Genomic DNA, 72,089 nt, shown 5'->3' with positions numbered 1-72,089 from the left:
ATTGAAGTTTAACTTGAAATCAAAATTTGAAAACTAGAATTTCGGTTTTGAAATACAATTTCAAACAGAATAATTTCAATTTGAAATACAAATTAAAATTAAAAATATCAATATGAATTTCAATTTAAATTTAATATTGGAGAGAATGGCATAAGTGCCACCCTATATATCCAAAATTCAAAAGGGAACAATGGCAGGAAGAGCTATATTTCAAAATTTTATTAATCTCAAGGGATATTAGCACTAGTGCCACTCTCAAGGACTTCTTATGAGGTCTTGGAGAATGGCACTGGTGCCATTCTCCACTTAAAATTAGAATTTCAATCTCTAAATTTGCCATTCAATCATGAAAATCAAAATTGAGATTGAAGTTTAACTTGAAATCAAAATTTGAAAACTAGAATTTAGGTTTGAAATACAATTTCAAAAGAATAATTTCAATTTGAAATACAAATTGAAATTAAAAATATCAATATGAATGTGAATTTAAATTTAATATTGGAGAGAATGGCATAAGTGCCACTCTATATATCCAAAATTCAAAAGGGAACAATGGTAGGAAGAGCTATATTTCAAATTTTGAATTATTTAGTAGTTTCAAACTATCACTTTTAACTTTCAAATCTACATTTCAGACAAATCAAGACCTTTTCTCTCATTTCAATTGATGCCTTTCCCTCATTCACTTTCTATTCATTCCAAACAAATCATTTCAATTTAGTAGAATTGGAGAGGAGTCTCAGAGTCTCATAGTTTTACTCACCACAGCTCGCACATAGAGTCTTGAGGTAGGGGCAGAATCGAGGAGGTCGCACGGAGCTTGATGGTCGTTTGAGCATAGGCAAAGCTTACATTTGTGCATCCACGTTTATCCAGCCGATGCATGTCAAAAAAGATGAAATTCTAGAAGGCAACCAATGGCTCGACAGCCTGAACTCCACCGGAGCTGTGAAGTTAATGGAGCTGGAAGGAAACAACACAACTGACGCTCAATCAATTCGATAGCATGAGAAATTTTCTGATTTTTTGCTTTCTTTCTTGCAATTTGGCTTCCTCCTCCACCATCGATGCAACAAGATAACAGGAGGGTTGCGCAGATAGAGATGGAACACTCTTAGAAACCATCAAAAGATTATCGTTGTTGAAAGAAAGAGAGAAGAGAGATACCCGTGATGGACTCAGACTCATTGTCGACTACGAACGAAGCGCCACAAAAAGGGAAGGCAACCAGAATATTCAATCTTGCAAGAACGAGGCAGGCCGATTTTCTCTTCTTTAAGGAGGCGTCCACGAACGAAGCGCCGACCACTCCTTGAGTCTCCGCTCAGACTCTATGAGAGCCTTGAGGAAAAGCTACGCACGAGGAGATTGTGAGGAAAAGCTACGCTTGAGGAATCTATGTGCACGAGGAGATCTACAGCACGGCATACGAGGCGATCAACATAGGGCAATGAGCGAAATGAAAGAGAAGGTACTAGGGTTTTTTAATTTTTTACCTTCATTAGTTTAACCTTTTGCATTTCGTTAAAAAACAAATTTAACAAGTTTAATAGATTTAACCTATCCTACCTATGCACTTTTTTTTAATGTAACCTTTTAAAATCATTGTCATTAAACTAGGATCTAAGAATCCTCACTATACCCTTCTCAAGGGATATTAAAATTGGCTTATGATCAGAGAACAAGAGGGATGTTAAAGTAGTGGTGTCAACCAAAATCCTTCTAGAGAAATAAGCTCTATCCAACTGAGCTTTTCTGTGGAAATGACCTATCTGAATTTTGTCTAGGTGAAGACGTGTCCTCTTAGGTATCAATCAAGACATCTTGATCCTTGAGGCTATTCAAGTGGTGAACTCACTCCGCCTTATGACATTACCTATTGTGTTCCATCTATCCCTTCTGCCTTCGACCATATTAAAATCTCCCGAAAGAATAGTATTGTCTCAAGAAGAATCTTACCACTCTAAAGGAGTGCTCTATCTCTTGCGGAGTTAGGCACATAGACTAAAAACATTTGGCATGCTAGGTAGGGGTTAATGAATTCTATTCCTACTGCATTGCAATAAAAGCTGGTTAGAACCCCCCTATTTCTTGATTCTAGCAATGCCCAAAGCTGCACCCCCTCTACCCTCTTTGTGTTCTATATAGACCCACACTCTCTTGTCATCAATCTAGTTAAGTTGCCACCTTATTTTTAGGCCTCCTACTTTGACTTTCTATGAAGAGATAAGAAATCAGGATTGAGTGCTCTAGCACACAACCATCTTCTAAAATTTTGTGGTTTTAGGTCGTTTAATGTTCCTTGAATGTATACACTTAGGAATGAAAATTTGTCTTGACTATTCTTTTTCCTCTTCTTTTTTCTTTATATGACTATTCCTCTTCTTTTTCCTTTATATGACTATTCTAGGAGGGACATTCCTTAATAAAGTGTCTACCCAACCCACATAGAAAGTAAGAGTTTGGTATATTCTTGTAGAGAATCTTTTGGAGCAGTTCTATGCCATCTCCATCCCACACACAAATAGTGTTTGGTGTGTGAAGCTATTTAATCTTTGAAGCTCCTTTTCTTCCCTTCATCCGCTCCTTTTCTATACATTATCTTAGCATATTATGCATCTAGATGTCTAGACCATGGGTAGTAGTAGTTCATCTACACCAAGTTTGTCTTTTGGATCTATTTCTAATGCTACTAATGTTTTATAATATCTGAATCGATTTTGAATGCAATTTTAAAAGTATAATTAAAAGCATCAAGGGACATTTTGGGGTCACAAAAGGTCCCCCTGAAGCTTTTCTTCCAACTATTTAATCTATGCCGCTATTTTTCTTCCACCTATTTAATCTATGCCACTCCTTTTCTTCCACCTATGCACTCCTTTTATTTTAACCTATGCTTGCAATCTAATGCTTCCAAAGCCGATATTTTTTTATTAAATGTAGAGAAAATCGGACGCTCGTCAACTAATTTAGTCTGCAACTTAAAAATTTACTTTTATTGGACCTTTACTTCGGAAGCTTCCAAAGCATAACTAAGCTAACATGAAAGAACTCACACAACTGAAGTAATATCGATCAAGTATTTAGCTTATGCTTGTCTTTTATTTAACATATTTCTTTTATTTAGCCTATGCATATATCTTGTTTAACATACTTAACCTATGCATTTCTTTTATTTAACATATTTCTTTTATTTAGCCTATGCATATATTTTGTTTAAGATACTTAACCTATGAATTTCTTTTATTTAACATATCTAAACTATGCATTTCTTTTATTTCTATTTTAAATTGTCCACGCTCATTTTCTTCCTTTTTTACATTGTCCTCATGCCTTTTATTTAACCTATTCTCATCTTCCTTTAAGAAATCCATAGCTTGCGATCTAATGATGAGCATGATTACAATTTTTTTTACATGGAGAAAAATCACATTCTCGTCAACTAATTCAATCTACACCTTAAAATTTTACATTACTTGGACCTTGATCAAGAAAAACATACTCTAACCGAATTTTACATTACTTGAACCTTAAAAATTTGTAACTTAACCAACCTAGCATAACCAAACTAACGTGAATAAAGTCACATAACGAGCTAGGTTTCATAAAGTAATATCGATCAACTTTAACACATATATGAATAAATGGAAGTAAAATAGTGTATGGTTTCAAATGAATACCACGTTCACACACACACACACACACACACACACACACACATATGCACACACAAAGTCTATGGTCTCAAGTTCTGGCATTGCAATGGGAGAATGGCACTACTGCCATCCTCCAATCTCCCCATTTTACAAAGCTAAAAATTTTTAAATTTGCTCCACTTCCATTCTCCCATTGCAATGTCCCAATTCAAAACTTTGGCTTTGCAAAGGGGGAATGGCACCAGTGCCATTCTCCCATTGTGATTTCCTGATTCAAATCTTGGCTGTGCAAAGGGGAAATGGCACTAGTGCCAGTCTCCCAGATTCAAAGTTTTGGCTTCATAGAGTTAAAATGGCTTCACAGAGTCAAAATGACACATGTGAGTTTGATGATCTCAATGTCATTATGTAGGTGCCAGCATGAGATTGGCATCATTGCCATTATCTGCTAGTGGTAATCTAGACAAACTAAACCTATAGATTGACATTCCACTAATTTTATTGGCTACAGTAGGATAATGGCAAAAGTGCAAATGCACATGTGAGTTTAGGATTCCTTGTGCATGTTTTCAGTTCATGGTATGAGATTGGCACCACTGCCATTCTCCACAGAGATTGACACAAATCCATATGAACTCTATAGAGCAAAGACTGTGATCATAGGAGAGTGGTGTCTGATTCCATTCCACATGTGAGTTTGATGATCTCAGTGTCATTATGTAGTTGCCAGCATGAGATTGGCATCACTGCCATTCTCCGCTAGTGGTAATCTAGACAAACTAAACCTATAGATTGACATTCCACTAATTCCAATGGGAGAATGTCATTGGTGCCCTTCTACCTTTGTGAAGCCAAAATTTTGAATCAGGACATTCCATTGGGAGAATGCCATTCTCCATTTTCCAATGGGAGAATGATTTTCCTATTACAAAGCCAAAGATTTAAAATTTTAAATTTGCACCACTGCCATTCTCCCGTTGCAATGTCTCGATTCAAAACTTTGGCTATGCCATTCTCCCCATGCAATGTCGTGATTCAAAATTTCTACTTCACAAAGATAGCATGGCACTAGTGCCATTCTCCCATTGCAATGTCACGATTTAGAATCTTGGCTTTGCAAAGGGAAAATGGCACGAGTGCCAGTCTCCCAATGCAATGTCTTGATTCAAAGTTTGCCTTCATAAAGGGAGAATGGCATCAGTGCTATTCTCCCATTGCAATGTCCTAATATAAAATTTTGGCTTTGCAAAGGGAGCATGGCACCATTGGCATTCTCCCAAGGCAAAGTCCCAAGTCAAAATTTTGTCTTCCAAAGGAAGAATGGCACTAGTCTGTTCTCCTCTTATGAAGACAAATGTTTTTCTCAAGTCAATGCATGGGGAGAATGGCACTGGTGCCATTCCCCTTTTCAAAAATGGGATGTGCAATTCTCCATAGGAAAGCCGAATTCACATAGAGAATGGCACCAATGCCATTCTCCACAATCCCACATGGAGAATGGCACTGGTGCCATTCTCCCCCCACTACAAGGACAACTTTGTTGGTCTTATGAAATTCTTTGGTTGTAGTTTGTTCATAATCAATTTCCTATCATCGTAATGAAAGGGGATGGCTACTATTAGATGCATGAATCAGGTCATGATGATGGTGAAAATAATTCATGCTTTAGAAAAAGTTTTATCAAATTGCTAAAATTTTTAGGGAAATAATTCATGCTTTCATGAAAATTTTGTATAGACTCATTCATGCATTCTAGAGATTTGCATCAATGCCATTCTTCCCCTCTAGAAGGACACGTTTGATGGTCTTATGAAATTATTTGGTTGTAATTTGTTCATAATTAATTCTCTGTAATCATAATGACAGGGGATGGCTATCAGAAGCGGGGACAAGGTCATGATGATGGTGGGGAATGAAGTGGTTGGAATTGGTGGAGTGTGTGCAATAGATGCGGAGGCCTACTGTAGTGGTGTGAAGATTGGGACAGAAAATGTATCGGTGATAGTGGAGAAGTCTATCAATAGTGAAATGCTCCTGCCATTTCCCACTATGGATGCAGTGCTTGTTGGTGAGGCAATTTGGAGTGTTGTCAAGTGGCCTAAGGGCTCTCTAAAACATGTTGGTGATTCTTTAGATGATGCGGTAACTAAAGAAGCTGCACCAAGTGAGCCTGAGCGACCTTATGTTGAGGCAATGCCAGTTTCTTCATTGGAAACTGACAATTTCATTCGTGAATCTTGGAAAGAGAAAAAGGTTGTCTTATGGGATGAGAGCAAAACAAAGACTGTGGGGGAAGGTGTGATCTTATATGTTTTCCCAGGAGACTCTATAAAATTTGACCTATTGGGTAACGATTACATTGGTGTGGGTATTGAAAAGAAAGAACAAATTAGAGGAAATGACTTAGGGTCTTCTATGCAAGATGTCGGCTCTCAGTGGCTCTCTTAGCCTAGTAAAGTGGCCCATCAAGCAGATTACCTTACTTGAAGGAAGCCCATTGCAACAATATGTGCCCATGGACCACGTTGCTGGTATAGATGAGTTGGTCAATGATCAAATGTTGAAAAGGGATGATCCAACATCAAAGAAAAGAAGGTACACTTTCATTAACAGGGTGCCTAAACAAAGAGAGCCTCCAACACCAATGTACAAAATGTCACTAGATTCGGTGCAACAGGTTTCTTCCATCGATTGTTGTGGGAGTAGGTGTTGCCAACATGTAGAGCAAGATCTCTTAATGAATCTAAGAAAGAACTTTTGGGGCAGCTCCTTGGAGTCTCGTACTAACTTTATATACGATGTGTTGTCAATGGCTTGGCATCATGACTACACAGGGAGGATATGCTACAACTTCAAGATAAACGGTCGGGATGTCTGTTGTAGAGCATGGTATGAGATGCATGGAATTCCAAGGACATCATTTTATCAATACAGGGGGCAATTTGAGAGTGGTGTGCAGCGATATGTGCATGGCAATTCAGGGATTATGAGGAGGAGCAGGGAGCACATAGGTATGGGAAGGGCTCTCATTCAACACTTTGTGGATAATAGCACATAGCATATGCCTCACAAGAGTAGAACCATGTAGGATGGTTCTAGAGAGACACAGCAAATGATACCTGAAGTGTATAGACGTCCTACTTGAGGTCAACACTTCACTTAATCAACGTGGTTATCAAAGCCTATCCACATCCACATTTGGTAGGATTTGGAAATCAGACTTAAAAAATGTAGCCCTTGCTAAGACGAGTGAATTCTCTAAATGTAGCTTGTGCAGCCGGATCAAGGCTCAATTGGCAGCCACAAAAAGTCAAGATGAGTGCAATTCGCTGATGGAAGAGAGAAAGATGCATATGATACAGCAACAAAGTTGTAGGAACTTATACTATGCATGGCGTAGGTACTCCGAGATGGATCCAAAAAAGTATGTATGCATAATCCATGATAAGATGGACCAAAAAAGACGGCAATTCCAAGACTTCGGGTAAGGTCCAAGGACACTGATTCTGCATGGCAATTATAGGTTTCACTCATTGGAATGATTACCCATGGGCATGGAAACGGTCATTATGGACACTTCACCCTCAATGGTTTGTGGCCATCTGATCCCAACCTGATGATTGGATCGCTCTCAATTTGTTTGCACAACCTCGAGAGGATGGATATGCATGACCTTGGAGACCTTGCTACCAATGGGATTCCTAGAAGCAATGCTCGCCTTTTGAATGCTCTATGTTCAAGAAACGCTTTGGACTCCCATTACATTTCTAAAGGTGCACATGTTTCCACAAGTGGAGCTAGCTTGTCTGAAAATGTAGATGTCATGATCACAAATGCAAATCTAGAAACTGTATCGGAAAGTGACCCGAAGTCTGTCACGAAGGCCATGACAACTTCCATTGCAAGGGCTACAGACACATGTATGAATTTTTTTCCATCAAATACAAGAGAAAACCCACCCTCTTTAGAGGGGTGTGTTGCTATTGAGCCACCATTCCAAAAGTTGCCAGAGAACTTGCTACTCCAACTAGATAATTGTGGGTCTGAGAACAAAAATAGACACTTGTTTGCATACATTTCTCTTCTTGTAGCAAGGGGCATTTTCAAGACAGTTCAATTGGGCTTCTTGATGGTAGGGCACACACATGAGGACATTGATGCAATGTTCAACAGGTTTTCTAAGAGCTTGTGGGTGGGACAAACATTCACTTTCCTGCATCTGATGGATACATTCAAAAAATGTACATCATCTTCACTGGCACCATTTGTTCTTACACGGGTTCCTAACTTCAAGGATTATGTGGATGGCTACCTATGTGATGGGCAAGAAATGCTAGTTGGACATGCAAAGCCATTACAATTTCGATTTTACATGCAAGGTGACATACCAATGATGCAGTACAAGGTGCATCCAAAATCACCGAATTGAGCTATGGAAGAAAGATAGTGAGAGTGGATCATTGTTGCCCATTGAAGTGAGGTGACATGCCCATTGAAGGGGGAATTGAGCTATGGAAGAAAGATAGTGAGAGTGGATCATTGTTGCCAATAGGTTGTCCGGATATACTGCCAATGGCTGCATTTGTGAGAGATCACTTGCAAGTAATGTCAGGGATAAAGATTACATTAAGTTTTGGGAGAGATGTGCAAGTGGAAAGAATGCATCCTATGAATCCTACATTAGGCCAGTGATAGACTATTGGAAAACCATGATTGGTGAGCTCGAACAGGAAAACATCTCAGAGATAGAAGTGTACAGAGAGTTTTGGCCAAGAACACAATCTCCTGATGAGGAGGATGATATAGATGCTTGCATTAATGATTTCCAAGGCTATGAGGAATGGAATGATCACTATTGTGGGCTCTAAAAGGCAAGCCGAGGGAAGAGTTTAGATGATTGGTGGATGTTAAGCAAGGTGACTTCGTCTTGGTGAGGCCATCAAGTGCCATATCAAGTGCCGAGATGGATGTTGCTTCTCCTAATTTCAAGAAATTATTAATTCAGTATTGGGCACCATCAGTTAAGAGAAAGGGGCTCAGTGATGCAGATGCCTATGTTGATTGTTGGAACAAGTATTGGGCAAAGAATAGGTTGGATCCACAGGTATAAGAGTGTATTGATGCAATTGTCTAGTCATGGACATTAAAATCCATAAATAGACCCAAGAAGATCAAGATTCCACAGAGCGTATGTATCAAAGCACAGGAGAGCTTGCTTGGTATCAGAGCATAGAAAATGGTGTCGATTTTCTCCCTCTTAATCTCCCAAACTTCCATTGTAAGGTGTGTTCTCATGTGATGTTTCTCAATTGTTGTTATCTTGTCAATGGGTATTTGCATATTATTAATATGACAATTTTCAGAAGCTGACCTTCACCAACAACTGCTTTGTTTCTAGTGGAACTCACTATGCATGGTGTTTGTTAACACCACCAACTGGTGTTTATTAACACCTCAAGTAAAATATACATGTTGTCCTAGACGGTGTTTATTAACACCACCAAATACATGATTTTCAAGCTCTGCCACAAATGTTTTGTTCCGGTTTTTATACGCAATGAACTGTTTCACAACCAATGAAGTTTTTGATAATCATTGGAATTCCAAATATTAGCTTATTCAATATTGGTAAAATTCCCTCAATCAATGGAAAATTTCCCAAATTTAATGAAGCCTTTCCCAATTTTAATGAAATCCACCCAATTTCGAAATTCCCAAAATGCAACTTTTGTCCCACTTTATCTAATACTGTGTTAAAGAGGAATTGGGAGGTAGTTAAGTGCATCATGAGGTACATGAAGGGTACCAAGGAGATGTGCATCTGCTTTGGTAGAGGAGACATGCGTGTACTTGGGTACACAGATTCAAACTATGTAAGGCATGTGGATAATAGGAGATCCACTTCTGGTTATGTGTTCACCTTTGCAGGTGGTGCAGTGTCGTGGATGTCTCATGCACAGAAGTGCATTACTTTGTCTACCACAGAGGCTGAGTAAGTGCTGAGTAAGTTGTAGCCACAGAGGGTTGCAAGGAGGCTATATGGCTTGATCGGCTAGTGGGAGATTTGGGGATTCATACAGGTGTACCGACATTGCATAGTGATTCCATGAGTGCTATATTCAGCTAGCACGGAATCCGGTCTTTCATGCAAAGACCAAACACATTGAGGTCAAGTACCATTTCATCAGGGAGGTACTTGAGGACAAGCACATAGAGAGCTTGTCAAGGTTCATACAGATGATAACCTTGTAGATATGCTGACAAAGAGTCTACCTAGTCAGCAGTTTGAGTATTGTCGTGTATTGATGGGCATTGGATAGTAAGCTCACTGGTTGTTCTCCCTTAAAGGCATATTGTCCTTTAAGTGGGAGGTTGTGGGGGTTAAAGGTCACTGTGCCTTTACCCTGGTTATGTACAATACTCAAACACATATATAAATGAATGAAAAAGAAGATTAGGGTGTTCTACACCCACCAAAAAACTTCTGTGGCTCTCTATTTCTCTCTCTCCCTCTTCCATTCCGCTTTCGTTGAGAGCACTCTCAGAAATTGTAAGCACTGAGTATCCATCGCCATAAGAAGTTTCACTAGTCAAGAACATTATTTATCTTTCACAAAACAAAATTTTAGTTAGTCAACCACAATTCCATTTCACTATTATATTGGTACTTCAAAGAGGGATCTACCAAGTCTTATGCAAACCAAGCACAAAGGGTTGTTGCCCAATTTCAATATGTCAACCCGATTCTATATCACTATTATAATGATACTTCAAAGCAGGATCTACCAAATCTTATATAAATGAATATCAAAGTACTTGGCTATTCCTATAAAAATCTCATCTTATTTGGGGTCGACCTTTATTAGATTCAAATCATAGGATGTGTACCAAAAGAAATATTCCTTGGACATATATGTATGTACACTCTTAGCAAACAAGGCATATATACTTTCTTTTCCAAGTTTTGAAAAGCTAAATAAGGATGTGTTGCATCAATTGTGATATCTCGAGTTATCGAACAAGATTTTGAGATTACATCTACAAATTAAGGATGGATTGCTTCTTAAAAGACATATGCTAGTCAACGATTAAGCCTATCTTAGGAAATTTGAATTTGTCATAAGACTTATCCATGCCCCAAAAGTTGAATCTTAATAAATAAGCATAGGATAGTCCTATCCCAAAGTGGTGTACCAATGTCAACACAAGTGAACTCCATATACAACAATGATGACACATTACTTCTTTCCATGAAATTTGGTGGTTTTTGAAGGCATTCATAAGTCTCAAAGGCACACCTCTCTTAGGAGAGCTAAATTTAGGCCCTTCTTAGGAATATTTATATGAAACTCCTAACATGTAACAAGTTATCCTCAAATCAAGAAAGCCCTTAAAAGACAAAACTATGTGACAAGAGTTCATGCTACATATTCCCAAAGGCTCTAGGTAACAATTCCAACATTCCAATTATTTTTAACACATTCCAATCATTTTAAACACATTCTAGACACAAATGGAATCCATTCTTGATGCACATGCTCATTGCTTGCTCATAGAAAACATGCCATCTTTGATCATGTCCAATTATTCTCTCTTTAGTAAATGAAAGGACTAAGAGAAAACTTTGATCATGCCCAACTATGCCCTCTTTAGTAAATGAAAGGACTAAGAGAAATCTAATATTTTGCACATTGCTAGATTGAGAAAAGATTCGGGGAGGATGGCTAGCCCTGTATGGCATGGGTTTGTTCATTGAGCAACTAAATGGATATGATGTCGATTCCCTCAATTGAAAGTGGATGGTTATGTCTTAGATGCACATATAAAGCAACCTTGTATAGATTAAGTGTCTTGACATAAACCTTCTTGATGCACTAGAATCCACTATCCAAATGTGAAGGGATGCAAAAAGGTGCATGCTTCCTTTTCCAAGAATTCCCTCCCAACTCAGCAAAGAAAAACTGGAATCCAATTCTTTGTCAAAGTCGTGTCCTACAATCAATGCTTTGCACAATCAAATGTACTTGAGATGTTCTCCAAATCTCTAATTAGCATCTATGGCTAAGTTAGCTCTCTTGCCATCGATGTACACAATATAGGTTATGAGGTGAGGTGTCTCCCTTGTTGGATCTTTTTGAATCACATATTGCTTCTATTGCATTTGCTCAATATTGCTTCTTCCCTATATATTTTCCTATTATCAATCTCCTTGATTAAGAAGGATACATTGTTATGAAGAGTTGAAATTAAAAATGTGGTGAGGGGTAAGGGAGGAAGGGATTATTGGAAAGGGAGAAAAAACCACTTATTATATTTGTGCTATTGATGCTAAAAGTCAAGCTACAAAGAATGAATATTATACATCAGCTTATGCATGGTCTAATACTAGGAAATAGATGATCATGGGCATTTGTAATAATAACTAAGAAGACATGATTTTATTAAGGAAAACAATGAATAAAACCAAACACATTTCATAATGATTTCATTGCTTCCAAGCAAAGGTGATACTAAAAATGTTTAAACTCAAGAAGCATGGCTAGATATAGTTGTTGTAATTACAAGTTATTTGAACCATGTTAATTTTAAATTTCTAACTAACTAACATAAGAAAATGAAGCGACCACATTTCTATTTCTACTTTACGAGTAAACATTTAAATTTTGTTTGTTTGATATTTAAAGATAGTATGGGTTCAACTTGTTATGAGGCACTCTAATGGGCATGTCCTCAATCCTTCATCATCTATCTATGCTACATACATCCATATTACCTTATTTCTAAGGTTCCATGTGTTACTCATAGGGCATGCAACATGCCCCCTCCTCTAGTCTTGCCCAACAGGTCTCCCTCCATGCCTTCCCAACATCTCAAAATCTCTCTCTCTCTCTCTCTCTCTCTCTCTCTCTCTCTCTCTCTATCGGTATGCTCTTCCTCCCCCCTCCCCTTTGCTTACCCCTCTCTTCCTCCATCGCCCTCTTTTGTTATTCCCTCCCTCTTCCTTCTTGCTTTTCTCTAGCTTGTCCTTGCCCCTCTCGCCTCACCCCTTGGGCCACTTACAACCTCATAAAGGTCACGATCAATTATCGCTATGTCTCCTATTGTCCAATCTCATCTATCTTTCAATTGATGGTGATCCACTTTGAGAGATTGCTAGAAGAGTAGTCTTCCTTCAGGCCTTGACAACCTGAGTTGTGAGAAGATCTTTCCATGGGCCTATTGTTGTAGCTACTTGGGGAATATGAACAAGGATGAATTTTTAGCAAAGTGGTACCCCAAGGGTGAGCATTCTCTCTACAATATCACAAGCTCTGAGAGTGGCCAGGCACTAGGGCTGCTTTTGCCTATTCATTTTTTTGCAATTTGTAAACGTGCAGGTCAGCAAGCATCAAGCCTTTGGGGCCTTGCAAAATTTAGAGTTTTTTGTGCATGAAAATGCATGAGGGGCACCTGAATTTCTTTGGTCTCTCTCTCTCTCTCTCTTTGTACGCTCTTCTTCCCCCCTCCCCTTTGCTTATCCCTCTCTTCGTCCATCACCCTCCTCTCCTACTCCGTCCCTCTTCCTTCTTGCTTTCCTCCTCCAAGCCACCATTGCCCTTGTCTTCTCCCTCTTGCCTCACCCCTGGGGCCACTTACAACATCATCCAGGTCACTATTGATTATTTCTACCCTTCCTATTCTCCAATCTCATTTATATTCGATGGCACTCTAATTTGAGTGATTGCTAGCAGAGTAGTCTTACTTCATCTTGACATCTTGAGTTGCGTGAAGAGCTTTCCATGGTCCTATTACAGCTACTTTGGGAATATGAACAAGGATGAAAATTTAGCAAATCGGTATCTCAATGGTGAGCATTCACCTTGCGATATCACAAGCTCCGAAAGCGGACAAGCACTAGGGCTGTTTTTGCCTATTCATTTTTTTGCAAGTTGTAAACGTGCAGGTTAGCCACCAATGAGCCTTTGGGTCTATGCAAAGTATAGGGTTTTCCATGCATGAAAGTGCACGAGGGGCAACTAAATTTCTTTGGTCGCACTCAAGTAGGAATCAGTTTCCACCTAAGTATTTTGAAATCTCACATAAGTCCCAAACATCGTCTTACCTTTATCCTACACATACAAGCAAATGTTTATAATCGGAGGCCGATCAAAGAATCTTTGTAGAAGGTACAATCCATGCTCCCACTTGTCTCCCTAAACAAAAGCAGCCGCACAAGGTCTTGTCAAGTGGAGGGAGAATTTTCTATGGATGCTTGTTACTATTGTAGTTCTAAGTAGACCATGCAGGCCTATTGCAACTCTCATAGTCATTGTTCATCATACTTAAACCATAGCCTGTGGCTAAGAGGCTAGAGAACTCACAGCTCCTAATAAAAGTTGTTGATTACTCTTACAGCACCAAGAACCTTGTACCAATTGCGCACTAGGGCCCAAGCATATTGTAGTTAGCTGTAGATGTGCAAGCACTTGCAACTTTTGAACTGGTAGGCCAAAAAGTTTTTCATGGTGGATGGTGTAGTTGTTTATCATTACTAGTCGTTTCTACTTTATTGAAATGCTCAGCCAGGGGTACTAGTTAAGGCTTCCTTGCCCAAGCAAATCATGCAAAATTATAACATGATGCATTTAGGCCAATGCATGTGGGAAATTGGTAAAGTGATGTAATGAACATGTGAATATTGTCCGCATGATACATTGGGAGGACATCCATTAATGCACCTTTTAGTTTTGATAGTATGACTAGCTTGACCCGTGTATGACGGGTTAGAGATGCACCTCTTAGTGTCACATGGCACTATCTTAGGGGTGCCAACAATGCGATACTATCCTCTAAGTGCCACATGGTACCACACTAATAAGGAGATATAGAGACTGTGTTGCATGAGTAAAATTTAATTAATACTACATTATATATGTGTGTGCACTTGTCTCTATTTATTTATGTGTGTGTATAGCCATGTATGTACATGTACATGTGTGTGTGTGTGTGTGTGTGTGAGAGAGAGAGAGAGACAGAGAGAGAGAGAGAGAGGGGGGGGTGCACACACACACACACACACACACACACACACACACACACACACATCCTGGCCCATTGGGGGGAGGTATAAAGTAATACCTATTGGGTATGAGGTTTTCCCTGTTAAACTATTGTGAAATAGATCATTCATTTTTCAAAATTCCGGACTTGATGAACAGTATGAAAACCCAATCAGTTAGAAGATGTGTAAATCAGAGATTTACCAGTCGAGAGTTTAGACTTGTGAATAAGGGAGTTGTGTGGTTATAGATTAATGCATCCATGCAAGTATTATTGGGGTTATGTGTATATTCACAACTATAGTGAAAGAAGATAGAATTGGATATATATTGACATTAACATGAATTTCATTATAGGGCTATATAAGTATTTTAGGTCATCCGTGATATATCGGGATGGAGGTATATCCTAGTATTGAACTAGATATCATTGTATATCCTAGTATTGAACTAGATATCATTGACTATTTTTATTGCTATGGATAGTCACGAAGGAACTATACCATTTAGATGAGATAAGCTTAACCAGTGGGAAGACATAGACTAATTGATGGTAACCATGGAGGTAGAATAATGGAATAGTTGGAGGATCCATCCGATTCGCACCATGGACTGAGAATAATTAGGACTTTGGAGACGCACTCCATACTAGCCCATCGTGGATTCAAGTAGTCCCTATCTACTAAGACGAATAATTTAATATCTTCAGTCCAACTTACCCCCCAACCAGAGAGGCGCACCATAAGCATAATAGAGGGAGTTATGAATTACAACACTTCAGCCGAATATAAGGATTTTTTGCCAGAGATTTGCACTGGCAACGGGATGACTGGCAACGTGATGAGTTTTGCACTGGCAACGGGACCATAGTGTACACAACAAGCATTAGCTGGCTAAGGGAGCATCCAAGGCAACCACAAGGACTCATTGCGTTTCTAGCATCCAAGGCAACCACAAGGACTCATTGCGTTAGAAACTATTAACATTACGAGGGAAGAAAGGCGAGTTACAGGAGCGAGTCGTCCATTGAACTTGGGAATACTGAAGGAGCTGTAGAAACACAGACACCATTGCACCTGATTTCCATTCCAGCGTCGAGCGTGGGAATTGATGGACTCAACACAAGTGAGCATAATCCCTTGAGACGGCTCACTGGATGTATATTAGAGATAGTGTGCAGAGAAAGAGTCTCTACTTTAGTCGAGTTTGCGATTTGGAATCATTGCTCATGAGAGGGTCTCACGTATATTCCCTGTATTGTGCGGTAGATGATAGCCAGGATACTCCGAGTTTTGGACAGGCTCACGCTCTACCGTTATTTCACACAGCAGTTCTGAGGCGGATAGACCAGAGAAGAATTATTTTGCGTAGTTGATGGCGGGAGCTACTCAACCGCGATGATGCCTCTGAGCACCTTAGCAGCACCTCGGTTGTCTCTGGATTCGTAAAAACGTATCACTGCATGCTTGGGCATTTCCGTCGTTTTACTACGTAGCTGACTTTGAGTGTCTGACTAGGCTTATTACACAACTATAAGCACAACCGAGACAGATTAGTCACGGAGTTACCCGCGCATGCTCCATGTATTATCGAGTCCCCTGCCCATCTATAGGGATCACGGTTGATTAAAGGCATATATGCATTACACCACCCTGTGGTTACGCTAACGTAGCAAGCAGTAGCAACAGTGCCGACCCACTTCGGGAGAATATACGATGAGAACATATTAAGCTTAGCTTATGTTTTTAAGGGATGAAATGTTACAGTTGATATAATTTCCTAATTCCTGAGCATTTAAAAGGATGGATTGATTAATTCTACAAGTCGGAATGGGTGACATGGATAACAATTGCGTGCTAGCATAGAGGCCTACAGTCCCACATTTAAGGGTAGTCCCACATTTAAGGGTTCTAGTTCTAACTTTTCCTTTATGTGGATGGATGCAGGTGAGTTGGCACGCTTCTGATCTAGATTTGCTGTCAAATACTTTTGAATATTGCAATGGAGCACTAACTGCTATTGGAGCGGGAGGAACTCTTTTACATATATCCTGTAGCACTGATGTTACTTCTGCATACAGACTCCAGTTCAAATTTTTGATCAGTAACCCCTTTTTTGTATGAACTCATAACAGTTATGGGTATCTTTTTGAGAAACTGCAGTCCCCATGATGTAGGATTTTGGAATTAATTCGAGGATTATGATGAAGTGAGAATAAGTAGAGTTATAGGATGAACACACACACACACACACACACACACACATGCCTCTTAAAGGGACATGGCACGATGAAGGATCATGATCCCAACTAGAAGAAATGAGAGAGGCCCCTTTAATCTTAAAAAAATACAACATTCCCTTAAAAGGATTAATTAAACTAGAGTTAATAGCTAGGGGATACCATTTAGATGGTCCAAAATTTGCCCCTAAGGGGACCATGGCCATGGAAAAAGGAGCCCCCAATAAGGGTACGAATCACATAACAAAGGCGGTACACCCTACGAGCACGATGGACTATAGAGGGTCCTAGGCTCTAGCCACTTAGACACACTAATGGGCACGTCCCCTCAGTATGGAGCACTTCCCTACAAATTGCATGCATTATGGGCATTAATAACAGGAGTGGCGCAGCTTTGGACCACAAGACCTCGAGCCTTGGGAGGAGACGTTAGGATAGGGAATCGAGAAGGGCAAGGTCCAAGCCTTTAATGGCCTTGGGGAAAAAGTGATAGAAAATCAAGCCCCCGCAAAAAGACCACACGCTAGTGTGATGGCCACAGTAGAGAAGGACCTCTGAGCAAAATAACATCCAAAGGCCTTTGGGTGGAGCACCATCGAAGAAAACATCAACCCAAATCTCAAGGGAACACCAACGACTAGATCGAGGGTGCTACAGAGAAGAGTTAAGCAGTGCATCTGAGGGTTGTCAGCTCAAAGCTCTGACAACAAACAATGGAGCCTGATAGGAGCTTGAGAGCAACGCCAAGGAAACAGCCATCAACACCCTTAGTAGATATGGGAGCCACACAGGTGAGTTGAGGCATATCTTTTTGAGCCTCCCTCTGTGTGATGCTGAGACGCTCCCTATGAACTACGTCTTCTCCCCCTATGATGACGATCTCCCACTATGAGCTAAGAGTAGAACCCTTCATCTCTTTGCCCCCCTCCTTACCGGATGAGAACTGCTCCGCTCTTGATACATCAAACAGAGCATCACCAGCTCCCCTCCTTTGTACTGCTATGCCAGAAAAGTTGCTGGGAGGTCTCACGGCATTGGCTAAAGTCTCACCTGAGCTTGATGAAGCTGCAAGAGACAACCCACAGGCAACCATCAAGCACCCGCACATATAGTGTGAGGTGTTAGAGACCGAGGCTAGGAGACAACAAAACACAAATCGACCCCCTCATACTCAACATATTTTGACCCCCCTCCCCACGTTGTATTTACGTCAGACGATTAGTTTTTAGAAAGGCCCTTGAATACGTGGTCAAAACACAGTCCACTCCTTGGGTACATGAACTCCTGCATGCAGTTCGGCATGAATTGAGAGTGAGGCCTCTACTGGTTATTGATGTTTCCTAGGCTCCAGGAACAATGGAGCTTACCTGTGAGGTGCCACCCCTTGGAACTGAGGAATGAAGGGAAATACGGGATCCAAGGTTATTGGGGTGACGCTCGATTCATTTTGATTTATAAAGAAAGGTGATGAGGTCGGTAGCTAAAAAATACACGCTACTATAGAACACGGGAATGGCAAATGGTTGCTAAAAAATACAAGGACCTATTTACCCCATCGATCGTCCTCACTAGTAGTAAGCATAGACCACGAGAGCCTCTCTCTAAGGAATACTCCTCGCATTTGTTGGATGGGCATGCTAGCTTTAGCATACGGCTGAGCACCTACACAAGGTACCCAATAGGATAGTTTATACAGTCGTGCTAGGAGGCTGACCTAGTAGGAACATCTGCTATGGTGACTTAGAATCAACGGATCTAACGTGAAAATATAAGGCGATACATTGCTTTCTTCATTATGATTGTTATCTGCCTATTGCTCTCATGTGTGAGAGTCCTCAACACTACATAAAGGAGGTCATGAAGACGGCCAAAGGGGGTCCAAAGGAACCCGATTAGAGAGACAAGCCCTTTGCCCCTAATGTGATGACACCCCTTTCTCTCCTTAATCACCTATGATAAGCATGACCCCTACTAGGATAGTTGACCTCCCTATTCGAGCTTCTCGGCTGGCAGTCTCGCATTTCCCTTATCTTCGTCATACTTCTCGGATCTAAGCCCATATACTGGGTAATGAAAGCCCTCTGCACCAGTGAAGAACCTTATGATATGATGTTTTTGCTAAGATCTGACTAATGGAGGGGTGGTGCACTCTTGACTTAGCAGGGATAATACTAAGGAAAAGGAACTTTTACTAACAACTAAAATACATATTCTTGGCTTATGTTCCTCCCTTGGATTATCGAAGAGGAATGTTGATGAAGCAGGACTACTTACAAAAAAAGAATGTCATGATTCGGCCCTAAAGCCTATTTGTCTGACTACCAAAAACTATTGCTACTGAGAGCCTTTTGCAGGTTTTGGAAGTATGTTATAATACCTTTTTCCATTGGACCTAAAAAGATTAACATAGATGTGAGCTTCTTGCAATTCTGTTTGAAGACCCACTGACAGTGGAGAATCAAATAGTTTTTGACCCTTGATACCTTTGGAAAGAAAGAACACCTTAGGCTCAATAAATACTATCATCATTGGAGGGACCCTCTAGGACAGCAGATCTTTATGCTCTCTATAAATTAACATCACCAGTTTTCCTTTTTGATCAAGAAATTATTGGGGTTGACAAGGATAACAATTGTAGCATGGCTGTGAAGCATGCAGTCCCACATTGCATAGTGTTCATGTCCCAACATGCTGTGCTTATGGATGGATGCAGGTGAGTTCGGCTACCTACCTCGAATTTTTGATAAAAGGGAAGGAAACTGAAGAGATGCATACAAACAACTCAGACCAGTTTACAATGGTCCTTGGCTCAAGTACAATGGCCAATGAAAAACACTTTTTGATACCCACCAGGGTTTTTGACACTTTTTGATATTTACTTAGAGGTTCCATGAAAACAATATGGATTTGGATAGTTAACTGTCACTATAACCTAGTTATTACACAAACCAGACCATTTCAATGGATGTTCATGTTCTTGATCAATCTATACTTTAGACAGATTGGAACTTAGGACTGAGAAAAATATAAGAATGACATTGTTTGAATTCTGCACTTTTATATACAAATAGTATGAAGGTTCCAAACTGTTGAACTGATAATAATGATGCCCCTACAATGGAATTGTATAAATGCACCAATTGTAAATGCAAAATGCATCACCTTCATGCACCTATTGCAAGGAGCAATAAAAAACATGGGAATGGAGAGGCATTGGATGAAAAAGGCTTTTTTACATAGGAATCAAGAGGATGTAATAGGGAAGTAGATAATACTATCTTAGTAGGTAACACACACACACACACACACACACGCATAGAGTCTCTCTCTCTCTCTCTCTCTAAAACAAAACACATCTTTAGCCTCTATATCTAATAGGTATTCTTGCAATGTCTTTTTTTTTTGGGAGCAAAAAAAATTGTATTATGTTATTTACATATCATCCTTTATACATCTTCGAAATCTCAAAAATTTTTCAACAGAAACTTCCGTATAGAAAGTACCAGCTCAACATCTAGCCAAATGTCTTCATCAATGGGACCTCGGAGTGCTTCTTCTTTCTAGGCATCATGCATGGCAGAAGGACAACAACATGGCATTAGAGGCATGGCAAAGCTTGCAAAAGTTCATGGTTCTTTTAAATTCTCTATGTTAGAAAGGCATCCAAGGGTCCCATTGCTCCATGACAACAAATTCAAATTTGAAATCGCTCTAATTGACACCCTCAATAAAAGCTCTATTTTTGAATGGGACTAGGTTCAAAATATAAAGATATATAGATGGGATAGTTGCAAGATAAGAATGAGGATGTGGGAGCTGCCAAGAATCTCAAGAGTGGAATATATATTGGCCAAGAAGTAGTAGCGATAAACGAAAGAAGCATACAATATGTTGCAACTCGAAAGATGGTGTTGTGAGATTTGAGCTTTCCAATAATCCATAGCTAGTGTTCTAGATGTTTACAGCTAGCTGCTGCAAGTTACAACCACCCTTGGCTGCCTAATTGATTGCTATCGCTATGAGCACCCCAATTACCAAATTTCAAGCTTGCTACATTACTATTACACATTCATGAAGTGAGGACTTGTTTGGCTAGCTTGTGTGCCAGATCCAATACCTTGTTATTATGACGTTCCAAAATATCTTTCAAGCTAGGGTACTGGTAGCCTGTGTCATCTTGGATTCTGGGAAGCAAAGATTGTGTAATTTTACGATTTTACTTGGAACCCATTTGTAGTTGATTAATGTTATGTACTCATATATAATTTATGTTTTGAATTACAATTATGTTTTGATTGTTGTGTGGAACGAAAGTAATGAGTGTTGAAATGCATAGTTTAGGATGGGAAGTGTGATGAGTCGCACGTATACGTTAAGGCATCTATCTATACTTTTATACTTACTTATTTCTAAGATTTATGTGTCATTCAAAGGATGCCACATGACATGCATATGGATCCTATGTTCCCTTTGATCTCTCCTTGCTATTCTTTGAGTGCTCTTTGCGACGTGGCAATTTTTTCAATCACTCTTGACAACCATGCATGATGTGTTGAGATATGGTGCCATGAGCACATAGATTAAAGGCTAAGGTATGGAATAGGAAAGAATTAAAGTAGCCACCCTAGGATGTGGACTACATGATGTGAGATATGGGTCAAGGATATCCACAAGGAGAGATGTGGATGAGAGGATCCCAGAAGTGTTGACTATTTTTAAGGCTCTCTCTATATAAGAAGCCTATCACGTATTGTTGATTATATATTTGCAATAGATTGAGTGTTGCCTATCTTACGTCTCTCTCATGGTGTTACGATCCTCCTTGATCCCTCCCTTTTTACATGGTATCAGAGATCCCTTGCCTCCTGCTGAGGCATTGCAATCCTTGAGAGAGAGAGACAGAGTGATCGAGAGTGTTCTTGGGTGATTGTGAGGATTCTCTGGAGCTTAGCTTAGTTAGATGCCCATTCATTGTTTCTTGTAGGAGCTTACTTGAGGAGTCGGGTTGTTGCCAAGCCTTTGTGAGACTTGTTGGAGGCTACAGTCGGCAATAAGCGCTGGCTGTGAAGGAGCAGCTGTAGATAGAGAAGCTCCCAAAGAACAAGATCAGAGACCTCTCTCTCAGAATTGTCAAGGCTAATGTAGGAAATTGGATGCTGTCTCTTCCTATTTCTCAATGAATCTCTCTCAATTCTCACAATGGAGTTATTTCTCAAGGCAATGATATTCTCTCATGAACTAAGAAATCCCTCAGAATGAACGAAAATTTTCTCAAATGGACGGAAATTCTATTGAACAAATGGAGATTCTCTCAATGGATAAGCTAAGCCTCTCCAACAAGTCTCCTTTGATGGCCGTCCCTCTTAAGGCTTAGCAGCAAAGGCTTAGCCCCTACACAGACTGCAAGGCTGCTCACAACGTCAACTGCTCAAGCCAGCAAAGTTGCCCACCATTAACGTCTCTCTGGCACCAACGCCGTCCCAGTGGCTCCATAAGCCCGCACGCGACCCTGTAGCAGTAGTAACCCCAAACAACTCCCACGGCCCTTGACCTGCTTCAACAGCTAGCGAGGTGGATTGACAGTAGCGACAGGACCTTCGACTGCCCGCTTCTACGGCTCCCTCAACGGGTGACTCTGCAAAGTCTCTCAGCTCACGGCTCTTGTGAGCTCCTAGCCTCTGAACGAGCTGCATCCAAACGATGGCTCTACAATAGCACCCACGAATGGGCCAACGGGCCGTCTTCATTGCAGAGCCGTCTCCAAGCTACACCGCATGCATAGCCTAGGAACACCCACAGCCAGTCGACCAATACTCTAGCAATCGGCCTATCTCCAATCGATCTCTGCCATCAACAGCAACGCCTTGCCTCCGCCATCAAATGCCTTATCTATGTGGTTCTCTCTTTTTTCTGACACGTGGCATTTCCATGTCATCAGCTCCATTTTTACCTTGGTTGAAACATGGTAACCAGAGTGGTTAAGTTAACGGGGTTAGGTTTCTTGGTTTAGTTGAAAGTTCAGTAAAACATCAACGAAGTGCTACCATTGCGGAAGGATGGGTCACTATCAAAGTGATTGCAGACTAAAGAACAAACCAAAGTGTCACCATTGCAAGAAGTTGGGACACAAGGAAGAAGATTGCAGATTGAAGAACTAGTAGGTCAACTACGTGGAGTCATCATCAAGCCATGAGCAAAATGACAAGAACAACATGTATTGAGAAGAAAAATCTTTGCCACCTTCAGCCCACACATTTGTAAATCAAACCTGACCACCTGAGAGTAGCTATGTAAGCACTCAGGGGAGGATCTGATCTTGTAACTCACATCTAACCACCCTGCAATAGCCAAAGGATCACGGCACCAAGGGGAGGTGTTGAGATATGGTGCCATGAGCACATAGATTAAAGGTTAAGGTATGGTATAGGAAAGAATTGAAGTAGCCACCCTAGGATGTGGACTACATGATGTGAGATGTGGATCAAGGATATCCACAAGGAGAGATGTGGATGAGAGGATCCCAGAAGTGTTGACTATTCTAAAGGCTCTCTCTATATAAGAAGCCTATCATGTTGTATTGTTGATTATATATTTGCAATAGATTGAGTGTTGCCTATCTTATGTCTCTCTCATGGTGTTACGATCCTCCTTGATCCCTCCCTTTTTACATGATGAGAATCCCCGCTGTTGGCACCTTCTCCCCACACATCAATGCCCATCACCTTGTAGAGGTTTTCGCCTTTTCAAAACATTTCAAATCGCTAGCTGCCATCCACATAGTGGCATGTTCAAGAAGAGTCAAAGCAGTAGAGTCTTGAATATGGGTCCTCCTCCTCTCCCTTGCTACTACTTCCACTTTTGTTCCCATCATTGCCGCTCCCTACTCCTCCCCTCCACCTCGATGCACATACCTCTCTCTCCTGCCCCTTTCCTCTTTGTTTTTTACTTAGCCCTCCAAGCTCCGTGTCTCTCCCTCCGCTAATCATTTCTGGGGTATCAGGAGGAGGGGAAGAAACAAACAGTAAATGTGTGTGATAGGAGAGATTCATTTACCTGAGATTGTAGCCGATTGTAGATGAAAGGAAGGGGGGGGAGAGAGAGAGAGAGAGAGAGAGAGAGAGAGAGAGAACCCTATGAATGAGGATACATAACAATATGCTTGAAGAGAGGCAAAGAAGTGAGCGAGAAGAATTCCCTTTGCCAATGAGGACCACCTCCTGGGCAGGCTCAGATGCTATCTATAGGCAATAGGATGGCGATACACCTTGACTTGGAGAGTGCAGTAGCTTTGGCTGCTGTGAGATTGATATTGAAGGGGATTTGAGGTTGCTAGTAGGTAATTGACAATACACATTGGGAACTAACTTTATTTCCCCTTAGTGTGAGTGGGAAAAAAAGCATGCAAAAGCATGATTCAAAAGCTTAATGCTTGGAATACTAGTGGGAGTAGGATTTCAGGGTCACCTATAATGATGATAATGACAACCATTTAGGAACCATAGGGGAAGGGTTCACTACAAAGGAATTAAGGATGACTCAAGAAAGGTTGTGAATCCAACATTCAAAAATCATGATGGGGACCAGAAGAAAGAGACGGAATGTTATAGCAGGAATAGAGTCCTTATCGTATTCATCTAGGGGTGCCTCGAACTTACGGTAGGTCCAATAGCTCAACTCCATGCTTGCTCCACGGAGGCCCCATATCGATCCTTGTGCCTTTTCTTAGCTCCATCCTTTTTCTTGAGAGGGGCATCCCTCGACTATGAAGATGACTCTACAGGTGATGGACGCTGTCAATCTCAACTGAAAACAACTTTTTATTTGGACTTGGAATATATTTGTTATTAGCTCCCTAACCGTAACTACTTCGCAGGTTTATTGTATAGTATCGTGTAAATGATACCATCAGGAGTGTCCGAAACTTTAAACATGGACGTTAAATGTCACTCAACCGATACATTTGATGTTGAAGAAATAAAGCAAATTATAGCGAAGACATAGTACTATGGAAAGTGAATTGAATGGCAAGGGAATAATGATTTGGGCATCACAAGGGCAATCACAAGGGTAATAGAAGGGACGACTAGGAGGAACTTATGGCACACCTTGGGGTGTTGTTGCTAATCTTCAGCTCACCTTGGAGCAAGTGTTTCGATTGGAAATAGTGGTGATTACTCTAAGACTCCTTAAGAACGCTTCTTCAGCTCCCTTTCGCCTTTCAAAACTAGATGGCATAGTTTCGAGCACTCCAATATTCTATGCACACATGCACACACACGAGTTGCATGCGCACGCACACACAACATGCCCACGTGCCCACCCACCTCCCTCTGTTCACCTTGATATAAAAATTCCATGCTCTTTATAAAACAATTCACAAATATGGAAAGACCATATATTTAAAATAGAGTTTGACCATCTATACTTCACCTTTACTATCTTGTAACCAAGATTGAGTGAGCCAAGCCAAGTGGTGCCTAGGGTTGAAATTTTATTTCTTGAAATTAAAGACATTTGACCACGCTGAGACTCGTTGTAGACAGGTCAAGCTACTCGTTAACTTCAACGCTGGAGAGGAAGAGGTGTAGAAAGGGGATGTCCAAGGAGTTGGTTGCCTTGGTGGAAGATCTAAGAGTGTTTAGGGACTCCGTAAGTCTGAAGAGAACAAAAGCAACGGAAAGCCACATGCTGTAGGTGTTGAAGCTAGAGGAGCCATTAGATGAATCGGAGGTATGTTTGAGGCGTCCAATTCAGGTTTATTCCCAGGATGGAACATCGTTTAGTAAGTGATTGACGCTCAACGTTGAAAGAAGAGCCTCTCTTGTTATTACAACAATTCGGTGGATCGGTGAGCTCCGGGAAGGGGTCTCAATTGGACCAGGAGTGATATCCAAATCACACTGCGCAGTAGTGTAAAACATCCAAATCACACTACGCAAACATCCAGAATCAGATCACGCTACATTAATTTGCATAGTTTGTTAAGCAACGAAATCTATTAGTCTACACATCTCAAACAGCGACTTTTGAGTGATTAGGCTAGGCAAACAGTCGTTGAAGTAGAAGTATGGATGACATATCATCAATGGCCACGATGGTAACACAGATTTACATGAAGCGAATTGCCAAACTTGCTCACAGGTGCTTTACTCCAGGGATATGACTTAGTTAAGATTCGGGTTTCAGGTATGTGTGTTGTTCTTTTTCGGTGGGTTTTCCGGCTTATTCAACGCCCACTTGCTGTTTTTTTCCCTCCATCTTTTTCTCTACTCTCTCTCCCTTTCCTCCCCCCCCCTTCCTCTCTCTCAGCTTTCAATTCATCATCGCTGCACATCCAATTCATCTCCTTTTTCACTATTTTGGATCTCCGGCAGGCCTTATGAATAATTTATTATCATTCACTTTGTTATTTCACATAACCCTTTAAAAAAACTAACTTCTTCAAAGAAAATGACAATTTACAAAACATAGCAATGTAATCGAAGTAACCACGTAGGAGCTTTCCCTCGTGACAAAGCTCAAAAAACAATCAATTGGACAAGGTGCTTGCCACCTTAGGTACACTCCATAAACTAAAAGGCAACTTCCTCATTCTACGTACTTCTCTATTGATTTTCCAAAACCCCCGATCTCTGGCCTTTGAGAATCCAGCTCGATGTATGTGGGTTAAAAAGATAACTTAAAAGTATTGACCGGTGCTTAGACAAAATACAGACTCATTCATGGGCCCTCCTTATGCAAATGACTATTGTGCGGGTGAGAAATGTGTGCTAGGTAGAAATGAATGAACAAGACCTAGCAGAACACCCCGTGGTGGTTGCACTACTTGGTTTGATTGGTCTCTGGATAGGCCAACCTTTACCTGCACTAGCTTCCAAATCCGGCCTTTTCATAATCAAGCTCCGCCAGGATTCAGGATACTGTGTGAAAGCAAAATCTTGCAATGAAGCTGTTTTAAAACAGAGGTTCAAATTCAAATACATTCTTAAGAGAGCATCATGGAACCGCTCGCATAACAGAGTGTTTTTTACAGCTTTTGTGTACAATGGCAACGACTGCCATCAGATCAACACTAGTGGAATCCATACAGGTCTAACAAGTGCACACATCAGAGCATCTCCAGCTCGGAATTTGGAACAACTCGTAGAATTTCCTGGTCTTTCTTTGGCCATGCCCCCCAAAACAGGGCACATTTGTTCCGATGAATGATCATCAACGTTCTCAACGCAGGGACCTCAGACATGCAGATCATTGCCTTGTATCCTTTTGCTCAAAAAAAGAGAATGGCGGGCTCACACAAATAAGGACACGAGGAGAGCATAATCTTAGGGGTTCAGAATTTGAATATCTCAGAACACACTCACTCTAAACAACCATGAAAGGATAAAAGCAAGCACCATGCAGATCAACAACAAATTGCAGAGAGGTTGGCTGTGCCAGCACCTCCGTGGCTCATTTGAAGCCGGAGCACTGGCCTCCACGGCATTCCACTGATCCATAAATTCTGCATCTTCAATACCCACAACGTTCTGTGCAGTTGAGCCACAAATTTCACAAGTCCTGCAACAGAGGAAAATGAAAAGTATTAAGAAACTTCAACATCCATCGTTTGCAGCCCATTCAAACCATGATGCATGATGATCTGAACTTGGCATGATGGAAAGAACCTATGTTGATCAATCGTCACACTTCTTTCGCTATAAATGAGCATAGTGCAAAACCACCGAGTTTTTGGAGCTATCTTTGTGATACTTTGCCAGATATATATATATATATATATATATATCTTTGTAAGACTAGAATATATCCAGTCATACAAATTTAGTTTACTTGAATCTGTAAGAGTTGCAAAGATCAAAACTAGGAGTGTATAGAGGAAACTTACCGATTACCCTTGATTTTGAACCAAGCTTCAGCACAATGACGATGAGCAATGGCTAAATCCTCCTTGCAGTCGCAACCCAGTTCTATTGCCTCACCGGCCATGCTTTGAACAGACATATGGCAAACTCGGCATTCTCTCTGCTCCTCCTCCTCCCCCTCCTCGTCTTCATCATCTTCTTCTTCCGCATCTGCGCGCTTGATCTGCACAGAATTGCGACCCTTTTCCAAATCTACATCGGATCCAGGATCGCCAATCAGCAGCAGTCGATTGCTATTTGAATCCTTTTCGGCGATTTGCGTCTCGGGGCTTTGGGAGGGGGACCTGTGCGCGCCAACATTCAGCTCCACGCGTCCACCATGCTTCGTCTCATGTCTGGATCTGTAGAGGGGGAGCAAAGAGTTGGAGGAAGCTGATTCTAAGATGGGGCTATCGGTGTAATCTACAGCAGTGTTATCTGCATCGGAATACCATCGATGGGGGGACGAGGGAGCTAAGCCATCGCTCTCTTGATCTGTGTCTGGAGTCTCGGACGACGCTGGGGCAGAGGCCATGTTTGTGGGAGGCAAAGGGAGTGGGGAGAGCTACTGCAGCCCATCTGTTGGGGCTCCAAGCTAAAACCCAAACAAAGTGAGTCCTGTGCGGAGGGGGCGGGGGTCTCTGTCTACAGCAAGGAAGTCGACTGACTTTTATTGCCGGCAGAGGGTGTTGGTGTTGCCTGGTCGCTTAAACAAAAGAAATGTGCATCTCGCGAGCGAGGACAGCAGCAGAAGCAGCAGCAGCGATGGGTCCCTCGCGACAAGAGTCTCCCTCACACGCGCGTGCACTTGCCCGATGAATCTATGATGGATTTGGGGAAAGACAGACAGCCATCGCGACTCCCTATGAGAAGATTTTGAATTGCTTTGCAGCAAGCGATGAAGAAGAAGAAGAAGATGAAGATGAAAATGAAGATGATGATGAAGACGAAGACGAAGACGATGAAGCTACCCCCCTCTCTCAGCTTCTTCTTCTTCTTCTATCCATCGCTCTTCTGCCTGGACTCCTTCCCTTGCCCTCTGCCCGATGCTTGCAATCGAAGCCTCTGCGACGCTCTGCTCCCCGCCCTCGCCTTCCCCATCGCCATCGCTTTGAATGTATCGCCTTCTGCCACCGGCCAGGTTGTCCTTCCTTGAACCCTGAGCCTGTGAGCCTCCCTCCCAGGGACCCAGACTCTAGCCTCGCCGCATTCCGCAAAACCTTCGTCAAATCCTCCCTCTCTCCCGAGTCCCTTCCTTCCACATCCCCCAATCCTTGTCATTGCAGCTCCATCGCTGCAGCAGAAGCTCTCATGGTGTCCGGAACAGCTAAAAAACCCTACTAGAATCAACTCTCCTCCCTCCTTTCACCGTCTATCGCTCAATTCCTGCGCCGTCAATGCAGCTCCGGAAGCTCTGACGCCCCCCACAGCAGCAGAATCGGAGAATGGACCTCCGTCGCCTACATACTGTGTGCCTGAGTACAGATGTACCCCGAAGCCCGAAGATCGATCATCGCTGGCTGCACCTGCCACCGACGCTGAGACAAAGGCTCGCCACTCAAGCCCAGGCCCCCGCCGCCATGGTCACAACCTATTCGTGCGATGTCACAGCTCCAATGGTGATACGGACATGCGATCCTCCCGACAGATCTCTTCTTTGGCCCTAGGCTTGCAATTGCTAGCTTCCATAAAGGCTGCGTCAGAACAAAACTGAGCGCAACCTGTGTAGTCCTGACGAGGGACCGTTTTCTGCTGCATTTGCACTGGTGACAGTTCCGAGAACTTCCTAAGTTCCAAGTTCCGACTGCGGGCTTGGCAAATACCTCGCGTGCAGCCGCTTCTGTTGTGCGTGATGAGGACAAAACTGGGAGCGTCTTGTGTGGGCAGTTCGAGGGACCATATCCTTGAAGCTCTTGTTGCTCTTGCGCTGGTGGCTTCCTCGCACGCAGTGTTCACGTGCTCCGCCCCGCCCCTCGTGTCGAGAGCACACCTGCCATCTAAGAGCAGCTCCTGGCTGCTAGTAGCCACCAGCCCGCCAGCGACACATGTGGTAGCCACGAGCATGCAAACTCGCGCAGCACACGGGCTCACGGGAGGCCTTTCTCGAGAGGAAGCCTGAAGGATTCGATCGAACAGGTGGCCATTCTCGACCGTCAAGGGCGTTTGAGAGACTCATGTGGGTGTTCGTCGATTTTTTTGGGCCTACGTGAACTCTTAATGTAGTTAACTTGGTTTGGTGAACTCTTGGATCGAATCAACTTGGTGTCTCTGCTAGCAGCATGGTGGGCGGACTGCGGCCGATTGGCGTTTGCCAAGATATTAAGGAGTCACGATCCACTCTCAGTCGTTGACATCTAATCTCAGCCGACCAACGACCTTGACAAGGAGTTAATGCAAACATTGTTGCTCTAGCTTTGGAACGCTCAATGGGAAGATCCGATGAAGCTGTTGCCAGGTGTCCAAATCTTCCACCTTGCCTTGTATTTGAGGGTTCTCTTGAATGTGGTTTTATAGTGCAACTGGCCAGCATCCTTGTGTCTCTCAGTGGCAATCCTTGGCCTATCGACTTCTTTGAGCAAGGGGGATGTCCCATCACCAAAGCTGCCCATTCAACAACCTCAACAACCTGTTGCTTGGTGCAAGAAGTTGCTCTAAGAGGGGTTTCTCGGGCCCGCCGGTATATTTGTTCAGGTGCTGGCTAGTAGGGCCCTTACGGATCAAGCACTTGAGCATGGGTGGGCTTGCATTCAACCAAAACGTATTGGTTGCAAAAATTACAAGGTCCCCAAGCTATTGCACCTCCCTTCCCAAGTGCTCACTCATCAAAGTTCAAAAGGCAGTAGGGCGATGCAACAACTTAGACCATTGCAGTAAATGCCTACAACAGTATAGCTATGAATGGGTGCTCAATTTATGCATGTAAAGGGGATATGCATGCTAAGCAATGAGGCTAGCAAACACCCATTCGGTGTGTAGCACAATACTACAATGCCCAAGCATGGACTTTGATCTCCCCTGCAATACGATGAAATATCCTCCAACATGCCTATAGGCCTCATCAATGCTACTTGAAAATTCAGCCAAACCTCCATGAGGGCCTATTTCTTTGATGCTAGCTAGCTTAACACTATTGAGTATCGAGTGAGAGCTTTTGTATGTTACTATTTCTCTGATGCTAGGTAGCGTAACACTATTTCTTTGATGCTAGCTAGCTTAACACTATTGAGTGAGAGCTTTTGTATGTTACTACATTTTAACCAAATTGTAACATTGAGGTAAAATTTAAACTTATCTATTTAAAAACTTAATCATTTTAATGGAATTATTTTTTGAGAAAATTCTGGACAACCTAGCATTAAAAAAAACTAATGCTTTTATACATTGGATCTTAAACAAGATGAATACACATTCATAGGGCTTGTCCAAAGGTTGAAGATGAAAAAGCTATGGCGGTGAAGACAAAAAGGCAAAATTGTGACTTTAGAATATCGTGGGCAAGGTGACAATGAATCTCGCCAGGGAGAGGGGGCGTGGCGCATTGTGAAAGTACCTACATGGATTGGTATTGAATGCAACAGGTGCAGGGTCAACGGGAGCAATTGAGATATGTACATGATTTTCTCTTTCGAACCTAACATTTGATAAGATGCACTTGTTAGATATCAATGCTCCACTCTCGTGTAACTACGCGGGAACCAGCTAACTGTACTTGTAAGCCCCGTATATTAGGAGAAGGCATTTGAGTAGCTTGGTTATCCGGTAGGTCCTAGTTTGGACACCAGATGGGGGCCATGTGTGGCATGATGGCTGGACGGCTTCAGATAGAGTTGGCACACTACCAACTAGGCTACATGCAAGTGTGGGAAGGCATCCCATGACTGGCTGACAGCACTGAGGATAGACGGAGCATTTCCCAAGGCAGTCCACTCTCGAGCTATGGGGCCCGTTAGGAGCCCCAGATGATCCCGGATGGCTCTAGGCCGAACGGATACTGTAAATTAGTTGCTCTATTCTGCGCCACGGTTCTAACGTGTGGTCGGCTCTAGTCGGCCGTTTTGGGTCGACTGGGTCGGTCTCCCAATTGGGTCTAGCCGACTACAACTGTGGTGGCTATATAAGAGCAAGCCCGTGAAGCCCATATTTATCACTAGCTACAGCAACCCTGATTCCTTAGCATCCAGCCTCCGTCCTCTACTGTTTCCAGCATGCCATCGAAGCTTCTCACACAGGAGCGCACAGCTGGGAGGCAGTGCCATCTATTGTATCAGTTTTACAATTATCAAAATTTTGATTCTCCATACTATCAGTTTTTTTCTCTTGCATACGAGATCATGTTATCTGTTGAGCACAGACGTATTGTTTTCTTACATGGTATCAGAGCTTGGGCTCTAGCAAGAAGATTTGGTAGTGTGTTTCTGTTTGCGATCAGATTGTGAGAGATAGCCCAGCCTGCAAGACTGCGAATCCTACCGTTCTGCGAAAGCAAAAAGTTGGACGGCACTAACTATCCACTCTGGAAGTTCAAGATGAAGACCATCCTAAGCGCATACGAGCTTTGGGATACTGCTACTGGGGTGGACATGAAGCCGGTTGTGAGATCGAATCCAACCAATGTAGGACAACAGATAGTACCAATTGCGGATGAGATTCTCGCGTGGATAAGAAGAAATGCAGATGCGCTGTGTTCTATTGTCTGCAGTGTAAGTGATTTTGTCATGGCGTTAATTCAACATGTCACCACAGCGGAGGAGGCATGGACGGTCTTGAAAAATCAGTACGAGACCACGAATCAGACGTGGATTCAGAATCTGGAAACTCAACTCGCGAACGAGAAACTGTCTGAGTCTGAAATGGCAGAGAAGTTCATCACCAGGGTGAAGAATCTGTGCGATCAGATGACTGCGATTGGCATCACCATCACTAGCGAGAATCTAGCACGAAGGTGCATATGGATTCTCCCACCAAAGTACGACGGTCTTGTTATGGCATTGAATATGCAAAATAAAAATCTACCCCTCAACGTAGAGGATTTCGGCGCAATGCTTCTGGAGGAGGAGATGCATCAAAAGATGAGGACTGGAGAAGATTCTCGGCTTTCTCGGCTGGATCAAAGAAAGGTAAGGGTAAGGGCTCTGGGAACCCATCTTCTTCTGATGATAAAAAGAGAAAGAAGAAGATCAAGTGCTTCTATTGCAATAAGGCAGGGCACAAGCAGAATGAGTGCCAGAAGAAGATTGCAGATGAGAAGAACGGAGTAAAGAAAGAGTCCAGTAACAGCGCGCAGGCAGTACCAGTAGAGCTGTTCGTAGCAATTGAGGAGATTTGCACGGAGGTAGTTCATGTACTTGCGGATGAACCTTGGATTATCTATAGTGGTGCATCGCGCCACATGACCAGTTGGGTAGCAGTCGGCAATGATGCAAAATGTCCAGCAAAAGGAAAAGGTACGATTGCTCTTAAGTCAGATGGAGTTGTAAAACAGTTGTCCGATGTTCTTTATGTGCCAAATATCAAGAGGAACTTGTTGTCCATTTCTGCGATCACGGATCGGGACCTCAAAGTTTACTTCGATAAGAATGGCGCATAGATTTTGGATCTTCAAGGGAAGGTCATTGGTAAAGGTACACGGGGCAACAACATCTACGAACTCTTAGCTTTCAGGTGCGAGCCGATGTGAGCAACACTAAGCTATGGCACGAGAGGTTTGGTCATCTAAACCTTAGTTCTTTAAAGGGGATGCATAAAAGTGGAATGATTGTAGACCTACTAGAAATTACAGATCTGCCCGATGTATGTGAAGCTTGCATGATGGGCAAGTAGCATCGGCAACCCTTTCCTAAAGAGGCCAGCAGGGCAAAGGCTCCTCGAGAGCTCGTTCACACGGACCTTTGCGGAAAGATGGAGACGGAAGCTTTGGGTGATTCCTACTACTTCATGATGCTGATCGACGACTACAGTAGAAAGATATGGATATACTTCCTGAAGACTAAAGATGAGGCTTTTAGCAAGTTCAATGAATGGCTTGTAATGGTCGAGAAAGAAACGGGGAGGAAGGTGAAGAAGTTGAGAGAGGTGGTGAGTTCACATCAAGTGAATTCGAAAGTTACTGCAAAAGTCACGGGATCAAGAGGCAGAAACCCCCGCCACATACATCACAGCAAAATGGAGTAGCAGAGCGCAAGATGCGCGTCATCTGTGAAATGGGCAGGAGTATGATGAAAGGGAAAGATTTGCCAAAGACTTTCTGGGCTGAAGTATGTAACACAGCAGTTTACATTCTGAATCGTAGCTACAAGAAGGCTATGAAGGGGATGACTCCACTGCACGCCTTTTATGGCAAGAAACCTTCAGCTGCACATTTCAGAGTTTTTGGATGAGAGTGTTTTGTGCATGTCCCTGATGCTAACAGGAACCGAAGAGCCAGAAGTGTATTTTCTTGGGCTATAGTGAAGAGGCGAAGGGTTACCGTCTCTATAATCGTGTTACCAAGAAGGTAATAGTAAGTCGCGATGTGGTCTTCTCAGAACAGCCGCATCAATTGGAGGAGGATGCAACCAGGACCAGGATATCCATCCAGTACAACCACCAACAGCAGACCGAACTCCCCCAACGGTGCTTGGGAGGATTCAAGATAAAGAAGAGGAAGAAGAGCCTGCAGAACCACAACGGCAACGGCCATTCCCGAAGTGGGTAAAGTAGCTTTTGGACGGCAGAGAACCTCCAGCCATTGAGGAGGAAGCATCCGAACACCACCGGTCCAAGAGATTAGAGGAGCAGAGAAGGGCGCAGGAACACTTGGTCAACTACGCTTTGATGATAGAGGTGATTCGTGTTGAAGAACCCAAGTGTCTTGAAGAAGCACATGGTGATGATAAGTGGATGGAGGCTATGGAGTCAGAGTATGGCTCCATAATGAAGAACAACACTTGGGACCTTGTGGATCGACCACCAAAACGCAAGGTAATCAGCACCACGTGGGTGTACAAGACCGACAGCACGTTGGAGAAGTACAAGGCTCGTCGGCTCGTGGTAAAAGGATTCACACAGGTACATGGTTTTGATTATCAAGATACTTTTGCTCCCATAGCTCGACTAACCACAATTCACAGTGTTTTGGCTTTAGCAGCACAGGAAAGTTGGCCCGTGTTTCAGATGGATGTAAAATCCGCCTTTCGGAATAGAGATCTCAAGGAGGAGGTATACGTGGAACAACCACCAGGTTTTGTGATCCCGTGTTTCAGATGGATGTAAAATCCGCCTTTTTGAATATAGATCTCAAGGAGGAGGTATACGTGGAACAACCACCAGGTTTTGTGATCCCCGGTTCAAAAAGTAAAGTCTGTAAACTGAAGAAGGCACTTTACGGGCTGAAACAGGCCCCACGAGCGTGGTACCAGCGGATTAATGCCTACTTTCTGCAAAACGGGTTCAGGAGGAGCCCATCTGATGCAAATTTGTATATCTACAGAGGAGGCAGGTGTATGATCGTGGTCCTTTATGTGGATGACCTTGTCATAACAGGGAACCATGAAGAAAAGATCTCGCAGACAAAGTAGTTGCTAGGAAGAGAGTTTGAAATGACAGACCTCGGATTGATGCATTTATGTTTGGGGATTGAAGTTTGGCAAGAGCCAAAACAGATCATCTCACAGCTGAAGTATGCTGGAGAGATACTGAAGGCATTTGGCAAGACAGTTGGCACCCCTATGGAGGTTGACGTGAAGCTCTTAAATGAGGGTTCATCACCATTGGTGGACGAAGCGAAGTACAAAAGGCTTGTGGGCAGTTTGATTTACTTGTGCAACATGCGGCCGGACATCAGCTTTGCAACTGGTGTACTAAGCATGTTTTCCAATAAGCCCCGAGAGAACCATTGGAGGGTAGGGATGCGGGTGCTGAAATACATCAAAGGCACACTTGATTATGGCATCACCTATACCAAGGGCAACACCTTGACCGGATTCTGTGACTCGGATTGGGCAGGAGAGGTGGACAGCAGGAGATCAGTGACAGGTTACTATTTCTCGCTTGGATCTGGAGTTGTGTCATGGGTTAGCAAGAAGCAACCTATAGTTGCTCTTTCTTCTACCAAGGCTGAGTACAAATCAGCATGTTTTGCTTCTTGTGAGGTAGTGTGGTTGAGGAGGATTTTAGGGGACATGGGTGCAGTCCAGAACAAGCCTATGCAGTTAGCATGTGACAATCAGAGTTGCATGGCAATTGCAAAGAACCCTGTGTTCCACGCTCGCACAAAACACATTGAGATTCAATATCACTTTGTACGCGAGCTCATCATGGATGGAGAGGTCGACTTGGTGTACTGTCCAACTACACAGAATGCTGCGGACATCTTCACGAAGGCTCCTGGAAGAGATTTGCTGGAGAGGCATCTTCATCTACTTGGCATTGGGCCGAAAAAGTAAGTTCACTTGCGGGTGGACATTGAGGGGGGGTGTTAGATATAAATGCTAAACTCTCATGTATCTACGTGGGAACCAGCTAACTCTACTTATAAGCCCCCCATATGAGGAGAAGGCATTTGAATAGCTCGGTTATCCAGTAGGTCCTGCTTTGGACACCAGATGGGGGCCATGTGTGGCCTGATGGCTGGACGGCTACATGCAAGTGCGAGAAGGCATCCCATGACTGCTGACCGCACTGAGGGTAGATGAAGCATTTCTCGAGGCAGCCCAATCTTGGGCTACGGGGCTCGTTTGGAGCCCTATATGATCCCGGATGGCTCTAGGCCGACGAACGGAGACCGTAGGTTAGTTGCTCTATTCTGCGCCATGGTTCTAACGTGTGGTTGGTGGCCTATATTTCAGGACCGACCTCTAGTCGGCCGTTTTGGGCCGACTGGGTCGGTCTCCCAATTGGGTCTAACCGACTACGACTGGTGGCTATATAAGAGCAAGCCCGTGAAGCCCATATTTATCACTGGCTACAGCATCCCTGATTCCTTAGCATCCAACCTCCGTCCTCTACTGTTTCCAACACGCCATCGAAGCTTCTCACACAGGAGCGCACGGCTGGGAGGCAGCGCCATCTATTGTATCAGTTTTACAGTAATCAAATTTTTGATTCTCCATACTATCAGCTTTTCTCTCTTGCATACGAGATCCTGTTATCTGTTGAGCACAAATGTTGTATTGTTTTCTTATAGCACTTTGTAATGAATATTTGTTTATTATAGATTAATTACGTACACAATAAGATTCTTCGATTGACAATTCTAATTTTCATAGAATTCATGACCTAACATACAAGTTGGAAAGGACACTTTAATCAATAGAGAAATACATAATAAGGAAATAGATCAAGACTTTAAAAGGGGGACTCTCTTGAGATGAGAAGCACTAAATATTCCCAAGTTGACCTTCATTGAATATATAGTCCACTACTTTAATCTCTTTTCCTCCTATGGATTGAGCTATACAAATCAAGGTGGCAAGTTGTTAAGTAAATTACTTTATTTTACCCTTTAAAATTACACATTTCAATTCAAATATTTCAAAAGTATGCTTCCACAAGTGCTTTGTCCTGGAGTGATACACTGGATTCTTGGCCAATGCTTGAGCTGATTGATTATCACACTATATTGTTGTTGGCTTTGATTCAATTCTGACAATAGTCCTCTGAGTCATGTGGCCTCACATGCACCTGTAGTGAGTGCCCTAAATTTTACTTCAGTCGAAGACAAAGAAATAGTTGGCTGTTTATTTGACAACCATGATATAGCACCTTGACCAAGGAAAAATGCATATCCTTGTGTTGATCTCTTGGTCTGGCATAGTCGCTGTCATAGTATCCATGAAACCTTGGATGACTTCCTCTGTATTCCATCCCAAACTGTCTTGTATCTCTTATGTATCTCAAGACTCTTTTGGCTGCATTCTAGTGAGACTCCTTTGAATTTGACATGAATTGTGCTAGTAAACGTACTGCATAAACTATGCTAGTGAACTTACTGCATAACAAATATATGGCCATGTGATAGTCAAATATATAAGAGATCTGATGAGATGCCGATAGTACCTATCATTAACTGTAGGCTTTTCTGAATCTTTTGTAAGTTCAAACTCTGACCCATGGGAGTGGCTGCAATCTTGCAATTTGCCATATGAAACTTCTTCAAGAGACAGCCAACATATTTCAGCTGACTCATAAAGGTGCTGTCTAAATCTCTCTAGAACTCAATTCCAAGACAATAGTGCATAAGTCTAAGATCTTTCATGTTGAACTTTGCAAATAAGTCATGTTTCAATTTCTTGATGAAGCTATCCTTGCTTTCGATCACAATCAGATCATCTACATACAAAAGTGCAATAGTAATGTCTTCCCCTTGAACTTTGTAGTAGAGAGTATGATCTGCATTAGACTTTATGTCTCCTAGATTAGCAAAATACTTGTCGATTCTATTGTACCAACTTCTGGGTGCTTGCTTTAAGCCATAGAGACTTTTCTTCAGAGGAAAAACCTGATTCTCTTTTCCTGGTTCAACATAACCTGCTGGTTGTTGCATGTAGACTTCCTCGTCTAGATAACCATTGAGAAAATCATTCTTGACACCTAGCTAGTACACATTCCATCTGTTGTGTGTCGCTAGTGATATTAAGAACCATATGGAATCCATCTTTGCTACGGGAGCATAAGTCTCATCATAGTCTTGACCGTATCCCTGTGCAAATCCTTTTGCAACTAGTCTGGCTTTGTATCTTTCAATTCTTCCATGTGGATTGTACTTCAATTTGTATACCCATTTGTTTTCTATGGCCTTATTTCGTGGTGGAAGTTCACATAATTCCCAAGTGTTATTCTTGTACAAAGCTTCCATTTCTTCATTCATAGCAATTTGCCATTCTGGCTTGTCAATTGCATCTTTGAAGTACATTGGCTCTTCTATAAAAATGATGGTAGTCATAAGAGCATAATTGGTGGTTTCAACCTGAATTGCTTTGCCTTTCTGAGCATATGTCAATCCGGTAGGGGGTCTGCTTTCCCCAGTAGACCATCTGAGTTGTTGTGGCTCTTCTTGGGTGTTTCTGGCAATTCTTGCTCTTCTTCACTAACCTTTTCTATAGATGTGATTGTGTAATCGGTGTGTCTATCTCTTGTGTATTTGAGGTTTTCCATTCTGATTCCTCATCAAAGATTACATCTCTGGAGATAATGACCTTGCGGTTGATGAGATCATACTTGTATGCTTTGCTTTCTTCACTGTAGCCAACCATGATGCATTTGCATGACTCCGCATCCAATTTTATGTGATGATCATCATGTATGTGGGCATATGCTATGGAACCAAATATGTGGAGATGCCCAATGTGTGGCTTGTGTCCAAAGAATGCTTCATAACGTGTCATACCCTGAATTGGTTCGGTTGGAAGCTGATTAAGTAAGTAGTTTACAGTGGCTATTGCTTACTGATTCGGAAGATGCTTTAATGAGCATTGCTCTAGCACTATCTACTAAAGTACCATTCTTCCTTCAGCCCTTGCATTCTGATGAGGAGTGTCTGCACAAGTGAATTGTCTTCGAATGTCGTAACTTCTACAAAAGTTCATGAATGCTAAAGACATGGATTCACCTCCACTGTCTGATCTCATAACTTTGATCTTTCTGCGTGTCTGGTTTTCTACCATGGCTTTGAATTCTTGAAATCTAGAAAAGACTTCAAATTTCTCTTTCTGAAAGTAGACCCAACAATATCTACTATAGTTGTCAATGAAAGTCAAGTAGTAAAGTGAACCATTGATGTTGCGAGTCTGGGCATAGCCCCATACATCTGTTTGTATCAAATCAAGAATATCTCTAGCTTGAGAGGTGCTTCTTCCAAAGTTGGTTCGCTTTTGTATCCATTTATGCAAGTGCCTTGCAGTGGGCCTTCATCATAGCCATGTGCGTGCATACATGCATGTGTGCATGTGTGTGTACACACACCCACACACACACACGCATGCACGCAAGACTGAAAGACATGGAGAAACTGAAAGCCTTCTATCTCTTGGCGCAGTTTATGGATGATCTTATATTTTTTAACAAAAAGCTTGTCTTGGATTGTTTCTGAGAAAAATGGATTTAATATGCACTTGATCACCAAAAATAACATGAATTTCTTGAAAAATAACACCTTTCTTGGTTTACGGTTTGACATTTCAAAACTCGTTAATCTCTTTACAGGTGAGGGGTAAGTTCCACATGGTGGGCTTACCCCTCACCATGTGGTCTTATCCTTCGGGGTGGGCCACACACACACACACACACACACACACACAATATTTCACACACTCCTCTTCATTGGAATGCACACTATTATTCATTCTCACATACTCGTACACATGTATGCCATCATCATTCACACATAATCATGCACACACATACTCACATTCCCCTTCACACACACACGCATGCACGCATGCACGCACGCACGTGCACACATGCAAGCATGCATGCACATGGGCGCATGCATGCATGCATGCATGCGTGCACACAACACATGCATGCACACATGTATACACAAGCACACACACACGTGAGTTTGTCCTTTACCAAGTCACACTAACAGATTGCAAGTGTTTTACACACATACACACATACACACATGCACATACACTTCATCATTACACCTAGATACATCATTGTCTAGAGCAAGATACTAATTGCACCCAAGTACTCATATTTTTAGTGGTGTGTCTACTTGTTATGCATAGGAGGGAACTACTTCCTTGAGGGATGAGTGATATACAGAGGGCTTCTCGGTATACGTTGGTAATCTATCGAGTGATACTTTTTCTTTGATGGTGGATTGATGTACTGTGAGCATCTAACTACAGGCTGATGCCGCACCAAGAATTGCAACACAATTTATGTCTTTTTATGGTTTGGGTTGATTGCAAGAACAAACATACTTGGATAAGATTGGGCTTTCAGCTTGACGATGGCATGGAACATTTGTAAAAAATTACTTTGGTTGGTATGGGTGTTTCTTTAATTTTATGATGTTACCTATGAAGGTTCCATGGTTGTGTGACACTTGGCATTGGATATATATGGGAATATACATTTGTGCCCTACCTCAAATTCAAAACCGCTCTCTCTTTGTGTAATGTCTCTTTGTAATCTTTAGAGTCTCCTTTATAGTTACTTGGAGTCATGTAGATTATGATAGTGAAAGTATGCTATATTGATTTTAATGTCTACATCAGAGGTTTCTAGCATTAGATAGTGAGAATTGGGTTCTATTTTAATATGTTCACATGGACAAGATAGTTGGCACTCCGGTGGTAATCATTGGTAGTAACTATCATGGTAGGATTGTTTGCTATATGGTGATGATAATTGATGTACTAGTTGAGAAAAGTATGTTGATTTATAGGGTTGAAATGATCATCCTAGGGACCAGGTGTAGCCTTGAAGAGAAGCGGTGGCATGATACTAATTATGGTTTATAGGCACTATGAGAATCTTCTTCATCCCTTTCTCAACATTTTCTTTCATAGTATAGTGTTGTAACATGGAGAATTTCCCTACACTATCCCCTATACCAGTTGTAAGCTCTACTTTCAGGGACTGCGAATTTCTATATCCTATCTCCTACAAGCTACAAGGTTCAGGACATCCGTATACCCTGAGCATCTTTGTTGACATCCCAGGTATGCATCAATAATGCATTTCTTTCGACCCTCTTTCATTTTGCCACGTTAATAGTTTTGCTTAAGGTTTCTTTTTGCTCCTGTTCTCACAATACTTCCTATACTTCAGTAACTGGCTCCCTATATTGTCTGTGTTAGGAGAATCAGGTATTTACATTAGCGTTTATCGTGCTCCATTTCTTTCTAATCCCATTCATCACCTCATGGTGGCTTGACAATAGCTTTCATAGCTCGCGGCCTTTGGTTTGTGATGCCTTACTTCTCTCACCATCACAGTACATTGGTTTGATATCTTGCCTTGACACCTTCTCTTGTTTAGGTGATGATCCTTACCTTTTTAGCTCTCTATCTCCTCGTAGGTGATACTAAGCTACCTACGTAGCATGCGCCTTGCAACCCGACTCCCTTCTTCATCTTCTACTGTATATATATCCCGTATGCTACCTCTCGTATTGCTAATTCTACTTATACTTGGGTCAATGTTTGCTTGGGTGTAGCCAATTGTGGAACTATTTTAAGGGCCATTTTTGGCCCACGACGCGATGCACTTCAGGGTGAATATTTGAATTTCGCACACACCCACGCTCTCGCTGGAAATTTTCTCGACGTCATGAAGGCAGACTAGCATAATAATGAGACACAATCTATTTGTTCAAAACACCACATAGCTCGACACATGGTATCTCTGCACTGCTTTGTGTAGCGCAGTCTCTGGCCTACACCGCCTGATCACTTATCATCGCACAGACTTTTGTTCTAGCTTTGCCACTTGTCACTGGGCACACACCCATGTAGATCATTAAAATTGAAGGTTAGCTTAGAGAGACCACCGCGCTAGTTCTTGCCATAGTAATTAGATGCAATCTATCATTTTGAGCACCGTCGTAGCATAGTCTCTGGCCTAACTACCTGTCATCATGCAGCCTTTTACCGCTTCTTTGCCCGCAGCCCATGCAAATCATAGATTGGCTTAGAGAGACAATCGCGCTAGTTTTTGGCGTAATAATGAGATGCAATCTATCATTTTGAGCATTGCCTCAGCGCAGACCACTTGTCATCACCTAGAATTCAAGGTTGTCTTAGAGAGACCATCGTGATGGTTCTTGGAGTTATAGCTCTGTTACCTATTTTTACATATTACAAGAGGAGGTCTATGATGACTAGCATGGTGGCAAACAAAAGGAGATCTATGAAAGCTACCACGCTATGTCGATATGGCCCTTGCCCCTAGAGGGAACCCCTCAAGGTCCATATCATAAATTGCATTTTCTGAAACCTTAATTGTATTTTTCTAGATGTATCTCCATGCAACCACAACAGTGCGTTGGAGTTATTTTAGCGCTATTTTGGTCATAAACCAAGGCAATTGTAGTCCTTCTTTCCTGGTATTTTAGTCCTTGTTGCATTAAATATAAATGAGGGTAAAAGTATAATTTATCGAGTGAAAATTGAGCAAAAGAGATTACAATGTACATCTACATCCAGTAACAGGTTATATAAAAATTAACAACTTATACTGAGAAAAAGTTGAACAAAGAATCTTACATTTATAAAAACTCGGCAATTGCTGAGAGCCTTAAACAAAAGATTATAGGTAGCGGCCATAACAATTCAAATACAAATATAAAAGTTAACAATAGTGCATACTGAGAGTCTCAAATTGAACAAAAAGAGATTTTATAAATGCCTTAGAGACCAAAACATTACATTAAGTGAGCCAAAGGATCGTTGAGAGCCCAAAAGATTACATCCAGCCATTGCTGAGAGCCTCATTATAGCAAGAGGAAATTTATATAACTCAGTTTTTCGCTAGTCTAGCTTGTTCCATTAAAAATTTTTAGGGAGCCAAAGGAGGATACAATCGAGAGGCCGAAGACCAGTGCACATTGCCAGGACTCAGATTATGCCCCCCCAGCAAGCCAAGAATACTCTTCTATGAAAATATTGAGGCCTTTGTCGAGATCTAGGGGGAACCCATACATCACAACCATAAAGAGGCCCTCTGTGAGCATGTTATCTAAGGTGATGAGATTTAGATGTGTGGGGAATCGCCTGTGGGAACGAAGGGTCTCCACTAGTGCTAGCATTTCTACTCTAGGTGAGTGCAATGCAATCACCTTATATGAGAAGGCATATATTATTGGGATCAGAGAGCATCGAGGGGGGTTGGTACTTGGCATGCTGAAGATGAGTGGGTGAGTAGAAGATGATGAGGGGAGCAGATGCAGTGATGAGAGTTGGAGGAGGGAGCATGGAGCAAAGTCGAGCAGGGGCAGAAAAGAGCTAAAGGAGGGGTGTGGAGCAAAGTAGCAAAGCGTGTGTGGATCAAGCCAAATGCCATGGATCTTACATATATTATAAAGTTTGAGCCATCGCGATGGCTGGAGCTTGGGATTCCATCCATATTAATTGTAGGACTCTGTGGTGGAATCCCCAGACGGGGACTGCTAATCATGAAGAAGGCTCCATGTGGTGCCACTTACCAGCTTAGTGGAATCTTAGCCACGACACACATGGCTGATGAGAGCCAACACCACCGAGCACTAAAACATGAGGAGAAAGGGAATTAGATCTCAGCCCAGTGGGCTAGCTCCACACTTCTTCCAGGGTCCATTAGACCTCTGACATTTAAAGTAGTGAATGAGATCATATTACTTACCATTCTTTTAGCACTGGGATTGGGTTTGTCTACTTGTGGACTAGTTATTTTGAACTATTTTCTCTTGTTCTAAACATTTGTGAAGGATTTTCCTTGAAATAAAACATCTCTCTCCCCTTGGGAGGATTTAGGGAGCTCTTATTCAAAGTTTGAACCATTTATAGAGTCCGTGGCCATCTCACTAGTCCTAGTGATGCCATCTTTAAAGTCCTTGGACCCTCCCAGCTCAACTTCTACATCTTGCATGTTGTTCTAGTTTTTTTTAATCCAATATTTAGTTTCATAACCTACAAGGGTTTCAAAAAATTTCTTAGTGGGTATAGAAGGGGGACACTTGTCCTTTCCCTTGTTAAGAGATATAGTAGGACTAGAGGGAGGTCCCCCTTTCACTAAAGGCATATTAGGGGTTCTACTAGAGGTAGGAACTCACTTCCCAAAAGGTGCCATTGGGGGCTTGGGAGTGGGGTTGCTTAGGCTTTGGGATTACTATTTTTTGGGGGGAAATTTTGAGTGCATGACTAGCTAAACCACAAAGGAAACAAGAGTTAGGCAAGTTTTTGTGGAGTAACTATTGTTCTCTAAATATACTCCCATTTCAATTATGGATTACAAGAGTATTGGGAAGTTCTTCTACTATGTCCATCTATGAGGGTTTACCCTAGGGTTAATAAAGTTCTCTTTATCAACACTTAGTACATCACCCAAAGCATTGCACAACATAGGAAGTTGGTTACATAGAGACAAAGGCAATGTAGAGAACTTTACCCAAATAGGAATTCTGGTAGGCATCAAATTGTTAGGAGAAAATTTATGAGATCACCAAGGTAGATAGAGAGGTTGGTTTTGAATTGTCCATAGACCATGATGGGGCTCTTGCAACCATATCCACTCTTTAAAAAAGAAATACAAAATAACCTTTTATTAGGAATCTAACATTTGTCACCACCAATCCCTTTCTTGCCCAGTTGGTGTGTATCCAAGTTTCCATCATAGTCATGGGGGGTTTGAGGCTCAAAAGGTAACCAACAAGTGCAGTATGCTAAGCCATTCCATAGATCATAGTAGTGACATATGTACTTGAGTTATAAGATATCTTTGCTTGACTAGGTTTTTGAAAGTCTGCATGTCTTCCTCCCACTCCAGCTCCCACAGATTGAGTTTTAGAGGTCTATGAGTCTTCCTATTTTTTTTGGCCTTCAGAGGATTCTCTAAGTATTAATTCAATTGGTCTTGAACATTCTCTTTTGAGTTGGAAGCAACTTCTCTTCCTAGCTCTTTCCTTCCTACTTTGCATGATTGGTTATTGACTCACTAGGACTGCTGAGCTTTCTCTACAATGTGAAATGGTAGTTCTTGGTTTTTCCTCGGGGAGTTCACTACTAAGAAATTGTATCTATCACATGCATTCAAGAAGTATTTTAAAAACCCCTCAACTAAATTTTCCCCCCGAATAAAAACCACCCCTCTTTACTTACGAACCAAGTGGTTTTTTCCCAAAGTTATATTTTAAAACCTCTCCTGTTATTGTGATCCTATTAAATTTTTTTAAAATTTTGATTTAAAATACCCCTCTTCTTGAATGCACATGGTACACTAATTTTTTTTGAGATGAAACCCCCGAGGATTTTTCACCATCTCCTCTTGGACTATTTATTCTTGAGTTTTCTTTGGCAAGGGAGCACTAGGAGAAAATCTCAATCTCATTGGTAAGGAGAAGAACCCTCCTCTAGAAGCTTGTGTTATTGTCTCATATGAGGCCTTGGTACCACCTCACCCACCCCTCACTACATGCATTCCTCTTTTTATGGAAAGTCTTTGCTTGTATTTGTTGTATTTGGACTCCCTTTCAACTCTCACTCTACTACACTACTACACACAGGTCCTATTCCAATGCTTAAGCATCGACGTTTAGCATGCGCAGGGTGCTAATCATCGATAACCAAAGCGGGATTTGTTTAGTGTCGCTATATAGCGACTTTAGGCAAGTGTCACCATATAGCGATGTTTAAAGAGCGTTGCTATATAGCGACACTTATTAGACTTGTGAATGGTCGTTATATAGTGACACTGAGATAGTTTCCTATAGCAATGTTTTATAGAGAGTGTTTTTTCCCATACCAGCCTTAAAAGATAGTTTTTCCCAATGACAATTTTTTTTTCCTTTTTATACATGTTTGATCCTTTGAGAGAATAAAAGTACAAGAGCATGTACATCAAGCCTTTTAAGCTCATATATTCATGTCCAAGTTTGAGATGAAAAAAATCAATGAAGAGCATTTACATCAACGGCTTCATCCTGAGCTAATCATCCTGAGCTAAGTCTAATGCGCCAAACAAGTCTATCTCAAACTCTATACCCAGTTGATCTCCTATATCATCATCACACTCTAGCATCATACGTTCACCTAAGACTTGATCATCTTCTTCAATAAAGTGTGGCAATTCTTGATGATCGTCATCTTCTTCCTCAATATCGTGATCTCCATCTTCCTCTTGTATGATGTCATTGTGCGCATCTTCCTCTTGGCTCATATTGTGATCTTCATCTTCTTTGCTAGATCCATATGGATCAATTGGATCTGGCATTGGTAGTGGCATCTCCATTTCCACATCTCTATCTTTAAAAATTTGCTTACTTTGTGGTGCAACTTGGATCATGTACCACTATCTTGGATCAGAATGGTCTGGATGAAAAACCACCTATATTGAAGATGGGTACCAAATGCTGCTTAAGTACATGTATCAATGGATCTTTAAAAATGAAAGCTTTGATTAATTAAATCATTAGTATGCACCTGCTCATAATGCTCGAGAAGAACAAAAGTATCACTTTCATCGGTCCAAAGTTTGGTGGAGTCTATTACAAAGAAACCGCTACTATCTTTTCTCACTGTCACATGGGGACCATTGTAAATAGTTCTAAACCATTTTACATCAAGAATGAAAATACTAAATAATCTAAAATCAATTTTATAGATTTTGCATATGGTTCCATAATAATCCAACTGTGAGGAGAGAGGATTGGTATCCGAAGCATTTGCTCAGCTATCTTGTGTGAAGTCAACCATGACTCCACAATCATACATGACTCTCTTTGAATCGATGCGTTCCACATGAAAATGTCATCCATATGACCATAATGCATTGTACTTTTTGTACTGCAAAAGAGCATCATTAAAACAATGAAGATGCATCTATTTTATAGCGTATATTGCCACAAAATAGTGAACAACTTTTTGGTTACATCTTGTGCTCTCACTCCTCTTCCAAGATGCATCTATTCTATCCCACATGATTCTACATTTGGTATCAGAGCTTTAGGTTCTAGATCTAGCCTAGCCTAGTATTAGATGCTCTCTCTAGCCTAAGCCCTAGTTAGGTGCCACATCATCATCTCCTTCCTCACCTCTATCTTCCACCTTCCCTTGCCAAAGTCAATTTTGGAAGTGAGATTTCTCTTTAAGATCGCATTTTCAGCCTCTCATCTTTCAAGAGATCTTCGCAAGGCTAGGGTGAATCTACAGAATGAGCTATACATGCTATCTCACCATTTTTTGGGGCGGCATTGCCTCAGGAAGCTGTGTCAATCTTCTTCTTAGTTCTCACTATGGAGAGCAACATTGTTAAATCCCTTCTAGAGGGAGCTGGGCGACATCACTACCTTGTTTCTCATCAAGTCTGAGCTCATTTGGAGCAAGATTCGGGTCGAATTCGTCAAAAATATAGTTCGGGGTTCTTCTACAGTGCTAGTCGACATGCTTATCATGTGCAAAAGTCCTCTCTAAGGGAGAAGCCCTACATGTTTTCCTTCCTCCCCACTACAAAATCCCTTTGAGTTTCGGCCTCTACATGTCGATTTGGAGCAAATTTTCGAGTTGCCTCTTTGGCCATGGAAGCTTGACCATGCTAGTCTAAGTTTGTGACTTTGGGCAGTCAAAGTTTGACTGGTAGTTTGACCAAGACTTATTTTCAATTTGCTATGCTCATTTTCTAGCATGTTCTTGGTCATCTTTGCTTGGACATCTTGCATGTGTTGTTCTGACTAATTGCCTCATGCTTTGACATTTACTTAAGTCACATAGAGAAATCCAAGTCAAAGTATTCAAGTTGTCACTCTTTGAAGGATTATTTTTTATTGCTCATATTTCAGTTGTAAGGCATTAAACACTACCCTCGGGTAAGACATTGCCATGGAAGCTAAGACCTTTTCTGATAAGTTTGATGGAACTAGTTTCCATACTTGGCAAACAAAAGCTAAGTTTATGCTTATGAAAAAGGGGATATGGAATGTTGTGAATGGAAAGGAAAAGACAAAAGAAGAAGCTAATTGGTTGATCAAAGACAAGAAGGGCTACTTCAACAACAAAGCAAATCTAGCTAAAGGAAGAACACCATCAGCAAATGAAGAATCAAACTTTGAAGAGAAAGACTATGCTTTTTGAACACTTTGTCTTTTGAATTTTTGTTTATCATCACTTGGTCAAATTTTGAGGTTCTCTGCCTGGAGTAGTACTCCAAAAAGAATGTCATATGTCTTGTCTTTTGTAAATCACCTCTGGTCACCATATGATGTAGACCATGTGATATGTGTTTTGTCTATCCCATTTTTGTGAACCTCACACCCTTGGGAACCCTTGCTAGCATGAGATCCTAGCCATAGATTTATCCTTGACCACCATGAGATGGCATGAGAAACTATGAGACTAGATGTATCCTTGACATTGCAAGAGGCAACCCCTTGAGGGGGGGTATGTTGGGATAAGTGTGATCAAGGGCTTGCTCTATGGTGCATGTGTGCATCTAGGGGAGTCACATGTGTGTTTGTGTGTGTTGAAGAGGCACATCAAGTGCTATGATGTGTCTAGTGTGTGACCTAAGTGATGATGTAAGCCAAAGGCCCCCACATGGGAGGTTCCTTTGGCTTAGGCTAGTCCCACTGATGTAGGGGCTGATTGCCACTGATGTAGGGAAGGTGCCACCTTCTCCCCTTTCTATAAGAGAGAGTCACCTCTCTCACAATCAATAGTGAACAGCTTTTTGGTTACATCTTGTGCTCTCACTCCTCTTCCAAGATGCATCTATTCTATCCCACGTGATTCTACAGGGCCTATGCCTTGTAGTGCTACCACCTCTACATCATCCTCTTCCTACATGGTGGTTTTGTCCCCCTTTGTCAGAGGGCAGGAGTTAAATTTGTCTTTCATGAAGATATTATCCATGTTTGCCACCACAGTCCAGCAAAGCACTAATGCAAGATGGTTGAAAGATGCCTCCAAATAGGTCTTTTTCGTCTTTCTTGGACGTCAAAAAGGGGAAAAATGATTCATCAACAATTAAAGATCCCCACCACAGCAGGCAGCTATCCCTTTAGCCCCAAGTCCCATACAAGCTTCTTACAATATTGCTTGTAGAAAAAGCTGTGTGAAAGTGGGAAAACTATGTGAAAAAACTATAATGAATACAATATCTACATAATGTACAAAAATCCACAATTAATGCAACATATGGTACCGGCAAATTTTAACTCTTACAAATGTAATATGTAATGCATATAAGAGAATGTTACGCATGCATGCAACACAATACATAATGCATTCTGCAAATTGATTGTGATGCAAGTTTAAAATATGATACATATTGCATGCATGTAGTCTAAGAAGTACATGATGCACCATGTATATTGCTTACAATGCAATCATGAAATATGTTACATATTGAATGCATGTAAAAAGAAAGGTTGCATGCCAATAAGTATCAGGGCCATGAGCGGGTGTAGCCAATAACAAAATTATTTTAGGGTAGTTTTGGGGCCGTGATGCAATGCGCTAGTGGGCAATATTTTGAATTTTAGCCAAGAGTACCACTCTCACTAGAAATTTTCCCGACGTAATGATGGTTGAGATTAGTACATCAAGATCTTTATAGGGGTCTAAATTCCACCTTCACATGGTTGGTGGAATTGGATATTGAATGGGATTTGGGAGACCTAATCTTGTTTAGTGCCAAGAAAAGAAACCACCACACACTGACAGGTGCAAAGCATGGTGATGCTTTAGGGACATTAGGAAGAGGGAGAGAGAGGGAGAAAGCGATAGCATGGGTAAGGAAAGGGAAGGGGAGGGTTGGCAATGAAGAAGGGAGATATGGCACAAGAGGCAAGGGAAAGGGGAATGAGAAGCATATGCATGGAAAGAGGGGATGAGGAGATGGAGACATCAAGTAAGGAGGGGCATACTTTATTGAAAGGATGCGAAATCAAAATACAAGAATGGTGGCTATACAAGAATGAGCGTGTTGCATCGAGCAATAGCCCCTCCTTTTATAAACTAAAGGGAGCAGGCTCCCCTAATAAATTCACCCTCCCACATGCATGGTGTTGTGGTAGCATCTCCCATGTGAGCTTGGTGGTACACATTCTCAATAGCAATGCGACAATTCCTTTTTTTTTTAATCAAACCTTCTTATCCTAAGTCGAAGATGCCCCATGGCATCTTCTCAAATATTCTTATCCTAAGTTCAAACTCTTTATCAGAAGAAATATCCAAAGGAGGACAAAGAACACCTGAAGAAGTGAATGCAATTTCTGGCTCATCATCATCTGTAGATCCACTACAACTCTCATGAGGAAGTGATTCATGACAACTGTCACATTTGATCTCACCATCATCCGACCCGCTAGTAACTATATTGGAAGTCTCCATGAGATGCACTTGAGGGGTATTCGAACACTCTAACTAGTAGTGCCCCTTTTGATTGCAACCATGACAAAACCACCTAGGACATATCATATTGAGAAAGAGTAGCCTTCCTTTTCAAATCTACCAATTCCCCACGGACCTCATCAATGGTATTTATGAGATCAGAGACAAAAGGAACATCAATAGGGGTAGGGGATGCATATTCTCGAGAAGAAGGATAAGATAGAGAAAGAAGAGGTTTTGTCAAGGCAAATTAACCATGACTCCACTTTGACATTCGTTACATAAGGGGAAGGAAAATGATGACTTGATCACTAGACATTTTGTCAAACTTCACTACAATTGGCTTTGTGTGCTCCATGTTTGTCAGATTCTTCCACTTTAGCTTCAGGCGAACCTCATCCACTGCACCAAACACCATATGGCTCAACACAAACTGAGTCATTCCATAATGAACCCTCATCATCTTGTTCCATAGCTATGAGGCAATCTGAGAGCCCGGCCGCTTGATCCACATATCAAAGTGTTGTCTCCCCTTCTTCTTGCCTCAACTAGGATATCAATAGATGAACATTCTCGAGCTCCTGACCCTTGCCAAAATACTTGACCAGTGCTGCATCAAACATGGCTAGCATTGTTGAACTATATAAGTCTTCTTCTTATACCACACCTTTGCAAGACCATATAAGAATGTAGGAAGCACCAACAACCTCGATCCTTTGTGAGAAAATTAAAAGACACACATCATTATTTGAAAGACACTAGGTATTTTCTAGGATTCTCATCCATCTGACCACAAATTACAGGAATACCGGCCACTTTAGAAAGGATAAAAATGAAACTGAGGGGAAGAGAGAAGACCGGGTAACCAATTGAGGAACAAGTCGCTATTGTGGTACATGGTGCTACATCAAGTTTTCCATCAACACAAAAAGGAAAGAAAAAATAAAAGTGAGAAGTTGTTATAGAGCTTGCACATCACCCTTGGCTTCTTCAACTCTCATCTCACTCTCTCTCCCTACTTACTAACCCTCCCACTCTCTGTAACTTCCTTTCTGCAAGTAGCGCCATTGCCACCGGCCCACTACATTGTGGCACTCCAGACTGCCCCTCTGTATACCTGTGTGGCCTTTGTGCAACCACCTCAGATGATGTGGCCTACACCATCCACTACCCGTCGCTGATTCGTGCCTATGTGGCACCACCTCATGTCACCCCTCAAGTCTCGCACCTAAGCACACCACCATCGACCCGTTCCTCGAAGTCTTGCACCCATGTGGCATCATCGCCTCAACTGCCGTACCTTTGCTTATGTGGTGCTTTGCCACATGTCTCATCTCTGTGCCTGCACACTGATGTGGCATCGTCTACCTTGTGGCAACTCATACAATGATGTGGTAGCTGTACAATCTGGCCCTTGCCTATGTGTCATCTCGTGACTCTACAACATGTCACACGCCTCCGCCTACCACGTGTTCGATTGTACTGCTGACGTAGCATCTTCCTACTACTGATGTGATATTCTTGTACCCTGCTAACATGGCATCTCTGTATTGCTGACATGGCATTTATGTACCCTACTGATGTGGCAGCCATTCTGTATGCTGATGTGGCATTTCCCTCGCAAGATATGTGGCAATCCCACGTGTTTGCTAGCATGGCACAATGGAGCCATCAAGGGATTTGAACCTTGGACCTCAGTTTTAGCAAAAGAAATACTTTATTATGGGGCCAACTAAAGTTCCTTATAACTATGGTGGGTAAGTTGGATAAATTTCATGTTCAGTCAAAGGTTTCTGGTGGCCGTATCTTTTGACTAGGATGGAATCTGAGGATGCTGTAAAAACAAAAAGTGTTTAGATTTCTGAGCTCTTCAACTCTAGCTCATCAAACAAAAAATAAGTTGTCTAAAATGTGGTGCTATTCAAACCCCATGCATCAGTTTGCTCAAACTCATGTTCCAGGCCTTCGTTTGAGATGCCGTAAAAATCAAAGTTTCTCATTCATCTACACTCTAAATTTCTCTCAAGTCAAATTTAGCAAGGGGGGATTCTTGCCTACGGACACATTGCAAAGTGGTATATGAAGCAAGAACCAAGACCAGGCCAAGACCCTCCCAATGGAGACAAATGGCCTGCATGAGGGTCATCATCTGTAAATATTGTGAAGGGTGTGGCCAATGCGAGACCAAATTCTTTGAGTATCTCATACATGTTCTCCATCTTCAAGCAATCATCAAGAAGGTTCTCCGACGAGTTTCCAAAAGAAGTGAAAATGCTAGACCACACCCCTAACTTAGAAGAAATCTCATGGAGGTTGCAGAGAGGGGGGTTTCTAACACACACACACACACACACACACACACACACACACAGAGATGGTCACAAGGAGAGGGGAGAGAGAATGAGACTTGGGGGGGGGGAGAGGCCATGCACAGAGGGAAGAGACTGGCTAAGGGAGAGGAGAGAGTGTGTGAGTGAGAGGGGGGGAATACTATAGAGAGAGGAGAGTGAGATGAGAGAGATGTGAGGGAAGAGGGTGATAAGAGGTGAAAGGAAAGAGAGTGAGAGTTAGTGGCGAAAGAGAGAGAGAGAGAGAGAGAGAGTAGGATGAGGAGAGAGAGTGGAGGAAGTAGTGTAAAGAGAGGAGAGAGTGGGAGAGGAGAGAGAATGGAGGAGAGAGAGAGAAGAAAGAGTGTGTCTATGAGGGGAGAGAGAAAGGAGCCATGTAGAGAGAGAGAGTAAGGCTAGGGAGAGGAGATTTAAAAAAGTTGCATGGGGAGGAGAGAGAGTGAGTGATGGAGATATGAAAGAGAAAGGGGGAAGAGATGGGTAGAATAACCTTGTTGTGAGAGGAGAGAGGGTGGTGGTGACAGAAAGAGGGTGATAGACAGCAAAAAATAGTTTTTTTTTCCTTTTTCAAGAGGACGAGGGCGGCTTGACAAGGTTTACATGAATGGGAGAGAAAATTCTGAAGGAGAGGTGGTCTTCAAGAGTCATAGCCATGGAGATATGAATCCCACCAGCCACACCACTTTTTGTTATAGGGAAAAGAAACCACCACATGTTGTTAGGGGCAAAGCATGGAGTTGCTCTAGGGCCATGGGGAAGAGGGAGAGAGAGGGAGAAAATGATAGCATCGGTGAGGAAAGAAAAAGGGGAGGGGTGGAGATGAAAAAGGGGGTTGTGGCACAAGAGGCAAGGGAAAGGGGAATGAGAAGCATATACATGGAAAGAGGGAATGAGGAGATGCAGGAGACATCAAGAAAGGAGGGGCATACTTTATTGAAAGGGAGGATGAGAATCAAATACAAGAATGATGGCTATACAAGAATGAGCGTGTCGCATGAAGCGATAGCCCCTCCTAGGGAGCTCCCTAATAAATACATCCTCCCAAATGCATGGTGTGTGTGAAGGTATCTCCCATGTGAGATTGGAAGTATGCATTCTCAATAGCATGTGACAATTCCTTTTCTAAAAAATCAAACCTTCTTATCCTAAGTCTAAGATGCACCATGGCTCCTTCTCAATATTTTAATCCTAAGAGGACAAGTGGAGGGTTGGCACAAAGATGCTTGCCACGTCATGCTACTCACACAAGCACCCCACATCAGACCAGCCCACATGGATGAGTGTGTCCAAGATTTCGTGCCACCTCCACCAACTCTATACTATATATCCCATTGACCTCGGCCATAGCTCACTTAATGCTTGCATGGGACCGCCTAGGTGAAGGGGTGGCACATGGGGATACCCCTGCCACCTCTTCATACTATATTATTTTTGCCATAGACTATGTACAACATACCTATGGGTCCTCTTACATGGAAGGGTGGCACATGGACTTGCCTTGCGAGCTGAACCCTCCCACAACCTTGGGCCCTTAGCACCCACATTTATTTATACCATTTTCTTTGGTAAACTTTTTGCCTATAATAGTGGGGATGCCCTTGTATTATGTGGATCATCTTAGCTTCCTAGTTAATGAGGTTGATAGTTAATATGATGTGATATATTGACTTTACTTTTGTGATCTTCCATCTCTCCTCTTTGCCATGTGAGCTTCTCATCTCCTTCATGTGTGCAATCTAGATGGTATCAGAAGTATAGGCTCTTCTCCTACTTTGACACTCTTGCCATCCCATAGCCCTCTCTTCCTCCTTGATTTCATGAACTCTTTCCTCCATAAATCAAGTGCCACTTCGCTCAACAACCTCTCTTCTTATAGCAATATATATTTGATACTTTGACAGCTACATTCTAGGGTACATTGGGCTTCCTGCCAATCCTAAAATGGCTCTAAAGATCTCCGCTACTGCTGTGATGTTTACCACAAGATGTTGTCGGTTGTTCATCACTCATTCATCTTGAGAGCCCCTTCTTTGTTGATTAATTATGGAATTTTTGTCGTTATTTTTTGAGAGAACTTTTGCTACTATGCAAGTTCTTACTTGTAGATGTGCGATAGGAGCAGTTTGCAGTGATGAGTTCTCTTGGATTTATCTTGTCAATCCATGATAGCGAGACACATATCTTCTTTGTGCATTTGTTTTTTAGGCTCTCAAAACTTTTCATTTTTTGACATGTGGTAGTGCTTGGGATAAGGTTATGTCCAAGGTTCAAATCTCGTCAACCTAGGAGTTGCCGTGGCTATTACTTGGTCAACCAATGGGTTGACTATCTCTTTTAGCACGTGGAGGCATTTTTTAAGGAGCTGTCAATTATGATATATTATTTTGGCAGTATTCTCTTCTTATTTTGGGGCTCAATGGCCCCATAAGTTTTTATTGGTAATTATTGTATTTATTGGCAACAACAAAAGAGTGGTTTTTTAATGCCTTAATTAAGAGTATTTTCACTCTTGAGTCCCAATGGATCAAATTTGCATGATTAAGTATAATCATGGATGGTAAATAGTTATTTATCTCTTGTTAATTGTTGCCATCTATTCAGGGAAAGAAAATTGATCCGAAGAGTCATTTATGCTCACATTTTCTCTTGCTTCATAGACTTGCCCATTCTTTTGGCAATATTTCAATAGCAAAACTAAAAGCAAGAGGATGGCAATGGCAATGGATATAGGGTTGTGTCACCTTCAGTTAGGGCCAACCACCACAACTCTCAAGACCTTGTGGCCCCAGTCTGAGTCATTATCATGAAGATAACATCAAGTTAGATTATTTCGTGGCAGGATATAGTACAAAGCAAGAATGATGTGTTGGATGTCACACTCCCCGTATCTGGGTTCACCCTCCACTTGGAAGAAGGGGACATGCAAAGTCCTAAAGGCTCTAAGGCACTAAGAAGACTGCTCAAAGATTTCAGTGACTCCCCTAACATCTTGCCATCACTCCGCAAAGCATTTGTCCTAGGGGCAACCCACAAGCTTGTGCATTGATGGATTTGGCTATTGAGCCTCCAAATGCTATTCACATATTGGAGGGAGATGGAGCTACATTAATTCAAAAAGTCTTTTACAAGAATATTCCCAATTCTTGTTTCCTGTGTGGACTAAGTGGGCACTTCCTAAAGGATTGCCCCTCTAGAGCTAACTGTAGAAAGGAGACACCAATCAAGACCAATTAGGAACCTCAACATTTGGAGAGGGTAGAAATAGAGGTCCTAGTAGAAGCCCCTCAACAAGAAGTTAAAGAGGACAAGATAATAGAACACCAGAGAGAAACATGATAGCAGATAGTGGAAGGAGTTGTGGCCACTGAGGAAAACATGGAAGAAAGTTCAAGAGATGAGAAATTGGTGGCCAACACACAAAATTGTGAATCTCAATTAGAGCAGGTGGAGCATGCAGCTCTTTCACAGATGATCAAGATTTCATAGTGGTTAAAGGGAGAAGAATAATACAACAGGAAAAAAGACTCCTACTCACGAATGCAACCAGCTCCTCAAAGAAAATTTTGGCTGAGAGAGAAAAGAGAAGGATGTCCGGGGGATTTGTCCAACCACCGGGCTGGTTTAGTAAAATAACAATATATTGCAAAATATGTTGCTGTATATTTTTGTTCAACCATGCCACGGGGTTGGACAACAACTAATGTCTGTTCAACCATGCTAGTTCAAGACAATCACATAACTAGGCAAATCAGCCTACGATTGCATGATGTTCCAACCACTGGGCTAGTTTAAGACAATCACATTTAGTCTAAGCCTAGTTTAAGAAATGAAACAAGTAAACTATCCCAAAGCTCAATCACAAACAACCACCGAGCTGGTTTAGGCAACAATGACCTATGTTGTATCTAGCGGTATTTGGAGAAACTCTCGTATTTTCGTGCCAAAACGTCGTCATTGTAACAATGACTTTTGCACTTAGGCTATCTTTCCTTTTCTTGCGTTCTATTCAGCCCACAAACTTCTTGGATTGGGATGATCGTGCATTGCTACTGCTCTAGCTCAACCACTAGAGCCACATTGGTCCTTCTGATTGACAACATCTTCGACATTGTGCACCCAAGCCATTTCTCCTTTGTTTTAGGAGACACCAACATAGCTAATGTCTCCCTCTTTACAGCTAGTTGATCTAATCTGTGCACCCCTTTCACTTCTGTAGGCCATTTCTCAAGTTAGAGGCATCACCTCTTGGGCATGCATCTCCCAAGGTATTGGTAGGGTTGTTACTCTACAAACTTTAGGATGCAGGTTAAAGCTTGTGAAGACTCAAGACTAGTAATCACCTGAATGGCCTGATGTTGTTGCCTCAAATGCTTCCACCAATCGTGACACCACATCTCATGTTCTTTGCTCTAAATGCAAAGACCTTTGGTATGCTTATGAGCCATATAGCAAGCAAGTGCATGGAAAAATTGTAAATAGTGTTGGATTTATTAAAATATCTTTTCACATGCACAAATTGCACTTTTTCAACTTCTTCCATTTTAGGGTGAATCTAGATACCAATACCAACAACTATCAATGTTTTAAGACCACCATGCACTCGTACCAATAGTTTGGATTGCAAAGTTTTAATCCATTTTGGTTTTCAACAAATGAAAAAAAAGTTATGGAGCATGCTCTCAAATGAGTATGCATCACTTTAGCACAACATTGGAGGCCTGTTAACCCATGCATAATGTTCTCATTTAGGTGTGTTCTTAGGTTAAGGAGAAGCTCACGTAGTGTAGTTTCGAATTATTATTTGGTTGCATGTATGTATAGAACAAAATTTTGATGTTTTTGAATAAATCGCTATATCCTATTGTCTTCAGGATGCATGCTTCACATGCAACATAGCACTTATAATGCTTTAACAGTCTCGTTCAAAATCCTTATTACATAATTTTTTATTCTCATGTTCAAGTTTGGAATGTGTACTACAACTTGAAGACAAAGTTTGCCAAATTCCATTGAGCAATGCATAAGTTACGGGTCATGCAAGATACCTATATATAGAAAAGTCCCTGAACTTCACCAAAAATGGCTACACCCAAGCAAACGATGACCCTTTCTTATCCTTAGACAATATGCCTTTATTCCTTTGCACATGTTAATGGTTAATAAGTAGATGACTGAGTGGAATATACTAGATTGACACACCATTTTGCTCTTCCTTCATTGGGTCTACTATAAAAAGTCAGGAAAGTGCTATTTTGCCTAAGTTTCCCATTGATACTTTCTATAAAATTTTGCAGCATGTTATGCAAAAGAAAACAAAAATCATGGTAGTTTCAGTTAGGTCATCTCTTGTTTGCCAAAGTGATGAAGTACTCTCATTAGTTTTTTGAAGTAATTTTTAGCTCAGGGGGTGCACTACCTAGAAACCCTATGTATCACGTGTGTTCAAGGGGTATTAAAAAAACCCCTCAATTAAAATTTTGCCCCCAATAAAAACACCCCTCTTTACTTATAAACTATGTGATTTTTTTCTAAAGTTGAATAAAAAAACCCCTCATGTTAAAATTGAGCCTTAATACTTCATATCAATATTGTCTGAATAGGTATGAAAACAAGAGCAACCATCCATTAACAATCATATTTATATCTATTTATTTTATCTCACAAAGGGGATATCTTATGCTTGAGTCAAAAAGATGGAGTACACATAAGGATTAGAAATTAAAAGTTTTTAAGAAAGATAGAAAAGACTTTTTTCTTTCTCAATAATAAAAAAAAGGAAAAAAAGGTATACTAAATTACAAAGATCAAGAATGTGGAATAGTATCCTTGATTTGGTTGACCCTAGCAATTTTGTTAATAACATAAGATTAACATACATCATCTTTGATTATTTTTTATAGAAAACATGTGCGATAGGGAACTAAGTGTGAAAGGAATATAAGGATGTGAAATAGCACTTAATATACATTTGAAGGAACCTACCTTAGGAACTGGAAGTGGTTTTAGACCTACTATCATGGTTGAAAAGATTCTTGTAGTTCTTGATATTACACTAGAGTGAAACATGAGAAATGCAATAAGGTAGAAACCCTTTAGCGATTACAATCCCAAATTTGGGATCGTGATGAGAAAGGAGAGAGTTGGAGACAATGATCTCATTGGGGCACATGCATGTGTGTAGGTGAATGTGCGCACAGGAATGCACCTGCACACATTTGTGTGTGTGTGTGTGTGACACATGTTCACATGCGCTTATGGCCATATACCTCCCCTAATGGATCTCACCTAATGCCTCCATTGATCTATTTTAAATGCACCTAATGGTTGGAGATAGCCCAATTAATTAAGGTCAAAGAGATAACTTCAAATTTTATGCATAGGGAGGATTGAACTCAACACAACCTTTACACATGCATAAGATCTATCTACTAGGCTACATTAAATGTTGTGGAAAGATCATTATAAAAGGATTTAAATTCTTGAATTCATAAATAAGAGGGTGCCTTATCGAGCCCTCCCCTTCTCCCTTTTTTTACTAATTAAAATCTAGGTCTTGGTAAAACAAAAATGATGAGTTGTTGCCCTCAACACCACTGGGGCCAGGGTCGAGGCTAGTCAATATTAGATAAAATGGGAAAATCCCAATTTCCATATAAAAAATGGGATTCCAATGAACCTATAAAGATTTTGTCAAAACTCCCTCATGTGACATATCATTGGAAAGATCTCGAACAAGTAGAATCTAAATCTATAAATCTTTGACAAATTTGGAGTTTGTATGTTTGATATACATCAAGAATAAGATTTAAAGTTTTATTCCCAAAATGTGAAATTTCTTCGACTTTAGGTCCTTGTAGTTAACTATCAGTGGCATCTTGGAGCTCATTGACCATGAGAGGCATGAAAGGGGGAAGGCGGCTTTCGACAAAGGAGTGGCGGGTGCACCCCCCAACCCCGCCTCTCTCTCTCTCTCTCTCTCTATCTATATGTCTCACTCTTTCTTCATTATTGGAAGAGAATAACTTCCTCTTGGGAGACGTGGGGGGATGAGAGACTCCAAAATAACTTCCTCTTCCTCCATCACGTGGGGGATATGAGAGACTTGAAAAGCATGAGCCATACAAAAATTAAGGAATGAAGACCGAGTGTGAAGAGCAGCATGCGGAGTGATCTGGTTGTAAAAAAGAGAGGCCATGCAAAAACAAGTTTCCGACGCATGTGGTGTAGTTAAACAGGAGTGAGCGCATGGATGATGGGAGCTCAAAGATCCTATGCAGAACGAAGGACTCCTTCATCTGCATCGCAACAAACAATCTGCAGTAGATAGAACTGGCGGAGGAAGCTCTTGAGGAAGGCTTGCTCTCCTGCATCGCAAGCTGCCAAAGCATCGACCACGACTACAAACGTAACGCCCTGGCAGCCTGTGCTACTCTGTGGGTCTCTTGCCAACCTCGATAAGGTCGTTGATTGTGGCCCGTAGTACCCATCGTACTTACAATTACGTGCAGCACGGCTCCCTCCCGGTCGACGCTCAACCTCCACCGTCTAGCTGCGCGCTAACACTTGGCTGATTTTGCGGACCACATCTCAAATCGAAGATCGCGTCTTCATCCTACTTGCGTTGTCTCATCCCTTCACCCCCGTCGCCCAATCCTCGTCCGCCGCATACTGGTAGTTGTCTTTCGTGTAGCGGCAAGCTATCTCGAATCCATCCCCGCTTAGCAAGGTCTTGCTCTTGCCCTGAACGAGAAGGACGCTCGATATCTTTTGGAAGGGAGTAGAGAAACACGCACTGGGGAGGGCGAGAGGAGCAGTGGTAACATCAGGGAGAGAGTGAATATCTGGGTCAGCGAAGTTCAGGACGATGAGAAGAGGATCAACTTCCACGTGAGGAGAATTTCCGAGTTTGCGAACTTCCAAACGATAGGATCAATCTGAGTTTGAGAAAGTCCGTTTTGTTCAATTGCTTTGCTGCCGACCATGCCATATTCCGCCAGTTCCCGCTTGGCATCCTCAGTCCTGTGCGATGGGCCTCCCAGTGATGGGCGTTTTCGACCTACCCAGTTCCTCCGATGCAGAAGGAGTGCATAGGGAACAACCAGCTTGGCTTCCATTTAGTAAGGTTTCAAACTGAGTTGTTGAGCGATGATTTTCTCCAATACGTCAAGCACGGCGTATGATTGAGGCTATTTAGAGAGGTTTCAAACTGAGTGAATGTTCAGCTATGATTTTCTTCAATACGTCAAGCACGGCGTATGATTGACGCTTTGTTTCAGCACGCTTGTATTTATGGAGTTCACGGATGGTTCGGACTCGGGAATTGCCAGCCCAGAGGAGCCATTTGTGACGAGAGTCATGAGAGCAAAGGGAAAGTCAAAGAAGATTGCCTCCTTTCTTGGAAAGCTTCGGCGGAAATGTAGTCTCAAGTTCATGCTCGATTACCGCTCTTTTTCTTACTATCGCCAGTCCAACAGGCCACCATGGTGGAAAAGCATTAGGGGATGGCGAGTGGGAGCCCGGCTGCGTTGCTGGTTTTGCGTTCATCGGCGTAGGTCGCAGTATCAGCCTTTATTTTGCTCAGGCCCTCGCATACAAATCCCTCGGTTTGATCTTCGCTTTTGGAATTTCCATCTTCAATCGCTGCAGTCCCCTTCTGTTGAAATCCTTGATAGGAGTGACAGTCATCATCCGAGATCCTGGAGCCGTCGCAAGCGTCTCTCAATTGCTAAATCTTCATTTGCCAATCAAGTTCCAAAGGGCTTCGTCCCTGTCTATGTCGGGAAGGACCAACAGCGATTTGTAATCCCGGTGATTTACTTGAATGATCCCCTGTTCGAGGGGTTCTTAAGAGCAGCACAGCGAGAGTTTGGCTTCCAACAACATGGGGCGCTGTTGATACCCTGCGAAGTTATGGACTTCGAGGAGACGAGGTTGCGCTTAAAGAACAGCCACAGCGAGCATCGACATTGACAAACACTTCACAGGCTCTGATATTCTTCTCCTGAATTCCCCCCTGCACCACTCTCTCCTTCTTGCATGATCTGGAGGTACCCACCAGTACGATTCTTGTGTTGATTGGAATGGAGCCGGTGCTGGCGAAGATGGCGGATGCTTCTGTGAGTCGTGGCACTACAGCACCGTCAGCTATTGTGATTATAATTTGTAATGATCTGATATAGGGAGTAGCGTGCAGTTCGACCAGTATTACCTTCAAAACATAACTGTTGTTGCACATGGATAGAAAATTGGTCCTGCGTACATAATTGTTGCACAATAGATATTCCTATGAAAAGTTTTCATTGTTCATACCAGGTCCCAAATTCGTGGGATACTCTTTGGTCCATACGAGTTACGATGTGTCTAACTGTTCATGTTGCTTCATCCTTGTGTATACTAAGCCTGTGGCAATCTTTCATTTTCTACCTCATCATTAAGTCTTCAAGAGAGATATTTTTTGAACAATTGTAGACATGCATTCACATTATAGAGGCAAAAAACATGTACTTACATATGTAGAACACCTCCACAACACATCTTTATGTGCTAAAGACTATCACACATCGTTATGTGCTAGAGGCTGTAGGTAGTAGTCCATTTGGGTTTAGAACTCCATAACGTAACTGAGACGTTACCGTAAGTTATGTAAGGATTTAAAAAAAACACACTATCTCGGTGAGGAAACATCCCCCTTTGACGGTATTATTTATCTATCTTAATACATCGTTCAACAGACACGAATTATGCTTCTAACTTCTTTATGGTTTGTTTTTTTTGTGTGTGTGAAAAAAAGGGTGATATCTGTTACAATAAGATTCAAGTAGACTTCGACTACGTTAGCCTATGAGATATGAAAATTGGCTTATAGCCATATTTCTCTTTGCAAAAATTTTCATAATTCCCACCATACCAGTATTATTGCTTTTGTTCAAGACCAACTGATTGTGAAACTTCCATATCTATTGCCCTTACTATTTGCCAAATAGCATAGGTGACAGTATTCAACCTACCTCTGTCTCCCTGCAGAGAATTTTTCCAAGACGATTGGATAAAAATAGATAAGCCACTCTCCACCATAATCCTCGTGTTGCTAGGCATTTGTAGAATATGTGTTAACGTGTTTCCCTTCTAGTCTTGTGTAAAGGGCAGAGTGGCAAGATCTTGGGGTTCCACTTTGCAAGGTTGTCACTCAAGCATGTCTCCATTCGGCAATTTGCAGGCAATAATCAAACATATTAAGATTGTATGATGCGGTACTGTAGCTCTCCAAACTCTCTATCTCTTATGTTTCCATAACCACAATCATCGATGGGGGTCCACCCATGGATGATTTATGGTTGCCGACTTCTCTTTCATCTCCTTCATTCCATTCACAAATGATGTCTTTCCTCCCTATTCATGTCTCATGCTTTCACATCCTCCTTGTTTTCTCTACTTGCACACTTCTCTTTCATCTGCTCTTTCCTCCCCATTCATGTCTCCTGCTTTCATAGCCTCCTTGTTTGGCCAACTTGCATACATGATTGGCCACATTATTGCTATAAATTAGCAAAGTTAGGTCTTATAAGGGATTAATGGTCCACTCAAAGCCATGGCCACCTTTGCTATGAAACAAAAGCACTTTTATTTCCTTCTCATTGACTAGAAATCCTTTTGATTCTTGAATTACCTATTGGCCCCAACATAATGAAATCAAATTATGTTGCAAGATACTGTGGATCCATGACTTATAGACAACAAATAAATGAGAAATAAACTTTGGCCGCAAGATTTGTGTCACCCCCTAAATAGTTTCTCTCCGTCATTCATAGTTCCTCCAAGATAAAGAAGGGTGATGGGCAAGATAGGCCCTATAAACAATTACAAGCAATGATCCCATCTTCACGGTGTTGAGATGAAAGAAAACGGGGGGGGGAGGAGGAGGACGCATGTGGGAGGAGGGAGGAGGAGGAAAAAGTAGTAGGGGGGGAGGAGGAGGAGGATGCATGTGGGAGGGAGGGAGGAGGAGGCGTGTGGACAAAGGGAGGAGGAGGGGGGGAGGGAGGCAGGGGGAGGGAGGAGGAGGAGGAGGAGGAGGAGGAGGACATGTGAAAGAGGAGGAGGGAGACAAGGAGGATGAAGAAATTTGACAACTTTGGCCATGTCAATGTCCATTTTTGGAAAATGTAGGAGGAATTTGACCGCGATAGAGAAGGCAAAGTTGGTCGGGACATCATGGGGTGTCCAAAAATGCCAAAACCCACCATGGTGTGAAAAATAGGGTGCATGAGTAGCTCTATGATATTTGACTTGACCCTATTTTTCCTATAATCTTCAAATTCAATGTAGAAGACCTTCAAAAATTAGTCAAGAGTTGAGGGGGTCATAAATTTGTAATTACTTTGGATACAAATGAAGGAAAAGGGACAAGTTTGCATATAAAAGGTTCACCTCTCTACACAACAAACTTGGAGGTGGTGTATTCAATACTCTACAATTCAAAGCAACATTACCTTATATTAAATTAACAACACATTCAAAATTTCAACCATGACTTAATCAAAATTATTGCTTATGACATGGTATCTTGCAAGGAAGACAATGTGATAAAATGTACATTTTTGTATTATAATCTCTCCATTCAAATACAAAGACTCTTCATAGCATGTGCCTCCTCTTTGCTACCTCTAATACATAGAAAAAAGAGGCTTTTGAAATCCCCAAGTAAGATCCTAATACTAATACCATTAAGGCTCTCATCTTAGGGTAGCCAAGCACAAAGTTTTTTACACCATTGCCAATGGGATACAATGCAATAGGGGAAGCCATGTGCTGTGGACCACAATGATCAAGCCGTCAATACTTTGATGCACTTCAGTAGTTAAGTAGGCCATTCTAAAAATTGGTTCTGGAAGTCCACAATGTATCCTCCTGCTCGACTAATATAGTGCACCAATGAGTGATCTCAAATGCTCCTACATCAATTCAACAATCATTACATTAGAAAACCTAACAAAGCACATTACATTAAAAGACCATAAAATATAAATCAATACATTGGATTCTTACCATCATGGCATTGTCTCCTTTAATGATGCAAGCAAGGCAAATAGATATAAATTGTAACTTTAGGCATGACAACTTTAGACATATTAACTGAAAACTTTGGACACAAAACCACAAAATAAAACCATCAAAAGAAAATTCATCAATGTTTTAAATGTCCTCCAAGTCATGAAGAAAAACTATGCAAATTCCAAAATGCCCAACCTACAATTTATGGACAGCTTGTACTAGTCAAACACATTGTTTGATGTTGCATGAGGGATAAAATGGACATTTTTCATGCATTTCTACAACTTTAGACATAGTATTTGAAAAATTTGGCCACGAAACCACACAATAAAACCATTAAAAGAAAATTCATCAATGTTTTTAATGTCCTCCAAGTCATAAAGAAAACTATGCAAATTCCAAAATGCCCAACCTACAATTTATAGAGAGCTTATACTAGACAAACACATTGTTTGATGTTGCATGAGGGATAAAATGGACATTTTTCATGCATTTCTCTAGATTCTTTCCTACTATTTCACCATTTGAAGTAAAGTTAAAGGACTATACATTTCATTTTCCATGACTAACAGGTATTCCTGCACATAACTTACAGACAGTCCATTGTCAGTTATATCAAAGATTCCACTACTTCCCACTCCTATGTTGAAATAGGCTCTTGTAAAGAAGATAGGCAAGGAAGGTACATAGAAATACATCCTTCCTCTTGGGAAACTTATGTGGACCCTTGGAAAAACCTTCCATGACTATCTAGTTAGTCAAACTGTAAGTTCAAGTCATCCAATGCATTTTTCATGTTCTAGAACACACTAGAGCTCACAATATTGTCAACTTCTATCACTTTCTTCTTGACCATGCATCTAGAACACACTAGAGCTCACAATATTGCTAGTTTTGGTCACTTTGGTCACTTTGTTCCTGACCATGCCTCTACAACACATTGGAGCTCACAATATTGCCAGCTTGTGTCACTTTCTTTTTAACCATGCCTCTTGAGCATTGCCGCCTTATGTCACTGTGTTCTAGACCATGCCTATTGGGAAAGCAATAGCTATGGGAGAGGAAAGAGTAGTTGTATCCTATATGAGAGGGAAAAAGTGCTTGTAGGAGGGCAAAGAGTTGTTGTAGTAGAAGAAAAAGTGCATTTAGGAGGGCAAAAAGCACTTGTACCAAAAGGAGAAGCGCCTACAAAAGGGATAGAGACCTGTAGGATAGGGTGACTAAGCAAGAGGCAAGAGAGCAAGAGAGGGCAAATCAAGAGATGAAAGAGAAGGCAGAGGTAGAGTATGAGGGGATAGAGCAAGAGGAGGCACAGAAATAGTGAGAAGACCTGGAGAGAGAAGACCACCTGTAGGAGGTGCTGGAACCCAAATTTTGAAAAATGGAGGGAGAGAGTAGCTGGACCAGAGCAAAGGAGAGAGGAGGCAGGTCTACAGTAGGCTAGAGGACAAAAGAAATTCATCCAAAAGGTCCCACAATGGAGGGAGAGGGTAGTTGGACGAGAGTAGAGGATCAAAGAAAGGGGGCAGACCTGCAGTAGGCTAGAGGAGAAAAAAAAATTATCCAAAAGGTCCCACAATGGAGGGAGAGGGCAGTTGGACCAGAGCAGAGGAGCAAAGAAAGAGGGGGCATACCTTCAATAGAGAAATTCTCCCACAAGGGCCCACAAAGACTTAAATGAGATTTGGGGATGATCTTGGGTGGGTGCACATGGGAGGGTGGTCAAGCATGGGTTAAGGGGGGGGGATGGTTTGGGTGGTCCCCAATGTAAGAGGAATATCCAATAGGGGATCTTTACATGCCTGCTATCCCTCCACCTCAACATACCATTGCCCCACACAAAGCATCACTCTCATTGCTATACCTCAAATCCCTCTCTAATCCCTTGAAATTAGGAAACACTAATTGGAGGCCCTTTTGAGACCCCATTTCTCCCCTAATGTTCTATTGTTTCCACATGTTGGGTCAGCAGACAGAGTTGTATCTCAAGTTTGTGGATCAGAATCCAGACATTTCACTTGGGCAAAGAATCTTTTGAGCATTATAAGCCCTGGCGTCAGGAAACTCAAAGATATGAATGCTTGTTGTTGCGAAAAACACATAGACTTTGACTTGGCCTAGCAAGCTCTGAATGACTTGAGATCTGGTCATGTTGGAGCATTGCTCCATGGGGATCGATGCCCATGCCTCCCCAATGAATGCGCCATCTCTAGGCCACCTAGATCCTCATCATGTGTTGTAAGGGAGGGCAGGTTTTGTAGCCTGGCGTCTTTGTGGACGCTAGTGGTTTGTCCAAAGGGATACTTGAGTGGCGTAGGATTGAATGCATTTGCGGCGGCGCATGCAAGCATTACAGTTTGAGCTAAAAAAGAAGACATTCAATGTCTGTCCAAATGAAATGAGGGAAGACAACAACATTGCTCTAAAATGGAGGAGATTTGAAAATGTCAATGCTAAAGGATCCGATAAAAAGAGATGGCTACTGTCATATAAGAGCACCCAGCCAAGCGAGCTTGTAGGTCATGTTGTTCAATCCATCCCAAAATATGTGCTTCACAATTTCACGGCCAGCTAGCAGGATAAGCAGTTTATGATGTGCCTTGCCAATTTTCCTAGTGACACTATTGTATTTGTCATAGATTTTGCATAAAATTATTCTTTTCAAGAACAAGACGAGATACAAAGTGCTCACTGGTACAACAAGTAGATAATAATTCTTGTGCATATCACATACAATCATTTGCTTGATTCTTCCATGCCTGATGCCAATCTGCTTGCTAACTCACAAGAGTCCAGGACTGTGCAACATTTACCATTTCTACATTTCAGATGATAGGGAACATGACAGCCTATTTGTACAGCATGCTTTTCTACAGCATTGGGAATGGTTGAAAAAGGAAAGTCCCCATGCAAAAAATATAAAACAACATTGGGTGTGGTCAGATGGTGTTGCCTCTCAATTTAAATCAACACATGAATTCTACTTTGTCTCAAGGTTCAAACCCCTGATCGGTCTAGACATGATGTGGAATTTCTTTGGGTCTAGCCATGGCAAGGGTTAACATGATGGATGCAATGCTGTTATTAATCAAGCTCTATTTAAACACCAATTAGCATGCCCTTAAGAAAATATCAATGATGCCCATGATGCTATAACATGGCTTACAGCCAACCTCTCCACAAGCATGCATTCAACATACAGAAAACAAAGCCTTCAGAATACTGTAGTACGTAGAGCGTTCCATGACGTGAAAGTGGATGAAGTGCAAAGGAGAAGCTAGCACAATTGTGAGAAAATTAAAGGAGTTTTGGTTTGCACAACGTATGGGGCTTTTTAAACAACCAATTGATTAAAACGAGAAAAATTTCTTGTTTCTACATTGCGTGCATCATAGGGGATCATGATGATTGTGAGAACATTACAACTGCGAAGACATGGGAGCGAGTTCAAGTTTTTCCTCTACATTCAAATGGAGTGACAAACAATGGAGAGACAAATGACTCGCCATAGTTTGGGGAGAGTTTTGATGATGTCACTGACTGTCTGGAAGAGGGGGATAACTTTGCAGCTGTCGCGTAGATTTTGGGGAGAACAAGGAAGATGACCCATACTTTTTGTTGTAGTGTACAAAACCTAAATACGAGGTTGAGAAAACATTTAAGGATAATTGGGGAACAACCTATGAGAAGTTCGATGTAGTAGTTGGAGATTTTTAGTACAGAAAAACATCCAAGAGAGGCCACAATTATGAACTGCTACATAAGAATCCACAAACATGTGTGTAACCTCATCTAGTAAGAGCTATTAAGTTCCATATGTAACTTGTGCCACAACAAAATAAGGGCAAGAGTGTATTCAAATTGGATTTAGACACGCATGAGCACATCTTGGGGTGTCTTGGAGTGGTGGAGGAGGACGACTGAGATAGTACTAAGAAAATGTATGCAGTCTCATTGCAGCAAAACAATATGTCCACTTGTCCTACAAAATGGAATTTATATTGAGACGACTTCTTTTTAGTATATCCCAAACAACCACCGTGCTGGTTTTATTAAATTATTTTTGTAAATCCCAAAACGGTAAAACCCGTGCTTGTTTTTAGTATATCCCAACAACCACCATGCTGGTTTTCCATAACGAATCCACACATCCTACAAATCCATTCATCTTGTAATAATAGAAGCACACCACCGCGTTGGTGGCTGTTCATATCCTAGTGCAAACCAACCACCGTGCTAGTGATAACTTATCCTGCACTACTATCGTGCTATCCCTACACTATCGCCATGCTATCCTAAAATTTGTTGTAGAGTGCTATACTAAAACAATGCCCTTTACACTGTTTATCGTTTCGTTAACCGTCAGATTTCATCCCATACTTGATTTTACTATATCCCAACAATCATCGCGCTGGTTTCCCATAACGAATCCATTCATCTTGTAATAATAGAAGCAAACCACCATGCTAGTGGTTGTTCATATTCTAGTGCAACCAACCACCGCATTGGCAATGACTTATCCTGCACTACTAACATGCTATCCCTACTATTGTGCCATCCTAAAATTTGTTGCACAGTGCTAGTGCCCTTTAGACTGGGTATAGTTAACTGTCATATTTTAACCATCGGGCTACTTAAAACATTTAAGTACTAACATGGAAGTAGGTTGATACAAAATCAGGTATTATGAGCACCATGAGAATATCCACAAGTTCAAGAAATGTCTGCAAGATTTTTATTATTTCAAAACACGACATTTTGCTTTTTTAAGGAAATTCCAGACTCCCAACAATCTTATAAAACCTCTCTATAGTAAGCATCTCCTAGCTCTTGAGGCCAGTCTACTGCACAGTGGTAGTCCTCTTCACACACTCGAATTACACTCTGCTTGCTTGACTCTGCCAACTTATATGCCCATAGTAACTCCTCCTTTCACTAGGGGGTCCTCTTCATCCTAGTCTTTGCGCTCTATACATCTCTGTGCCTCTATCATGTCCTTCCAAAAGAAACCTACATCATGAGCTTGACAAGTACCTTAAAGGAGTAGGAAAAACAATAGCCAGGGAAATTAATATTCATCGTCTGTGCCGACTCCAAGGAATACACCCACCACCGAAGCATGTCCTCCTTGCAGCTATTTTCCTCCTCCTTCTCTAGGTCTATTTCTGTGAGGATGCCATCCAACATCATTTTCAGATAGAACAAAAGCATTCCAAATTCTTTGGGTAAGCCATAGATTCATAGTAGGTGGATCGGTGTATAGAGTTTGGATCAATGTACAGAGTTTTGGGGCTAGATTTTGTAATGGGCTCTTAGTTGTGTCTGCACTACACTTAAATAAGCAGAGAGTTCATTGAGCCCAACCTTCTCATTCTTTAGTCTCATGTTAGATGTCTAATGTAAATCTTTTGTCTAACATTAGTTGTCTAATCAAAATCTTTTGTCTCACATGTTGAGAGTTCACACTCAACATCATGTGATCATGTGTGCATAGCACCATCATGTGATCATATGTGCATATCACTAACCTTATAGAGTGCTATAAAGGAAAGGGTTAGATCCCCTAACCCTAACCCTAAATGGGTTTGTATGTATTCTATTTTTTCAACTAAATCTAGTATACAGTTAGTCATTGGTGGTGTGCTCTCTAGCTATGCTCTCTCTCCTCATTTCCACTCTTCTCCTCTCCCCTCTTCATATTTTGTCATGGTATCAGAGCTCCCTTGCCTTCTGCTGAGGCATTGTGATTCTTGAGAGTGTGAGAGAGTGATCGAGAGATTGAGTGTTCTCTTCCGCTAAGAGAACCTTCGCTTTCTTTGATAGAGAAAATTTCGTCCATTGAAAGAAATTTCCGTCATTTTTCTTGAGAGATCTGCTTTGTGAAATTTTCGTTCATTTCTTAAGTCCATTGTGAGGATTTCCATTCATCCTTCTTGAGAGTTTTCTAAGCTGATTCTAATGTTGCTGAGGATGATGTTGATGATGACTTTGATTTTATTGATGATGATGACCACTTTTCTGGTATGATCTACCTCTACCTCTGCCTCTGCCTCTACTTTTGTCTAAAGCTATGAATGCCTGGTCATTAGAATGACCTTTTCATGCTTGAATTGCCTGAGTCCCGAGTTCTTCACCAAGTAGAACTGACTGAAGTACTTCCAGTGTTGGAATTTTCTGTTGGATGGCAATACTCTGGACTAGATTCTCGTATCCCTCTCCTAGTCCATTCAGGATGACTTGAACCATTTCTGCAGGGTTCATGGTCTCTCCTACTGCTACAAGTTGATTGTTGTAGTCTTTGATGCGGAGTACATAAGCATGACTGGTTTTGCTGCTGTTGTGGAAACTCTGGTTGATTTGATTTCTCAGTGTAAGAATCCTGGATGTGTTCTTGGACTCGTAGAGAGCTGTGAACATATCCCATGCTTCTTTCGATGTCTTGACTATGTTGAGCTGTCTTAGCATGACATCTTGCACATTCTTCTTGATCAAATGATAGGAGTACTTGTCTTTCTTATCCCATTCTGCCTGAGCTCAGGCAATGGCAGGATCTACTATAGGTGTGAAAACTGTTTGTGTAGCTGTAGATCCCATTGTTGGTGTTGTGACAACAGATGAAGTAGAGCTACTGGTGCCTGGATTGTCCAATGGTCTAGGTGTAGACCCATCGACATACTCCCATTTGTCTTGAAGTACAAGAATGGTCTCCATTAGGTATTTCCATGTACTATAATTGGAGTTTTCTAACTTAGCAGATGCCTCTAGATTGAGGTTGCTAGTCATAGACATGGTGCAAGAAATGTACTCAAAAGTGTCGTGAAAATCTCTATATGAATCAACTGT

At 41.7% G+C, this 72,089-nt stretch overlaps 2 protein-coding genes across 2 annotated transcripts; one reads left to right on the top strand and one right to left on the bottom strand.

Annotated features, from left to right (window-relative positions):
• Positions 1-26,650: 26,650 nt before the first annotated feature.
• On the bottom strand, positions 26,651-28,787 carry LOC147906213 (uncharacterized). Its single transcript, XM_087377163.1, has 2 exons — positions 27,820-28,787; positions 26,651-27,494 (listed from the first exon to the last, which is right to left on the bottom strand). Exons 1-2 carry the CDS (start codon positions 28,368-28,370, stop codon positions 27,284-27,286), a joined length of 762 nt encoding a protein of 253 aa, XP_087233289.1. The 5' UTR covers positions 28,371-28,787; the 3' UTR covers positions 26,651-27,283.
• A 32,056-nt stretch (positions 28,788-60,843) lies between these two features.
• Positions 60,844-62,573, top strand: LOC147906212 (auxin-responsive protein SAUR36-like). Its single transcript, XM_087383578.1, has 2 exons — positions 60,844-61,312; positions 61,472-62,573. Exon 2 carries the CDS (start codon positions 61,485-61,487, stop codon positions 62,163-62,165), a length of 681 nt encoding a protein of 226 aa, XP_087239704.1. The 5' UTR covers positions 60,844-61,312; positions 61,472-61,484; the 3' UTR covers positions 62,166-62,573.
• The last annotated feature ends 9,516 nt before the right edge of the window (positions 62,574-72,089 follow it).

Source organism: Dipteris shenzhenensis, chromosome 1 (genome assembly GCF_047967505.1).
Source record: "Dipteris shenzhenensis isolate YYH24624 ecotype China chromosome 1, Dip_SZ_1.0, whole genome shotgun sequence".
In the NCBI taxonomy this organism is placed as follows: domain Eukaryota; kingdom Viridiplantae; phylum Streptophyta; class Polypodiopsida; order Gleicheniales; family Dipteridaceae; genus Dipteris; species Dipteris shenzhenensis.
Note: the sequence above shows the minus strand (reverse complement) of the source record. Positions and strands in the feature narration are given on the sequence as shown.

What these genes read in the sequence shown, in the direction of transcription:
- LOC147906213 (XM_087377163.1), bottom strand. Translation starts at nt 28,370, where the DNA reads ATGGCCTCTGCCCCAGCGTCGTCCGAGACTCCAGACACAGATCAAGAG. An exon ending in TTCAAAATCAAGGGTAATCG is followed by an intron (nt 27,495 to 27,819) that starts GTAAGTTTCCTC and finishes CCTCTGTTGCAG; the next exon opens with GACTTGTGAAATTTGTGGCT.
- LOC147906212 (XM_087383578.1), top strand. Translation starts at nt 61,485, where the DNA reads ATGGAGTTCACGGATGGTTCGGACTCGGGAATTGCCAGCCCAGAGGAG.